At 54.3% G+C, this 52,609-nt stretch overlaps 2 protein-coding genes across 22 annotated transcripts; both read left to right on the top strand.

The window, feature by feature from the left end:
• Window positions 1-4,782: 4,782 nt before the first annotated feature.
• SORBS3 (sorbin and SH3 domain containing 3) lies at window positions 4,783-33,890 on the top strand. 8 transcript variants are annotated; one of them, XM_069575996.1, is made up of 21 exons: window positions 4,783-6,691; window positions 11,560-11,701; window positions 11,978-12,050; window positions 13,540-13,733; window positions 14,781-14,844; window positions 17,469-17,507; window positions 17,970-18,063; window positions 20,098-20,188; window positions 20,506-20,592; window positions 20,688-20,741; window positions 21,788-21,874; window positions 22,302-22,348; window positions 22,788-22,921; window positions 23,141-23,187; window positions 23,328-23,374; window positions 23,537-23,651; window positions 26,693-26,818; window positions 28,305-28,613; window positions 29,368-29,471; window positions 30,057-30,163; window positions 33,051-33,890. In XM_069575996.1, exons 1-21 carry the CDS (start codon window positions 6,588-6,590, stop codon window positions 33,110-33,112), a joined length of 2,127 nt encoding a protein of 708 aa, XP_069432097.1. In that variant the 5' UTR covers window positions 4,783-6,587; the 3' UTR covers window positions 33,113-33,890. The 8 variants fall into 8 exon arrangements, with proteins under 8 accessions (XP_069432097.1, XP_069432095.1, XP_069432096.1 ...); XM_069575994.1 differs by having other exon boundaries at window positions 11,933-12,050; XM_069575999.1 differs by lacking the exon at window positions 4,783-6,691 and adding an exon at window positions 8,598-9,125 and having other exon boundaries at window positions 11,933-12,050.
• Window positions 33,891-36,998: 3,108 nt separating this feature from the next.
• PDLIM2 (PDZ and LIM domain 2) lies at window positions 36,999-51,076 on the top strand. Of its 14 annotated transcripts, none has more exons than XM_069576027.1 (10): window positions 36,999-37,542; window positions 38,984-39,078; window positions 39,767-39,918; window positions 42,006-42,075; window positions 42,200-42,321; window positions 42,476-42,554; window positions 46,767-46,855; window positions 47,089-47,234; window positions 49,409-49,526; window positions 50,536-51,076. In XM_069576027.1, the coding sequence occupies exons 2-10, from the start codon at window positions 38,986-38,988 to the stop codon at window positions 50,711-50,713; spliced, it is 1,047 nt and encodes a 348-aa protein (XP_069432128.1). In that variant the 5' UTR covers window positions 36,999-37,542; window positions 38,984-38,985; the 3' UTR covers window positions 50,714-51,076. The 14 variants fall into 14 exon arrangements, with proteins under 14 accessions (XP_069432128.1, XP_069432122.1, XP_069432129.1 ...); XM_069576021.1 differs by having other exon boundaries at window positions 42,170-42,321; XM_069576028.1 differs by having other exon boundaries at window positions 37,062-37,557.
• The last annotated feature ends 1,533 nt before the right edge of the window (window positions 51,077-52,609 follow it).

Raw genomic sequence — 52,609 nt, 5'->3', positions numbered from 1 at the left:
TGGGTGACTAACACACATTCAAAATAGGAAAAGAAATGTTCTTTCTTGTTTTGTAAACAGAATACATTATTTAATATCCTTATGGAGCAAGGGTGGGATTCCTTAGAGTTGGATAACTTGGGGCCTTGGCATTGTCCCTTAGATCCTCTTCTGAGTAATTTTAACACACAAAATTTGACGTGGCTGCTCTCTGTAAGAAAAATATTCTAAACCGTGCCTACATGAGATACAGCTGGATTCACTGCTCATGGTCATTACTCAAGAGTCTCTCTAGCCTCAGAGTAAGTAAGGCTGATATTGTTGCTGCATCTCCAGAATTTTTGATTATACCATACATATACATATAAAACTCAAGCTCTTGAGAATTAAGTTCATCCTGACCACTCTGGGTGACCAGTCAGTTAAAATGGTTTAGAACAATCTTGTTACTGGATTTACTGATTCATAGTTTTTCTCTATATTAATTATCAAGGGTGTTTTTTTCCCCTCTCATTTTTTATTGAAAATTATTTTCGCACCCATAAAGACTTGCTGAGATATTCTAGAATCTCTAACATTTATCATAGTTGTTATAGTAACTGTGGAACCCAAGTGTTTTCAGAGCATTGTTCAGCTTTCCGTATCCCGGCAGAAAAGACGAGAGGGAAGGTGAACCCAGAGCCCGGGTTGTGGGAGTGAGGCTCCAATTTCCTAAATCATTTGTGATTATAAACATGGATTCCAACCTTAACTGGCACCCAGGTCTACAGCTTTTCTGAAATCTGCTATACAAGAGAGTAAAGGGCAGGCTAGGGGAACCCAAAAATAGCTGGATGAGGGTTTTTATTACCTGGAAGATAGCACCGAAGCATTGGCATGTCACAGTCCCTCTTCAGCTCTGCTGTGATCAAAGGCCCCTAGGAGAGTCATAAGAAGGAGCAGATGTGTGTAGGGGAAGAAAGTCGTGTAGTTGAAAAACAGGGTTATTCCTCTTGAGTCCAGCAGAGAACTGTATTCACTGGAGAGCTCTGTGCCATTGACAAGAGTCTGAAAGAGGAAGCCTACATGACTTTGAGACTTGTGACCTGACCTGCCTCTGTCCAGCCAGCCAACTTGAATGGGGTCAGAGTTAGCTGCCTTCATCTATGGGGTCACAAAGGTAAAGATGATCCTGGAGAGTATATTCCCTCCAGGGAGGCTGTGGCCTCATGCCCCAACAACCTTGGCAGGACTTGCTAAATAACACCTTTGTCCGAGACAGGGTTATGCATCTTCTCCTCTCTACACCCTCACGAGCAGTCCAGGTGGCTTAAAATCAAGAAGGGAGAACATGGATGTGGACCATCCCGCTGAGCAGCCCTAAGGGAGGGCCATGCACACTGCCTTTTTGTAAGTCTTTGCCCCAATTCCCTTCACTCCCTTAACATAGCTGTCTTCAAATAACTTTCTTTTTTTCCTGCATGTTAAAGTGAAGTGCATGTAATAAGGAGGTGGTCTACTGTAGATTTTGATTTGTGGCAACAAAGATATGATTTTTGTCTGTCAGAGAAACTTTTTGGAGACACCATCACAAATGCCTCACTTTTCCTTTCTCAGTGCGCTGTGACCCAAAGCTGTTTCCTAGTAGAGATGTCAGCTGGCGTTTTTCCGAGAAAGGATCTGGGCTTTGCTTCCTAAATGAGACAGTTAGACATATGAGACTAGCTGGTGGTGTAATTTTTTTGAGCCTTTTCTGAATGATGGATTATTTGCTTGTGCTTAGAGATTACTGGCTTTTTCTTGCTTTCTGTTATGTTAAAGCAAATGGTGGAAATGTATTTATTAGTAGAAATCATTTAATAAAATAAGTTTTTTGTGAACAAAAAATTAATTTGTTAGAACTTTCTTACCGTATGTTGGAAGTCATCTTGGGAAAAAAAGCAGAAAACACTCTTCAGATTAAATAATAACGTTATTGGGTCCCTGTGTCTTTATTTCCTTTGTTTCCTGGTGGAGGCACTTGTATTTGGCTCTTGTTTAGTTGCTGATTCATACCCGACTCTTTTGCGACCCCATGATCTGTAGCCCTCTAGGCCTCTCTGTTCTTGGGATTCTCCAGGCAAGAATACTGGAGTTGGTTGTCATTTCCTTCTCCAGCGCTCTTAGCCATTCAATAATTCCAGAAGTCAAGGGAAAGCCTGCTGCTTGATGTCTGGTCTGGTCTCTGGTAATGCTAATTCTGCTAATTCCCCTAAAGGAATCTCATCACAATAAGAGGAACCTCTTTCCTTGACCTCCTCAGCTCTCCAGTTTTCAACCTGCTCTGCTGGCTGCAGTGTTGGTTCTGTTTCCCACTCAGAACCCGCTTCCTTGTCCTGGCCTCCTTCCTGGCACTCGGCCTGTGCCAGCTCACTCTCAAGTCCCAGCTCCTTCTATGGCGTCTCCGGCAGAGGCCGCTACTTGAAGAAAAGAAAGAAAGACATCCCAGGAAACACACAGTCTTTACAAAAGATGAAAATAGTTTCTATTAGAGCAGTTTGATAACTTTGCATTTGATCCTAATAACAGACACAGATGAATTCCATCTTGGGAGAGGTCAAAGAAGCCAACGGGGAGTCGAGTGTTGGGCCCCGAAGAAAGGAAGTGTCAGGCCAGCTTCTAATTCCTCTGGGAAGTAGCAAAACCGGGAGGTACTGTGGATTCATAAGAAAAATTACTCCTCTGGCCAGGTGGGGGTTAGGGGACAGGCTCTTTAGACTGGAAAAGGCATCAGGGAGGGGATTCTGTCAGTTATGGCAGTAGAGGTAGAAAGTGTCAGTCAGGACCGACCAAGCCTAAGTAAGGTGATTTCACTGTCAGTAGAGACACAGCGAGGACCACAGTGCAGCTTTTGGGCTGGAAGACAAGCCCAGATTGCTCATTCTGAAAGAGCTAAGAATGCATGTTGGGCTCTTTGTGATCTCAATAGCATCCTGACTTAACAATATCCTCAGCTAAACCCTCAGTAAAATAAGGTAATATTTGCCCTTATTTCAGTCTTTTTTTTCTTATTTTTATTAATTATAGTTGGTTACAATGTTGTTAATTCCTGTTGTACAGCAAGTGATTCAGTTATAAACATTCTGTTTTTAATATTATTTTACATAATGGTTTTTCATGGGGTATTTTTTTAATTGGAGGACAATTACTTTACAATGTTGTGTTTCTGCTGTAATACAACATGAATTGGCTATATATATACATAAATCCCCTCCCTCTTGAACCTCCTTCCCACCTCACCCCTATCCCACCCCTCTAGGTCATCACAGAGCACCCAGCTGAACAGACATTTTTTTTAAGCCTGAAAATTAAGAACTCAAATGCAAATTTCTATTTACCTCTCACTACACCGAGATCCAATCTGACTTTCTTGCCGGCTGTATGTAATTGCGTGATCTTTTTATCACAACTTTGAGGTTTTAGAAAGAAAATCTGTTCCATTTTGATACAGGGGATTAACACTGGTAAATTATTCTTTTTAATGTGGCTGTGCTTCAGGAAAAGGTTCATTTTAGAATTCAAGGAGGTGGGAAGACAAGGTCATTGTATGTTTGGAAGCCAGACCTCTTACCTCGTGTCCACTGGCCAGCAGATCAGCCCCCTTATCTTCCTTATCTCAGTTTACCTGCTGGGAAAGGGTCATACAGACCTACTTTTCCAGCTCCTGGTCTGTGTGCCTTTGTGGCTGAGTTACCTTGGCTGGATTTTCCCTCTGAGGTCATCACTTATTTATCTTTCACTTATAAAATCTGCTCTCTGAAGAACTGACAGCCACTCGCTCTTCTTTTCTGTCCTGAGAACTAAAAGAGGTTCATCCAGCTCAGTTCTTCTCAAAGACATCCCATCTGCACATTGTGCTTGTTTGCTCATCTATAAAGGGAGGGAGAGAGAGAACAGTTGTTGGTGTGATGTCAGTGTAAAGGCCTCCCTGAAGATAGACTAGATAATTGGACAAAAGGCTGAGTTCTCTCTCAGCCTTCAGGGTTTGGATGTGGCTGACTCTGAGAACCTTGAATAGATGGCTGTTACATCATGTGGGCGCTATGGAAAGATTTGTGCCAAGCCGGCCCAAAGGCCTCATTCTCTGTCCCAGGGCATCCATTCACTGTGGTTACCAGGCTCCAACGAGGACCACAACTGACCTGTAATGGGTATTTTTTCCCCTTAAAACACACTTGGGTTAGGCCACACCACTGTCAGCTTCAGAGGGTCTTCCAAGACCCACAGTGGGCCACTCGTGTTCCCCTTCTGTCGCTCCTGCTCCCATGACTGTTTGGCCTGACAAGAAGCTCTGGTAGAACTTGGCTGGCAACATGAGCAAAAGCTGGAGTCAGGTGTGGACCCAGGAGAAAAAAAGATGAAGTCTAGGGGACGAAACAGTGCATATCTGTACTCCTGTCTCTGGTGTGACTTGTTTTCAGTTCCTCACTAATGGGTCACCGTGGCCTTCCCCTGTAGAGAAGTCTAAAACCTTCTAAAGGAACAGGGCTTTCTATGCTAATCCATTCTGGTTGGTCTGCTTTGCTCAATGTCCCTGGCAGGAAGAAAACACTCTTCTGAGAGCACAAATTAAGAACCTGCTCATAGCCTAACTAGACTCTATAGCAAAGTTTGTTCATTCCTGTGGAGAGGAAAAGAAGGGATAGCAGATGCTCTTCCTCTGTCTAGTATGGGGAGACGGAGGCACACAGACAGGGGGCCACTTGGCCGCTCAGGGCTGATCTGAGTGTGACATTCAGACGCCAGACTCCCAGCACCAGACACTTCTCAAGGACTGTGAGTTCAGGGTCTTCTTTAAAAAAAAAAAAAATATTTTTAATTGTAGGATAACTTCTTTACAATATTGTGTTGGTTTCTGTTGAGGCAGTCTTAGCATGGGTTGGAAAAGAATTTCCAGACACAGAGCATTTCAGAAGGCAGTGAGTTTATTAAGAACAAAGAGCAGAGATAATGTGGGTACTTGCAAACACAGTGGGCCGATCTCCTGACAGACCAGGGAGAGCCAATGCTTTTCGTGGGTTAGTGTCCAATTTTTATAGCCTCAAGACAAAATTCCTGCCAAAAGGCCAGCATTAGGTGATTCGTTAGGATGCTATAGGATGAGCACTGGGGTGGGCATTTTTGTCTAATATGGGTCAGGGAGTTTGCTGGTGATGATCAGGGGGACTCTGGGCGAGGTTACAAGGGGGCTCAGTCAGCTTCAGAGGTGACGTTTGTTCTGGGCTCCACTTCTGTGGCCTTGGTGCAAGACTCCACAGTTGCTTCCACAAACCAACATGAATCAGCCACAGGCAGGTACACATGTTGCTGAGAGTTCAGGTTTATGTCTTCTGGGATGCCTGGCTTACTTTTTCTCACTTGAGAAACGAAATTGAATTCTCTGCTCACCCTATTCACTTACGTTAAAAAGCTACTTAAATGCTCTTTGCATTCATCCTTCCTTTTGGGGACTGAGGCTGATGTTCAGAGCCACCCACATTCCTGTATGAATACCCACCCTCTTCTCCCCCTTCCGTGTAAAGAGCATAACACCTACTGGTAGTCTCTTGGCTAATCATCCCTGAGTGTGGCAGGCGTGGACAGACCTCAGTTGACATGGGGGCCGTCTGGGGGATAATCCATGGAACAAAAGGTGGCGGCCTCAGGGGGCAGGGTGGGGGCGGGGCACGCGGCCAACCAAGATCAGATAGCTAGAAAAAACAACGGTTATGTAACAGTGTTTACTATGGCTCAGGTGGCTCTGAGAAGACACAGGCAGCAGCCCCCCTGACAAAAGATCGTGCCAGAGCCCCGGAAGAGTCAGAGGGAGGGAGGTCCCTGTCAGGCGATAAGGCAGTCGCCAAAGGAGACAGTGCACTGGGATGAAAGGAATCTGCTCTGTTGTTGGCGACAGCCTGGTCACCTGGGATGGCCCTCCCTAACCTCAGCTTCTTCCTGAGCCATGCCAGCTCTCTGCCCCGCCAGGCCAGCAGCCAGCGAGCTGAGGCTGGCAGGAGGAGTTGAGAAATCAGACACCTGGCTTGGGGTTGACTCTCTGGATGTCGCGACTCTTTTTCCTTTTAATCTCCCACTTTTCAAAGAGAAAGGATTCTTCTCCCTAAAGATGAGCAGAAAAGGAGGCGTCACTTTGTTTCCTTAGACTCTGTGCTCCCACTGATTGCTCATCCTCTCTTCCATGAGGCTGTGGGCTGGAGGGAGCTCCTCCTTGGTCCAAGTACACAGCCTCTGACTCTCAAAGGAGAGTGATTCCCACAGGCGCCATGGCACCGCAGGTTCTGACCTGAGACAGAAGGTGATAAGCCCGGCAGGACCTGAAGCAGACAGGCAGAAGTCAAAGCAGCTCAGGTCTCCGGCAGAGCTTCCCCTGTCGCATCCTACAAAGCTGTTTACTGGACTCCCCATTTCTATAGAGATGAGGCTTGTAGCCAGTCCCCTGCTCCTCGCCCATGGCTGCCACCTCCCCCTTGTGAGAAACAGGAAGCTGGGGACCTTTGTCGGCTCAGCTGCACCCTCTACACTAAATATTTATCTTGGAGTCCAGGTCAGAGCCCTAGAGAATAAGAGAAGCTTGCTGCTGGTGAGAAGCGGGTATGGCCAGGATTCCTGGAGTCAGAAGATCATCAGCTTCACCATCTTTGGAGAACAAGGAAGAAAACGAAAGAGATGTGGCCCTTAATCACCAGGATCCTGACAGGTGGGGAAAAAACTGGTGACAAGGGAGATGGGCACAAGCTTTGTCCCTCAGGAGGGAAGAGGGTGGTGCCTGGGGGTGAGGAGGTATCCAAGCATTAGGGGAAGGGCGACCCACTGCCGCCTGCACTCAGGTTCTCTCAAAGCTCCTCCCTCCTCTCTGATGCTGACTTCTGCGGGCAGAGGTTAACCGGCCCATGCCCGTCCCTCCAGCTTTCCTGGAGAATCAGAGATTCTTGGAAAGGGCCTTCAAAGTGATCTGGTTCAGCTCCCTGCTGTTGTTTAGTTGCTAAGTCTTGTCTGACTCTTATGTGACCCCATGGACCGCAGCTTGCCTGGTTCCTCTGTCCGTGGAATTTCCTAGGCAAGAATACTGGAGCGGGTACTCAGTGCAATAATTATGAAGATTCCCCACAATTGGCAGACTTGGAACTCCTGAAATCATTTAAGAGCTCTTTCTTGGAGACCTAGGATCTGCCTTGGAGTATGTGCCCAATGGTGCCAGGCCTGCCAGTGCAGCCAGGCAATTTCCATGCGGTAGCCCTGCAGACACTGGAAGCTAGGTGGCACACCTCTCTCTTTCTCTAGCTTCTCAACCTCAGCCTCCCCTCCTTCTGCGCTTCACATGTGAGATTGTTTCAAGCTGGTTCACCGTAAAGCAGACATCTCTTAACTTGAATCAGGGAATGATATAGCTAATAGTATCTGTGATGGTAGGAATTTTAAAATAAGGTTTCATCTTTCTCCATTCCCTTCCTTCTCAACTTTTGTGCTGAATGGAAAACACTCTTGAAGTGCATGGTGGCCTCAGAGTACTAGCCTAACTCCCAGTTATTGTTTATTTGCTAAGTTGTGTCTGACTCTTTGTGACTCTCTGGATTGCAGCCTGCCAGGTTGCTCTGTTCATGGGATTTTCCAGGCAAGAATACTGGAGTGGGTTGCCATTTCCTTCTCCAGGGGATCTTCCCCATTCAGAGATCCAACCCATGTCTCCTATATTGGCAGGCAGGCTCTTTACCATTGAGCCACCAGGGAAGCCCCCTAACTCCCAGTAGGTCCTAATGAATGGTTCCATATTTTCATAATCTATAATTGATCGTTTCCAAAGTAGATCTGAGATTGCCCAACAGGTATTTACGATTTAGTTGATTTGGGGCATGGGGTCTCAGAGCCAAGCCAAGAACTAAGAAGTAGTACCCCAGAGTCTGTCCACTAGCAGTAGGCATTCGTTAATAGTAAAGCATTCATCAAACCTTCACTATAACAGGCTCTGTGCCGGCACAGAGGCTCTCTCACACAGGGAAGAAGGGGTAGTGGCGATGGCCGGAGGGGATGGGAACCAATGGGCGCGGGCTCTCGGGACCGGTGTCAAAGCAGTGGGAACAGCGGAAAAGCAGCAAGATCAAAACAAATACGGTGTATGGGAACACCAAGACCCCGGTAACCCCATCCCTGCCAAAGGGACCTCGCCCTCATCCTCTTCAGGGGCGCGGCACGCCCAGGGGACCGCTGCCTCGGTCCAATTTCCTCCCGAGGCTGTCCTCCGCGGGGCCTGCACGTGTGTAAGCATCCGCCCATTGGCCAGTGCACGCGCGCGTGTGTGTATGTGTGTGTGTGTTTCTGTGTGCACACGCCTGGGACGCGCACTCACGCAATCCAACTCTGTCTCCAAGAGAGGAGGGAGACGGCCGGGCCTTAACTCGGCCCACTAGGCCACTCTGTCCGTGCGGCGACCTTATCCCGGCCCCAGCCTGTCTGCATCCGGGTCCCATATCAGTGGCTGGCTCGACCCGGGTTCTTTAATCACTCCTGCCCTCTGTCCTGGCTCCGCCGAGCAGCGGCTCCCTTCCCACCCGCTGGAAATGTCTCTGGAAACTCTGAGTGCCGCTCACTGGCCCCCGCCCCCGCCCGACGCCAGCCCTGCGGTGGGGGCGGGGGAAGCAGCTGGGAAACCCGAGCGGTCTCCCTGGGGACCCTGGACCTCCTCTCCCGGCGCCGCCTCGCGGCCGACCCGGCCCCCGGCAAGGCCCACAGCGTCCCCGCGGCCCGCCCGCTCGCACCCCGACGGGGAGCTCTCTCGCGCCCCGGCCGGCCAGAGCCCCCGCCCTCCACCCCAGTCCGGCCCAGGGGCCAGATCACAGGGAGAGACACATTCTGCCCGCGCGCCTGCCGGCCCCGCGCGCCTCTCACGGTCCTTGCTCCCAGCGTCGCCCTCGTCCCCACTTCTCCGGCCCCGCCGATCCCCCTCTTCCTCCTCGGGCGCCCGGCCTCGCGGAGCCCGTCCTGATCGGGTCACAAGGGTGGACGGCACAACCCGGACTTCTCCCTGCCCTCCCTCCCCGAGGGCCCGCCGCGGCCGCGCCAGGCAGGAGCCGCGCAGAGATGCTCCTGTGTCCTCTCGGGCGTCCGCAGCCCCCTCCACCTGCTCTCCAGGGAAGGTAGGTGCCCCAGAGGAGAGGTGGCGGAGAGGAGGCGGGGGCTGCAGTCGGGGAGGGACCCGCACTCCAACCCGGGGGAACGCTGGGAGCCCCTCCCTCGGGGGTCCTGGTCCCAAACTCTGGGGGCTGGGGGGAAAGAGGTGAGAAGTCCCCCCTTAATCCAGATGAGGCGAAAGTCTAGAAAACCTGAACTTGTCGTGGACTTGTAGCTGGAAAATACCCCTGGGATGCGCCTGAGGCTCAAGCCCCCAAAGTCAAGGCAGTTCTTGGAGGGAGGAAGGAGTCTGCCGACTACAGTGGGCTATTTCACGTTTTTCAGCCGTTAGGGGTGAAGGGCTGTCCGATTTAAGAGAGGACCTGGGGACTTCCTGTCCCCCTCTGTTCTCTGCCAGATGCGGGACCCACTGCCTCATCCTCCCTATGAGAAGTCCTCCTTATCACCTCCTGATACCTGAGGAACACTCAGCCCATCCTTCCCACCCACTCCTGCGTATCCTGAGAGGTGCATCACAGCGTGCATGTTAGGGAGGGTCAGACAGCTGGGCCACCAAGGATGAGCAGCACCTGAAGAATCAGACCGCCTACTGGCCCCTTCCTCCTACAGGGCAGTTCTCAGGGAATGCAGCAGGGTATGGCAGTGAGAGGGAAGGAGGCTGGGTCAGCTGATGATCAGGGCTGCCTGTGCTGACCTTGCATCTTGGCCTCCGTTGTCAGCTGTCTGGGGTGGGGTTGCGCCTAGGAATCAGCATGCCCCAGGGCTCCAGACCTCCTACTCTCCCCTGCCTCAGTTTCCCCCGCAGAGTGGGGGAGAGTAGCCGGGAACTGGGGTGTGTCTGCCTGTTTTGCTTTTGGTAGGAGTCCTAATTGGATCCAGCTGGTGAGCTGCCCCTCCTCCAGCCTCAGCCGTTCAATCTCCCCTGCCACCCCAGCTAGGGATAGGCCCGGAAAAGCTGTGTCCCCAGTAGGTCTTCTCAAATGTCAGAAGGAATTGCCACTCCCTGACTAAAGTCAGAGAGTTGCCCCCAGCTTTGTCTGTACCCTACAGCCCCACTATGGCTGAGCAGAAACTGGGTACAGCAGTAGTCACAGCCCCCGTGGCACCTTCATCCGCTCTGGTCTCCACACACTTGCACTGCTCATACGACCCCCCAGCTGCACACCACCTCCCACTGCATACCTCCCACCTACTATTCAGCTGAACCCCCTCTGTACCTACAGTTCCCATACTGCTCACATGACCCCCGACCCAGTAACTCTGCACAAGCCACATTTTTACACTCCATTCACCATCTTAAGCATCCACCGTGCTAACACTCCATGCTACACAAACAGCACCTCACAAGGTCCTTGCCACCCTCCTGTGAGCCCCTAGACCCCACAGGCACACGCAAGCCTTAAATCTAAACAAAAGTGCCAGAACCGGTTCAGCGCCAGAAGGTGGCCGATGTTGGCTCAGCCTCTGGCCACGTTCAACAGGACAGGTGAGGGGGGACAGGACTGCCTGGGCAGCTCGGCTCTTTGGTGGAAAACCCCATTGCCTCCTCTCCTGAATGTGGGAGCCCTGTCTCTTGACCTCTCCTTTGCCTGGGGCGGAAAGACCCAGCTGGCCTGTCTGGCATGATGCTCCCTGGAAGACCCTCTGTCCAAAAGACAGCCTGGAGGTGCAGGAGAAAGTGGAGTGTGTGCACACCTCTGTGTGTGTGCATGTGAGACAGCACCACCTCCCTGTGCCAACTCCCCGCTCACCCACTAACTCGCTGTCCCGCCCAAGCCCCGGCCCAAGCCACCTGACCCCTCATGACACCCTGAGTCCTGTGAGGCTTCGGTTTGAGCCGAGAAGCCAAAGAAGGGAGCTGATACTACTTTGAGCTCAGAACGAATGGTTCCTGCGGACTGGACATGCCCAGCCTCCCTAGAATCTTGGCCCCGCTGGGCAGTGGGCGGGTGGCCGCTCCCCACCCCACTGCCTGACTAACCCTTTGTGCCCGCTGGCAAGCAGATGCTCACGGGGCCTGGGGGTGGCAGAGGGAACTGAAACAAGTCCTGGTACCCGGGCCCGCCTCTGCCAGCTGCCCCAGTTCCCTCTGCCTTCCCTCCTGGGGAGAGGGCCATGCTGTGCAGTGAGAGCCCCAAAGGGGCTGGCCGCTGGAGGTGTGCTCCAGCCAGCTTCCCTCCTCCTCCTCCTTGCCCGGCCTCCCCCTCCCCCACTCCCACCCAGAGCTCCTGCCCGAGGCCGAACAAGCAGCCCATTGTGCCTCTAGGAGCCTGCACGGGCAGCCTGAAGGCGGGTGCCCACAGCGGCCTGTTTCCTGGGTCTCTGAGCTCCCACCCAGTTGGCCCGACCCCCTCCCTCCCACAGCCCCAAGGTTGAACCCAGAGGACAGGGGCAGCCTGGACCCAGCAAGGCTCCCCCTTCCTTCTTCCTTCCCCACAGAGGACACGCTGAGGAGCAGCTCTCCAGCCTTGACCCGAGCATGCAGGCCCCACCCCACAGCCTCCCAGCTGGACTCAGCCTGGATGACTTCATCCCAGGCCACCTCCTGGCCCACGTAGGGTCATCTGCCCAGGGGACACGGGTGAGTGAGACAGCAAGGGAAGCGGGTACTGTGGGCCCCTACTTGGGGAGAGGGCCTCAGGACAGGTCAGGGGGCAGCAAGAGGATCAGCATGGGAAGTAGGGTGGATGACAGCTCTAGAGAGCCTCGCTGGTTCACCAGACAGGGTCCAGCCCTCACCTTTTAGCCATCCTTCCTGCCCTCCTGCAGAACCCTCTGGGCCTGAGCTGCTGCTCCTGGCCCCTCCCCACAGGTGCCCGTGATCCGGAATGGTGGCTCCAACACCCTTAATTTCCAGTTCCATGACCCTGCGCCCAGGACTGTATGCAATGGGTACTTGCCACCGAGGAGAGATGCTTCCAGACACCCAGGTGGGTCTGCTTGGGAAAACCAGCTCCAGGGTTAGGGGTTGGGGAGGGGTTCAGTCAGAGGTTCTTGGGCTCAGCCTTCTGGCACCCACTCTGGGTCAGGTGGAGGGACAGGAGGTGGGTGAAAGTCTCTCAAGGCCCTGGGGCCAGTGAGCTCAGCTCACCACCCCTCCCTGTAGGCACTTGCTGGCCTGTGAGAGTGAAACTGCTGTGGTAGAGACCAGGCTGACACATCCCTTCCCCTGCCTCCCCCACCCACTGCCAGGGGGAAGGAAATGTGCAGGGAACATAGCCTTAAGCCAGGGGGACCTCCAGCAGGCCAGGGGTCGGCTTGGATTGGGAATGGAGGCTGAAGGAATGTGAGCATAGGTGGGCTGAAGAAGGGATGGGCGCTGAACTCAAGACACACCCCCTAAGGGCTGTCCCCCAGCCCCCCCCCCCCCCCCCCCCCCCCCCCCCGTCTGTATGCAGCAGCCCAGCAGAAGGTTGCAGAGACAGCTCTGGGACTCTGCCAGCTCCTGGGCTCCTGTGAGTCAGCCCAGCCCAGCCCAGCCCAGCTCACAGGGTCTGGGAGATTCCTGGAGCCTCCTGGGTGCACGTCCACCCCCAGGGCCTCTCTCTTTAGGAGGATGGCAACATTTATAGAGCATTCCTTTGAGGCAGCCAATGTGTTGAGAAGTTTACACATTTAACAAATAGTCGGTAAGCACGTAGAAAATCCTGGACACTGTAAAGACACTTTCCAGGTCTTACCTCACTTCATCCCTCCATAGCCTGGCCAGGTAAGGTGTCATTATTAGCATCTTTGCAGTGAAGGACCCATATCTCAGGGGTGTTCAGTCACAGAGGCTGAGCTGAGGTTCAAACACTGGTCCATCCTGCCCTGAAGCCCTTTTGTTGTTACACCCGGAGGCCAAAGGTGCTGGTGAGTGAGTTTCTGCCCCTGGTGGGTCGATTGTGTTCAGGCACTGTCTTGAACACAGTCACACACATTAGATCTCCCTGCAGCTCTGCTGTGACTACCCTCATTTTACAGAAGTTGGAAACAGGCACAATGAGGTTGATTGCTGTGCCTAAGACACACAGCCAATAGATCTGCACTCAGGTCTTTGCCCCCAGCCCCGGGCCCTTTTCTGCCACATCCTACTGTCTTCCCCAGCTAGAGATGCCTCTAGCATTCTCTGTGTGTGACAGTTCCAGCTCTCATTCTAAAAACTCTGAGGACATCCCCAACAAAGCAGGGTGGGGTAGGAACAGGCATAGATTTCTCAAGATAAAATCCATTTTCATTCATTTTAATTAAAAAGTAAACAAACAGAACCCTGTGGTCCTGCCAAGGATGAGGACATTTGTAGAGTCTGCGTCATCAACTTAGACAAACAAGGGGTTGTTGAAACTTTTGAACCCACAGGGCTCAGTGGTCTGAGGAGCTGAGGGACAAACAAGCCTAGGTGGGGCCCTTTGCTGAAGCTCCTCTCCATGTACCCCACAGACCCTGCTTGGTATCAGACCTGGCCGGGCCCTGGGAGCCGGCCCCCTGGGAACCAGAAGACCCCTGCCTCCCAGCATTCCCAGAAGTGGTCAGCCACATGGACCAAGGACAGCAAACGGCGCGACAAGCGCTGGGTCAAGTATGAGGGCATCGGGCCTGTGGATGAGAGCGGCATGCCAATTGCGCCCCGATCTGTGAGTCCAGGACTGGGGCTGCTGATAGGTGGGGCCCAGGGGTCCACCCTGAGTTCCACCTCTGACACAAAGGCTGTTCCCATAACTAAAGCAGGGGTTCAACCATTATGGGTCCAGGGGATATGAGCCCCATAAAATTATGAGCACTCTGGCATGTCTGAATTGTACAAGTGATTTTTTTTTGGCGGAGGGGAGCAGTACTAGACTACCCCATAGGTTCTCGATGGTAGAGAGCCACTACTGTAAGGGCTGACCCTGGCAGGGACTGCCCTGCTCCTCCATTCATGGCCCTGGGCCTGGCACGGCACTAGTGAAATCGTTGCTGAGTAAGTGACTGACTGAATGGGTGAATGAAAGAGTCCTGAGTGAGGCCTGATGGAGCAGCAAGCTTGGAGGATCTGAAGGATTTATGCTGGGAGGACCTGCCCTTCCATCACTCCCAGGCCTATCCTGAGCCAGCTGTCTGCCTCTAGTTCCTTATCGGAAACTCAGATGGGTAACATAGCCCTCTGCTTCCCAAGGTTCTTTGGCGTCACAGGTGAGGTAGAGGATGTGAAATACCTTCCTACCCTACCCCCCACCAATACTGTTTATTTTTCATTACATAGAAACACATGTTCTTTGTAGAATCATCAGAAATACATAGAAAGAAAAAAACATATATAAGCCACCCCAGATCTCACAATTTAAGGGTCATCACTGGTGGAGATTCTTCCATATATCTGGGTATTTTTTTTTTTTTATAATTGAAAAAAAATTTTTTTGGCCATGCCACACGCATGTGGGATCTTAGTTCCCGGACCAGGGATTGAACCCATGCTCCCTGCATTGGGAGCACTGAGTCTTAACCACTGGACCACCAGAGATGTCCCCCTTCTGTATATCTTACTCAAACATAACAGACGACACGGAGGTATTGTTACTAAAGATGTCACAACAGCCCACCCAGGGAGGCTTCAAGGGTGGCCAGAGAAAAGACCCAACGAGGAAAAATGTCTGTGGTTTGATGTTGGGAGGGTGGCCTGACTTTGCCTTCTTTGATCCCAGAGTGTTGACAGCCCCAGGGACTGGTATCGAAGAATGTTCAAGCAGATCCACCGGAAAATGCCGGGTGAGACCCTCTTCTGGGGCCCTCTCTCTGCCTGAGTGGGCTTGGGCCCCTGGGGCATGGGGAGCGAGAGGTAGACAAGGGGACTTACCTGTCCGAGAAGTGTCTCCACTCACCCTAGGCTCTGTGGTGAGTTGTTGCTAAAACAGGCCAAAGGAGGGAACTGCCAGTCTCCTCCCTGTATGGGGAACAGTGACCAGACACTATCCCCAGTGAGGGTCTGGGAAGCCGTGCAGTCACACATTGGTCCAGTCAGTCCCTTAACCATGTGTTTAGCACTTGCTGTTTGCTGACTACTATTCTAGGTGCTAAAGACAAAACAGGGAACAAAAAAAGGTTGTTCCTGCCTTAGTGAAGCTTGAGACAGAAGGCATCACAGAATAAACACATAGACATTTAATATGGCAGATGGTGGTAAGGGCTAGGGAGAAAAGGTCAGGAGAGTGCCCAGGGCAGGAAGGCTGCCACTTCACGTGGGCTGGTCAGGAAAGGCCCCTGAGAAATGGCATCTGAGCTGAGAGCTAAGGTTGTGAAGGAGTTGTCCCTGCAGGGCTGGGGGAGGAGTGTTGCTGCATGGGAAGCATGGGGAACCCAGAGGCAGAGCAGGCCAGATTTGTTTTGGGGCCACAGAGAGGGGCTGGACTGCAGTGAGAGGGGCACGTGGTGGAGATGGAACACAAAGATGCTGGGGTCAGGTCACCCAGGGCCCTGGGCTTTCACTCTACAAGAACTGAGGAGCCCCCGGGAGGCTCTGAGCTGAAGAGTGAGTGACAGGCTCTGACAGGTGGTGGCTGAAGTGACTCCCTCTGGCTGCCAGGTGGGGAAGAGATGGGGCCGAGTGGAGGCAAGGGACCAGTCAGGAGGTCTGGCCAGAATCCAGGCTAAAGATGACAGTGTCTCAGATCAGGGCAGTAGCAGCGGGCCTGGTGGAATTCTGGAGACAGAATCATGGTAATCTGATGATGGATTGGATGTGGCATGAAAGAGACCAGTCAGGGATGAGTTTAAACCTGAGTGAATCTATGAAGTTGCCCTTTATAAGTGTATATACACACAGGAAAGGCAGGGAGGGGTTGTGTGTGTGTGCAAGTCTAAGGGGCGTTCCATTTTAGATACGGTTCAAACAAGTGGCAGTTGATGTTTTGAGTCATGTCTGACTCTTTAGCGATCCCATGGACCATAGCCCACCAGGCTTGTCTGTCCATGGGATTTTCCCAGATAAGAATGCTGGAGTGGGTTGCCATTTCCTTCTCCAGCGGCTCTTCCCCACCCAGTGATCAAACCTGCATGTTTGGCATTGAAGGCAGATTCTTTACCACTGAGCCACTGGGCAGCTGATAAACAGGTCTGTATTTCCTAGGGTGAGGCTTAAGCTGCAGATGGAAATACCAATGACCCACTCAAAGAGACTTTTGGTGTAAAGGTCCCCCAAGTAGCTCCGATGTACAACTAAGGTTAGGAGTCCCTGGAATAGGCAATATTTTTTAAGCTAGAAGACTGGACCAGATCACCGAGGGAGATGGAGAGACAGAGGCCCAGGGACTGAGCCTGAAGCACTTGCTTGGAGAGATGGGCAGGAATCAACTAGGCTGCCTGGGAAGGGGCAGCTTGGGAGGCAGGAGGAAAGCCAGAGTAGTCTCCCTGAAGCCAAGTGACAAGAAATTTCTAAAGGAGGACGTGCACCTCTGTGACTGAGGCTGCTGCTGATCAAGTGGGACTGACCATTTGATCTGGTAACATGGAGGTCACTGGAGTCCTTGACGAGGGTGGCTCAGGCTGAAAGCCTGATTATCAGGAAGTGGAATTGAAGACACTGAGTTTCTTATGGCCAGCATGCATGCAACCCTATGAACTGTAGCCTGCCAGGCTCTTCTGTTCATGGGATTTTCCACGCAAGAATACTAGACTGGGTTGCCCTACCCTCCTCCAGGGGATCTTCCCAACCCAGAGATTGAACCTGTGTCTCTTATGTCTCCTGCATTAGCAGGCGGGTTCTTTACCACTAGCGCCACCTGGGAAGCCCCTTATGGCCAGTAGTTGGCTGCAAAGGAAAGCAGAAAACTCCAAGAACTGGAGGAAGGTGTGGGATCCGGAGAGGGGGGTTGTGGTTTGCGTTTAAGGTCAGAGCTGTGGTTACGTGTCTCTGTGCCAAGGAAATCAAGAGGGTTGGCTGGTCAGTAGCTCTTCCTTGGGGGCCCCAGAAAGTCCTGAGCACCTTGAAGAGTGGGTCTGGGGAAAGGGCGAAGATTTAGAAGAGGGTGCAGAAAGGGCGAGAGGGTGAAGGGGAAGTGGAATTCACCAAACTGACCTGGCAGGGCAGGTCTCCAAAGGTCAGGGAGAGGGTGTGTGTGGGAATGTAGGGAGGGACGGGGAGGAGGGTTTGGGCAAGGCCACTGCCCTCTTGGCTCGCTCAGGCCCTAAAGCAGCCGGAGGCATTTCAAGCCCTCCTGAGAACTGCCCTCCTAATTCCTTCCCTCCCTCGAGACATTTTTCAGGCTCTGACTCAGCCCCTGGGCCCCTGCTTTAGGCAGGAGGGACTGGGAGCCTCTGGGGCTGCCTCCCAGGGCTCCCCATCCTTGTTCTCGCTTGCTGCCCCCACCCTGACCTAGTCCTTTCTGCTACCCTAGACCTACAGCTGGACTGGACCTTCGAGGAGGCACCCAAAGGTGAAGGCTGGGGTTTGGGGGGTGGCATGCCTCAGCCCAGCGCCCACATTTACCCCTCCCTGCAGCCATGCCTGGCTTTGGGGCTCCCCAGTTGGCTCAGCTCAACTTGTGAATTTTGTACAGCCCATTTCCGTGAGCTCCAAATCCCCTGGTCCACGGTATTAATAATTCAGAGCCTCTGAGTCACTGTCCAGCAACTGCCTAGCCCTGGCTCTGCTTTCTCTGGGCCTCTCTTTTCTCACGTGTAAAACGGGAACACCCCAGAGATGTTTCAAAGGTGTGGTAAAGAGTGTAAAGCTCTTGGCACCCAGCCCATAGTTACTGGTCCAGAGCATCGCCCCTGTTCCCACCAGCCACCCAGGAGCGTGGGTAGGGGTGGGCCAGAACCTTCCATGGTCACCCAGGTGCCCCCAACCCCAGCTTTCACCTTCCATTGCCCCTGTTTATTTTCTCTCACTTCAGTGGATTCTTCCTGTGCCACATCTGCAAACTCAAGGCATCCAGGGCCCCAGCAAAGACCACCTGCCAGGCCAAACCAGAAGTCGCCTCTGAGCGGGTGAGTCATCAAGGGCAGGGCCCCAGAGCTGCAGAGGGGTGCTGGCTTCCTTGAGGGGACTGGGCACCCCCTGGTGGCCACAGCTGGCACAGTCTCGGACCAGGCCAGCAGGCTCCTGCCCATGGCTTTGCCCCTTCTCAGGGTTCCCACTGCTTGAGATCCTCCATGCCACCAGAGCCAAAGGGGGATGACCTGACCACTATTTGTGGTCAGGACTGCCTGTGATGCCTCTGTATTTGGCAACAGGAATTCATCACCGCAAAGGTCCATGCCTCATTTGGGGTGGAGAGTGGGGTAGCCTGTGGCTAGGCGTGGACCTGCAGCCATCCACTCTGAAGCCTGCGAGAAAACAAGGGGCATAGAGGACCACAGGCTTTGTCCTAGATGCCACTGAGAGAGGAACCCTGCAGACAGGTCAAGGACGCAGTGCATCTTTTCTAAGAAAACCACACAAGCTCAGCCCAAGCTGCAGGGGCTCAGCCCAACCTCAGGAATCAGGAGGCTCTCTGTCACAGTGTCACTAATGAGTTTCTGATTCCTTTCTGGGAACAGAATGACCTCATTAGCCTGGCCTTAACCGGGCTGTGGCTCTTGGCATCATCAATAAGGTAGAGACTAAGATTTGGTCAAGATTTGGACCCAGATTTCTGGATTCTTGCCTGGAAAATTCCATGGACAGAGGAGCCTGGCGGGCTACAGTCCACGGGGTCACAAAAATTTGGACACAACTGAGCACGCACGTGCACCTCTGGATTCAGACCAGTGTGCTGCACTAGCCACGTGACCTTGACCAAGGTAACCAGTCTAAGCTTTCTAGCTCCATCTGTTAAATGGGAATCAGAGGGTGGCATGAAGATCAAAGTACACTGCACATCTCCACAAACATGATTATCATACAAGCTTGATTATGACTAGTTGTTGTTGTTCAGTTGCTCAGTTATGTCCGACTCTTTGTGATCCCATGGACTGCAGCATGCCCGGCTCCTCTGTCCTCCACTATCTCCTGGAGTTTGCTCAAATTCATGTCCATTGAGTCAGTGATGCTATCTAAACATCTCGTCCTCTGTTGTCCCCTTTTCCTACCTTCAATCTTTCCTAACATCAGGGTCTTTTCCAGTGAGTCAGTTCTTCGCATCAGGTGGCCAAAGTATTGGGGCTTCAGCTTCAGCATCAGTCTTCCAATTATGACTAGAGCTTCCCTAAATTAGGAACAATATATTCCACTCTCATATCACTGTTGTTAGTGATGTTCTTCCTAGAGTAGAGTCATAGCAACAGCAGACAGATCCTGACCCTCCCCTCAGACATTCCATCACTTGATAAGCTTGGTACAGTGGTTCCACTTGGTGGAAATATTCAAACTCAGCAGAAACTGGACGATTTCAGCCAGCCTAGAAGGGAGTCCGGGAAGGACACTCAGGTAACTGTGACAGATGACATCAATGACCTAGCACCTCAGGGAACGGAGACCTGTGGAGCAGAAGTAACTTGTTCACAGCTCTTGGGTCAGGCCTGCAGGTTCTTTCCCCTGACCTGGGTTTTCCGGGAACTAAGATATAGTCTCACACCCTTGGGTATGGGTGCAAGACCACTTGGTCATGGCAACCAAATTCATCGAAGCTGCACAGACATACATACCCACAGTCATGGGACCAGACAGAAACCAAATGCAGGATATTTCACCAAGGCCAGCAGGAAAGGGACTGGCCACTTCTGGAGCAGATGTGTACGGGTTAGCCCCTGTCTTGGGTATCTCAGGTATGTTCCCTCACCTAAGATTCCCCATACCCTTATAAAGGTGGGAGTCATTCTCATATTATAGGTGTTGAATCAGAGGCTCTAAGACCAAAGGAGACACTGCTAAGTGGTGGGGCTGGAATTTGAATTCAGAGCTAATAACATTTTACTATTTAACACTGCTTCTACAGCCCAGAGCAGGTGGGGAGGGGGTGCAGCTCCCTCCCCAGGACTGTGTCCTCACGCCTGCCCCTGTTTCCCTAAAAGGAAACTGAAAGATGTCTTTCTTTTCTTTAGAAGAAGCTGGGATGTCTCTGAAGAGTCTCTTAGAAGCACCTTCAGTTGCAGTCCTGGAGCACCCTCCTCCCTGCACCAGACCTCAAAGCAGGTAGCTTGCCCAGCATCCCCTCTCCCTGCCCAGCACTTGCCCCATCACCATGCTCTTTGGTCAGGCCTTCTGCTGCTGCAATAGTCGGTATAGTCTGTATAGTCCATGGGGTCGCAAAGGGTCGGACACAACTTTCTGCTGCAAGCACAGGTAAAGCTGTTCTTCATCTTGGAGCCTGTGCAGCCAGAAGATCCTGGAATTCTGGGGAGGGTGCTGATGGGCATGGAAGTGGACAGTGGCTGAAAGCCTGCTTTTCGAGCCTGGCCAGTGTCTGGGTACCACTCTCTTCAAGCTGATGCCTACTCCCTGCCATGCAGGTGCTCAGACGCCGAGAGAAAGCGGACAATATCTGGACGGAAGAATCCTGGAACCAGTTTCTGCAAGAACTAGAGACTGGGCAGAAGGTGTGTGGGCCTGGTTCTCTGGAAAAGGATGTACCCTTGAATTGTGCATTGGGGGAGCGATTTCACCCCCTCTGACTTACTCTTCCCACTCTTAGCCCAAGAAACCACTGGTAGACGACCCTGTTGAGAAGCCCTCCCAGCCCATTGAGGTGCGTACTATGGGCAGGTGGGCGGGAATGGACGCAATATGTTGGGGGACCAGTGAGGGATTTTCTGGGTGGTCAAGGTCCCCATGACCATGGGCTAAGGCCATGGATTCAAAACTCTGACCCTCTCCAGTCCCATACGGTTTAGCTCTGTACCCCCAGCATCTAGGACAGTGCCTGGCATACAGTGTGTGAAAGTGTTAGTTGCTCAGTCATGTTTGACTCTTTGCAACACCATGGACTGTTGCCCACCAGGCTTCTCTGTCCATGAAATTCTCCAGGCAAGAATACTGGAGTAGGGTAGCCATTCCCATCTCCAGGGAATCTTCCCAACCTAGGGATCGAACCCAGGTCTCCTGCAGTGCAGGCAGATTCTTTACCGTCTGACTCACCAGGGAAGCCTCTGGCATACAGTAGGTGCTTGGTAAACACGTGTTGAAAATTGTGTGTTCATCACAGCAGGCTGAGAAGAGACTGATCAGTGTGGACTGGAATTGTCAGAAGTATTCTTAGAAGATGGAGCTTGGAGGCCAGGCAAAGAGAGGGGGTGCCTAGGATGGGAGTAACAGAGGCAGAGGGTGGAAGGGCTTGTGTGTGTGTATGTAACACTCAGCAGCTGGACTGGCTGTGGGAGGGAGGGTGGGGTTGGGGAGAGTGAAGCCAGGCTGTAGAGGGCCATAAAAGACTTGACAGGAGAGGAAGTAGGGAGCCTGGTAGGCTCCTGAATAGAGACAGAACGTGACAGCACATGGTCCTGAAACAATCAGGACATACTAAAGTGTTACCCTGGGAGTAAGGGATGGGTGAGCTGGGTCAGCAAGGAGGGCCCTCCTGACACCCCAAGACACACCTCCTGGCAGGCCCAGAGGTAATCAGCCTGGCCTGGCCCCGCGCCCTGAGCCTGCCCTTTACCCCAGCGCCTCGTGCTTTGACGTGTTGCCATTGGGCTTCTCACGCCTGACTTTCGCCCAGCCCAGCACCCGCCACGGTATACTCCCCGCCCCCCACCTTGCCCCTGGCCCAACTCTCTCCGCACAACCCGCCCCCAGGTCCTGCTGGAGAGAGAGCTGGCCAAGCTGAGCGCCGAGCTGGACAAGGACCTGCGGGCAATAGAGACTGGGCAGCCGTCCCCCAAGGTACCGGCCCCCCGGGGCCCTCCTGGTGGGCGCAGGAACCCCGAGCCGCGCAGGCATGGCTTTGGTGGGAGGGGCAGGCCGACGAGAGGCATCGCCTCCAGCTGCACTCGCGACTTTGGGCGACTCCATCCAAGTCTCCTCCCTAAAGTGCGGGCGATCACTGTTCCTAGCGACCGTCAGCCTGCCCTTCGGAGCCGGAGGGGTCCCTCGCCCCCGGGACCTCAGCCCCGGGGCCCCATGTCCCAGCCTTCCCTCCTCCTTCCACACCCGCGGTCCCTCCCCCGGCTCCTCGCTCCTCCCGCTCCCGGCCCGCCGCCCCGCGTCCATCCCGCCCCTCCTCTCCCGCTCCCCCTCCCCCTCCCTTCCCGGCCGCAAACTTTTCCGGAGGCGGCGTCCCGGGCCTTGACCGCGCCCGTCTCCCGCACAGAGCTCTCAGGCGCCCCGACGGTCCCGGGAGCCGCGGCCCCCAGCGCGGTGAGTGGCGGCGGAGACGTGGCGCGGGGAGGGGTGGCGAGCCCCGGACGCCGACGGCGGGAGGAGGGGCGGGAGCGCGGAGAAGGGCCGGCGGGGACCGATCCGCCGCTCGTCGGCCGGGGTGTGGCGCCGCCCCTGGTCCGCCGACGGAGGCCAGTTCCCCGGCCCGGGGGCTCGGGTCACAGCGGCGAAGGGATCCCGCGCTCGCTCCCGCCTCCCCCACCCCCGGGCCGCACCCTTTCCCGGCCTTGACCACTCGGGAAGTAGGACATCCTGCTGAGGGCCCGGGACTTGGGAGACGCCTCCGGAGGAGGAGGGGTGGGATAGGGGAGATGAAGGGAGGGAGTGATGGGAGTGGGGCGCATTCGGGCGGGCAATGGGGAGCCGGGTCGGGGGGTGAAGCTCCAGACAGGTGGCTCACTCGTGCGTCCCTGCGCAGCCCGGCCTCCGCCTGGAGCTCCAGCTCCCCGAATGCACTTTACCCGAGTTCCTCCCTGAGCCCCCACAGGATGGCGGATGGAGGAAGCCCCTTCCTGGGTCGGAGGGACTTTGTCTACCCTTCCTCAACTCGAGGTGAGAACCAGATCCTGCTCTTGTTCTCACCCAGACGGCCCCCTCTGTCACCACCACTGCTCCAGATAAGGTGGTGCCCCTGCAGAGGTGGCAGGAAGGTCACAGAACCCCTCTGTTCCCACTGCTTCTGTCCTGGGCAGGGAGGGGGGAGCAGAGCCCCATCCCAGTCCTGCCCCCCAAGACATGGCCTTCCCAAGCTGAGGCAGTGCTTCTCCACAGACCCTAGTGATCCAGGGGGCAGCCCTGCCAGGAAGGAAGAGAAGAAGGTAAGGGGGTGGGGGATGGGGGGGTGGGGCCATCAGGGTCAGGGTGCAAGGAGGGCCTGGGGTGGGTCCCTGTGACTGCTCTTGCCTACTTGCCGGCTGAATGACTGAGGTCACCTGCTCTGTCCTCTCTCCCTGCCCAGAGGAAGGCCGCCCGGCTCAAGTTTGACTTCCAGGCCCAGTCCCCTAAGTAAGTACCATTCTGCCCCTTGCCTTCCCTGTGGCAGTCCCTGGGAGGACAGGACTGCAATGTGCCCCCCTAGAGGGTGGGGAGGGATTCTGGGGGCGCTGGGCAGAGTCTGGAGGACCCTGAGGACTTCAGATTGCTGAATGTCCTTGCTCTGGCCTTCAGGGAGCTGACTCTGAAGAAGGGTGACATTGTCTACATCCACAAGGAGGTGGACAAGAACTGGCTGGAGGGAGAGCACCATGGCCGCCTGGGCATCTTCCCCGCTAATTACGTGGAGGTGAGTGAGGGCGACAAGCAAGGGCCCCTGCCAGGAGGGTGGAAGGGTTTGCAGAGACTTAGAGAATGCAGACCCCCTTTAACCAGCCAGGGAGCCTCTCCAGAACTGGCGGCTCCCTCACACCTGGCAAGTTTCCTAAGACTGAAACCGTGAGCTGGGGTAGGGGCCAAGTCTCAGCCTCATTCGTGCCCTCCAGGAAATGTTTGTTAAGGGAGGCCTAAAGGTGGAGCCCAGACCATGGGGAAGAACCAAACAACTCAGTTCCTGTCCTGGAGGCCATCAGCCCTCTCATCGTCCCCCGCTTTCACCACTCAGAATCCACCTCTCAATACCTGCATCTTCAGCTGTCTTTTGGGAAGAAATCTAATTGCAACTGACAAGAATATGAAGCCTGAGACAGTTCACCAATCACATATGCTTGTGTCATCTCCTTCCCCCGATCAACCTGGCAAAGTGATAGATCACCCCCATTTTACAGATGCACTAAGGTTCAGAGCCAAGTTTTTAAGTAGAAAATCTAGAATCCGAATCCAGAGGCAAGTTTCTGGGTTTGATAGATATGGGGCTACGAGTTATTGAGTATTTGCATCTTTTAAGGAATTTCAGATTATCTAATATATCAGCATAACGTTGTTCATAATATTTCATTATTATCCTCTTAAATATTTATTTACTTTTGACTACACTGGATCTTCATTGCTGCGACTGGGCTTTCTCTAGTTGCAAGTGAGACTACTCTCTCTAGTTGTGATCCATGGGCTTCTCATTGTGATGGCTTCTCTTGTTGCAGAGCACGGAGTCTAGAGTGCTCAGGCTTCAGTAGGTGAGGTGCATGAGCTTAGTCGCCCCAAGGCATGTGGTGTCTTCCCAGACCAGGGATTGAACCTAGATTTGTTATTATCCTTTTAATGTCAGTTCAGTTCAGAGGCTCAGTTGTGTCCGACTCTTTGCGACCCCATGAACCGCAGCACTCCAGGCCTCCCTGACCATCACCAACTCCCAGAGTCCACCCAAACCCTTGTCCACTGAGTCAGTGATGCCATCCAACCATCTCATCCTCTGTTGTCCCCTTCTCCTCCTGCCCTCAATCTTTCCCAGCATCAGGGTCTTTTCCAGTGAGTCAGCTCTTTGCGTCAGGTGGCCAAAGTATTGGAGTTTCAGCTTCAACATCAGTCCTTCCAATGAACACTCAGGACTGATCCCTTTAGGATGGATCTCCTTGCAGTCCACGGGACTCTCAAGAGTCTTCTCCAACACCACAGTTCAAAAGCATCAATTCTTTGGCACTCAGCTTTCTTTATAGTCCCACTCTCACATCCATACATGACCACTGGAAAAACCATAGCCTTGACTAGACAGACCTTTGTTGGCAAAGTAATGTCTCTGCCTTTCAATATGCTGTCTAGGTTGGTCATAACCTTCCTTCCAAGAAGTAAGCGTCTTTTAATTTCATGGCTGCAGTCACCATCTGCAGTGATTTTGGAGCCCCCCAAAATAAAGTCTGACACTGTTTCCACTGTTTTCCCATCTATTTGCCATGAAGTGATGGGACCAGATACCATGATCTTAGTTTTCTGGATGTTGAGGTTTAAGCCAACTTTTTCACTCTCCTCTTTTACTTTCATCAAGAGGCTCTTTAGTTCTTCTGTTTCTGCCATAAGGGTGGTGGTATCTGCATATCTGAGGTTATTGATATTTCTCCCAGCAATCTTGATTCTAGCTTGTACTTCCTCCAGCCCAGCATTTCTCATGATGTACTCTGCATATAAGTTAAATAAGTAGGGTGACAATATGCAGCCTTGACGTACTCCTTTTCCTATTTGGAACTAGTCTGTTGTTCCATGTCCAGTTCTAACTGTTGCTTCCTGACCTGCATACAGATTTCTCAGGAGGCAGGTCAGGTGGTCTGGTATTCTCATATCTTTCAGAATTTTCCACAGTTTATTGTGATCCAAAGTAATGTCCTTTCTTTCATTCCTGACATTGATAATCTCTGTCTTTTCTTATTCTGGCTAGAAATTGGTTAATTTTATGGATCTTTTCAAAGAACCAACTTTCAATTTCATTGATTTTTCTCTACTCTTGTTTTCAATTTCATTGATTTCTGCCTCATTATTTCCTTTATTCAGCTTGTGTTAAGTTCTTTTTCTAGTTTCTCAGATTATTGATCTGAAACCTTTTTCTCCTAAATGTAAACATTTAATGCTATAAATTTCCCTCTAAGCATAGCTTTACCTACAACCACAGATGTTGATATTTTGTTTTTTTTTTTTTTTTCATTCAGCTCAGACTATTCTCATTTCTTTTGTGGCTTCCTCTTTGACCCATCGATTGAGTCGTCTGTTTCAGGCTCTTTATCTCATAGGCATCAATAGACTTCCTCTATCCTTAAAACGATGTCCCTGATTCTGAAGTTCCACAAGTATATACAGTATTGCATGTCATCAGTCACTTACATCTTGAAATGCTGGAAGTGTTACTCAGTCGTGTCCAACTCTTTGCGACCCCATGGACTATTGCCCCACCAGGCAATCGTCTGAGCCACCAAGGAAGTTATTATATGTTATTATGAACTAGTTTATTAGCATCTTGATTTTTCTGAGTAGGATGAAGCAAAGAGAGCATGGGGACTCTGGGCACATGATGGGGTAAAAGTGGAAGGGGAGGAGGGACACTTGGTTCTAAGCAGTGTTGAAATGGTAGATCCTCACTTTTCAGAACAGGCTACCAGGAGTTCCCTGCTCCTTGGTACCTCTCATGTCCTTCTTTGCCCCAATTTAAACTCTCTCCTGTTTGCATTGCCATTGTCCACTCTGATAATGCCCACTCCACATAACCTCTGGTGAAAATTCTTCCTCCAGAAGCACTCTGGGACTGACTACCCCTGTGCCCTGTGCTCATTGCTGGCTACCCCCAGGCTTGTGTTTAGTATCTGTCTCCACTCTGGTCTGGGACAGACCTTGCTCATATTGCTTCCCCAGGAGCCCAGGTCTGTGCCCAGTTGATACCCAAACTGAATCTCATGTTCTCTCTTCTTCCAGGTGCTGCCAGCAGATGAGATTCCCAAGCCAATCAAGCCTCCAACCTACCAGGTGCTGGAGTACGGAGAAGCTGTGGCCCAGTACAACTTCAAGGGAGATCTGGAGGTGGAGCTTTCCTTCAGAAAAGTACGCTTGGCCGGTGGTGGGGGGCGGGGGGGTGGGGGCGCGGGGCAAGGGCAGCTGAAGACATAGGTAAATGTGTGCAGTAAAAATATTCTTAAAAAAAAAATCAGACCTATTTTCACTAGTGGTTCAGATTTTTTTTCTCAATCCCTGGCTCTATTCCCCTTAATTGTGCCCATTCTAATTCTTACTCATTCATTTACTTTCATTATTGTTTCGCTGCGTAGGCTCTTTGCTGTGGCACGCAGGCTTCTGTACAGCACGTGGGCTCTAGAGCATGTGGGCTCAGTAGTTGTGGCGCTCAGGCTCTCTAGTGTGGCATGGGGCCTTAGTTGCCCCACGGCATGTACGATCTTAGTTCCCTGACCAGGGATTAAACCGAGTCCCCTGTGTTGGTAGGCGGATTCTTAACCACTGGACCATCGAGGAAGTCTCCTTCCCATTTTTATTTGTTTATTTATTTTAATTAATTTATTTGGTTGTCCTGGGTCTTAATTGCAGCATGTGGGATCTCGTTCCCAGACCAGGGACCGAACCTGGGCCCCCTGCATTGGGAGTGCAGAGTCTTAGCTACTGAACCACCAGGGAAGTCCCTGGCCCATTTTTAAAATGTTCAAAACCTCTAGAGTAGTTGTGCTTTTTCTCAAGTTGCAGGTTGGTAAACTGTGAGGATCACATCAGCATTTTTAAAATAATAGAATGGAAGTCTTAGAATACCTTGCATGTAGAAAGGGTATTTCATCCAACTCTTACACAGGTGTGTGTGTGTGTGTGTGGGTGTGCTGGATTGATATTACAACATATTCTTTTTACCATAGATAATGGTTCAGAAAGCTTGAAGAATGTTGAGAGTTCCCTGACAGTCCAGTGACTAAGGCTCTGCACTTATAATGCAGGGGACAGAGGTTCCATCCCTGGTCAGGGAATTCAGTTCCCATGTGCAATGCAGTGCAGCCAAAAAATTCAAAAAGAAAGAAAAAAAAGAAAATGGAGTAATGTCCCAGAAAGCAAGGGAACTGGTCTCTCTTGGTTTATTTTGAGGGCAAAGGCCGTGAATGCACCTAGTGAATGTTTCCCTGGAAGAGCTGGCCTAGGGAGAGAGGGGGCAGGAGGCGGCTGGATGGAGAGAGGTGGGAGCAGGAAGGGGCTGGAGACCATCCTTCCTAGGACAGCCCCACTAACAGTAGTCAGTATGTGGGCTTGGGGACACACCAGCTGTCCTCAGGGAGTTTGTTTTTGATGCGGTGATGACCTCCAAGGTGGAGGCAGGAAAGGACCCAGTCATGGCAGTGGTGCTAACACCTGCACGGTGCTCCTTACCAACCTGCCATGGAGCTGTGTGACCTGTATATAACCAGCTGGTCTTCTCCAAGCCTGACCCCTCCATGCAAGGTGTTAGGTTACAATGACTCTGCCCCATGTAGGCACCTGCCTATGCCTGGCAGCCAAGGGCCCTGCAGATACTACCACCCTCCCTCTCTGTGACCAGGGGGAGCGTGTCTGCCTGATCCGCAAGGTGAATGAGCACTGGTACGAGGGCCGCATCTCGGGTACCGGGCGCCAGGGCATCTTCCCCGCCAGCTATGTGCAGGTGACCCGGGAGCCCCGGGTCCGGCTCTGTGATGACGGCCCCCAGCTCCCGGCGTCTCCCCGCCTGCCCACCGCCCGCCTGGTCCATCACCCCAGCTCTCCCTTAACACCGCGCAGCCCAGCTGACACCACTGACTGGGGGGGCCAGACCTCCCCTCGCCGCACCGGCGTCTCCTTCCCTCCCCAGGAGTCCAGACCCCAGACCCAGGTAAGGTGACCTGCCTGAGACCCGAGAATGAGCCCTGCCCCCTGTGCTGTATTCCCCATTCCCGGGAGGCTCTGCGTTGTGGAATCCCCCGCAACTGCTCAGGATAGTCTAGTGGGGTGACCAAAGAGAACCTTGCGTTGCAGTGCTTGAGGACCCCAGACCCTGGAGCTGCAGCCCAGGGAGGCAGGGGTCTCTAGGTGGGACCTCCCAAACCAGCACAGGCCTCCTGACCTTCCAGAGTCCACTCTTGGGATTTATCTGTATCAGCGTCTTGGAACAGGGTGTGCTGGGAGTCGGGGTGTCTGCCATTCACCTGCTGTGTGACCTTGGGCAGATCTCTGTGGGTTTGAGTTTCCTTGCTTGTAGAATGGGGATAGCGAATCCCACTGCAGAGGGTGGTTGGTAGAAAGTAGCTGATGGGCAATGATGGCCATTGGTCGTCATGCTGACATTGACCACAGACAAGGGCATGTGCTCTTGTGTTCATCCCTCACTCAGCAAATGGTTACGGGGAGACAGAGCCCGTGCCCAGGACACCTCCTGCTCCCAGCTCTGTGTACACGTGCAGATCAGCCACCTCCCCTACCTGGGCCCGACTTCCCAGCACCTGTGAGGTCACAGTCAGACAGGTCTCCCTGTCCTATGGGGACTGCGAGATAGATGAGGCAGTGTGGGATGCTGTTCCTGGGGAGAGGGGCAGGCCTGTTCACGCCTCCTTCCTCATGCTTCCTCGCCTGCCCTCCTATGGACCCAGAGTCTCAGCACCCCCGGATCAGCTCTGTCCCATCCTGGAGGCTCCAGCCATCCCCAGGACCTGGGGACCTCGTCCTCCACCACCTCCGAGATACACTGGACCCCGTGAGTACCATCTGGGATGCTTCGTCGGCGTTGGGGACTACCCTGCAGGCAGTGCTGAACACACATTAATTTATCCCTCCCTACCCAGGATGGAGTTGGGAAATTTCTCCTAAGGAGTGCTTGTCCTCATAGTGTTAATGGGTGATTTTGGTGGGGTGTGTGTGGGGCGGGGGGTGCGGGAGTGGGAGGACACTTGTCTGCAGTGTTCCTGACCTGTCCCTCCTAGCTCTGGGCCTGAGAACAAGCCTCCCACACTGGGCATCCCTCCCCTCCGTCTCTCACTGAGTTTCCAGGGCTGAGGTCAGCATGGGTGTGTGCGCAAAGTGGAGCACAGATTTGAAGGCATTGAGAGCTCAGGGGAGGTGGAGTGTGGGTGAGTAGGGCTTGGAGAGGTGGGAGCATGCCTCAGATAGAGGCACTGAAGCCAGAAAGAATCGCTATGCCCAGAGCTGGGCCAGGGACTCATGGGAGCATGGAGGGACCTGGGAAGTTCCAAGAATGTGTCCACCTTGGTTCGGGACTATCCAGGCCTGGTCTTGGGAGGGGCTAGGGTCCTGGTGGTTGCTATGGCAATGTTTCCTGCAGGTACCGGGCGATGTACCAGTACAGGCCCCAGAATGAGGACGAGCTGGAACTGCGGGAGGGGGACCGGGTGGACGTTATGCAGCAGTGTGACGACGGCTGGTTTGTGGGTAGGTGGGCCTGGCGGGCAGACTGTGGGCAGGTGCATTTCAGAGTTCTAGGGGACTGGGCTGGGGGACAGGCCAGAAAGGGTATCTCAGAGTCCCGGGGGGAGGGGCTGGGGGAGAGGCCAGAAAGATTATTTCAGGATCCTATGGAGATTTGAGTGGCTGCTCCTGCCTGCCAGGACTGGTTCAGCAAAGATTCATGGGCTGACCACCTCCCACCCTTCCAGCCCAGCACTGGCTGCTTTCCCAAAGCCAGCACTCTGTTCTCATTCCCTGAAGAAGGGTGAGGCCTGGGAGGAAACCAGACTAGCTCAGGGTCATTGTTGAAGCCAGTGGGACTCAGGGCAGCAGAGTTTCCGACCCCCAGGCCTCTGTTCCTTCCATCATACACCTGTGTCTGGGGAGTAGTCCTTGGGTGGGAGGGTTGTGGGGGGACTTGTCTCCTGAGACACTGAGCCCTGGGTGGAGAGGACCAAGTCTCACACCTGTGTGTCCCCATCCCCACCACCCATAGCTAGAAGCTAGCTCTCTCACCCCCAAGAGAAGAGAAAGAGAAAAGATCCGAGCCCTCAAGGCTGACCCAAGGGCCGCTCAGGCAAGGACCAAAGCAGGAAGTCTCTGGTTGGCCTTGGCCTGGTTCACGGTGACCATGCAGCATGCTTGTTTCCCAGAGTGAGCGGGTCAGGTCCAGGCCACAGCTTGAGGATGGGGTCATCCCTAGAGAGCAGTGAGCATCCAGAAGCTCTGGCTCAGCAGGCTCCAGGGCCTGAAGGGTTGCGGGGGTGTCTTGGCATCTGAATCCCAGCACCTCAGTGCTGACCACCCTTCTGACACACCAGTAACTATGAAGTACCAGCTTTTTAACATGGGGCTTCCCAGGTGGTGCTAGTGGTAAAGACTGCGCCTGCCCATGTCGATGTAAGAGATGCAGGCTTGATCCCTGGGTTGGGAAGATCCCCTGGAGGAGGGCATGACAACACGCTCTGGTACTTATGCCTGGAGAATCCCATGGACAGAGGAACCTGGCGGGCTATAGTCCATAGAGTCGCAAAGAGTCCGACACAACTGAAGGGACTTAACATATACACACACACACCACCCCTCCCAACACACACACAGCTTGTTAGCAGTCCTGTCCTTGGATGGGTGGGCTTGAGGGCACATTCTTTTTTTTTTTTTCATTCACAAGTTTTGTTCCATGCAATTAACTTTTTGCATCTTCAAAGTCAATTTGCTTTAAGAAATTAATATTTCTTATTCATCATAAAATCCATCCCCCTACCCCAAGGAAACCAAACTCATGGAAGGAGTAATTTAGGTCTAAGGTGTTAGTTGCTCAGTTGTGTCCGACTCTTTGCATCCCATGGACTGTAGCTTGCCAGGGTCCTCTGTCCATGGGATTTCCCAGGTAAGAATGCTGGAGTGGGTAACCATTCCCTGGGGATCTTCCCAACCCAGGGATCAAACTTGGGCCTCCTGCATTGCAGGCAGATTCTTCACCATCAGCCACCAGGGAAGCCCAGTTGTGAATTTTTCGGCTACACCACACGGCTTGTGGTATCTTAGTTCCCTGACCAGGAATAGAACATGCATCCTCTGCATTGGAAGCACAGAATCTTAACCACTGGACTGGGGGCAGCTGAAATAGGTACTATAGGTTTGTGACAAAGGCTTTGTAGCCCACCATGCTGTATTATATATGGCAAAATGACAGCACTTTGTGCGTGAGTACAAAGTCGCTCAGTTGTGTCTGACTCTTTGCAACCTTATAGACTATACCCACCAGGCTCCTCTCTCCATGGATTCTCCAGGCAAGAATACTGGAGTTTGTTGCCATGCCCTCCTCCAGGGGGTCTTCCCAACCCAAGGACTGAACCCTCATCTCTTACGTCTCCTGCATTGGCAGTCGGGTTCTTTACTATTAGCACAACCTGATCAAGTTCACCTAAATGAAGTCTTGGGGACACATTCCAATTTTAGTCTGTACACTTCTGCTTTTTTTTTTTTTTTACAACTATTAAAGACAGGAGGAAAAAGCACCACTTTTGTGGAATAAGCCCCAAGGGCTTTTAGAGGGAAGGCTGAGAACAGTTGTTTTCTCAGTTACACTGGCACATTTCAAGTGCTCATCAGCCACATGTGAGTATCATTTTGGACAGTGCAGATCAGGGAAGGCTTCCTGGAGGAAGTGAGGGAGGCAGGGGGAGGATTTGGGGAGGCAGAGAGGAGAAAGGAGGCCCTCTAGGCAGGGGAGGAGTATCAGTAAGGTCTAGGGGCAAGAGGGCCCTCAGCTGCTCATGGAAGGGGGTGGCTGCCTGAGGGGAAGGGACAGTCCAGAACTTTAATTTAATTTTATTTTCCTGTAGCTCCTAGCATTTCTCCTCCTCTACCCTAGGACACAAATTCTGGGGGGTTGTAGTAGACAGAGGCCTGGATTTTGGTCCCGCTTCTACCTCTAGCAGCTGAATGCTTTGGGGGAACTGACATGGCCTTCTCATATACCTTACCTGCCCCGTCTCTAAAATTAGGGTGTCGAACTAGACCAGTGAGATTCCTCCCTACTTAAGTTCTGTGATTCATTCTCCTGCTTCCTTGCTTTCCTGAGGGGTTATTCAGGGCTGTGTGCGAAGTTATGCACAGTTGGTTGAGTGCTCAGATTTGCCCATCATTATCAACATCATGATGCGTGGCTGGGCATATCTACACTTCTGCTTCTAGGGGCCAAGAGTGAGGAAAAGCAGACTCCTCCCTCCCTGGGACCCGGATTCCACCTGCAGTTCTGGGTACTGCCAGCAGAGGGCAGGGCTCTCACTTCCCCACCACCACCACCAGCTCACCCCATTCCTGTTTTTAAAAGTGGGGAATGTTCTTTTTGTCTTTCCTCTTTCAGGTGTCTCCAGGAGGACCCAGAAATTTGGGACATTCCCTGGAAATTATGTAGCCCCAGTGTGAGTGGTCTCCGTGGCAACTCAGAGCCCACCCAGGATGGGGTGGGGAACAGAGCACTTATGGGAGGGAGAGAGGACCCCCACACACACACACCCCTCCCCCAGGACCTGAGCTGCTGGCATCTGCAGACAAGCCCAGCAGTCGTTTCTACAGAACCTCCCATGAAGCCCCCTGGACTGATTCCCACCCACAACTCACAAGCATTCCTCTAACAGCCCTTTTATTTCCTCCCCTTCCCCACTCCGCAAATATAGAGGTCTGCTTTGAAGTGGAGACTGTTTCAGGCCTTATTGAGACCAGACCCCTGAGTCCCCCACCCCGCTATGGCGTTTCCTTTTAACAGGGACCGGCTCCCAGCTTTACCCCCATGGGGTTCCTCTAACAAGAACCAGCTTCCTAACCTAATAGAGACCAAAGGCCGCCTGTGCCTGGAGGGCTTTCTCCCTTGTCACTGCAGCTTGCTTGCCATCCTCTCTGCCTCCCTGCCTCCAGCTGGGCCTGGGAGTGTGGTGGGCGAGGGACATGACTCTTCCTTAGCATTTGCTGCCTGGCAAGAGGTCTTGCCTGAAGGCTCCCTCTTCCCAAAGGCTGCCAAACCCTGTGCCTGGGCCATGCTTATCATTCCAGCTGCCTTGGAGCCCAGGAAGAGCGGGGCTTCTAAGGACTGGCCTGTCCCAGATGTATTCCAGGGAAACGGGTATGTGCTGTCCTCCTGCCAGCCCAGCGGCCCCCAAGTCCCCCCTGGAAGCAGAGAATGTAAAATAAATCTGGGTACCAGGGACCTTGCCTTCCTGTCCTTTTTCTTTGGGTTACGGAGAGGGCTCCTCCCGCTTAGGGTTATGGGAATTCTTTCTGCTGTAGGTTGAGCTGGGAATCAAGTGGGATGTGAATGAGTGAGTGTGTGTGTGTGAAAGGGAAGGCTGGAAAAGCACCATCATTATCTCTGAAGATCTCAGGTCTCAGGCAGGATTGGGCAGCCTGGAGGATCTGGCAAGCCGTTCTGAGAGAACTAACATCACAGGGACCAGGGCAAGGCCTGATTGTGGGGAGAAACCAGAGATGGGAGCTGAAGGTGGCCTTGTTTGCAGCAGTTTGATCCTGGAGCTGCCATGAGGTTGCTGAACTAGACATTTCTGTTTGCTCTGCTCCTCATGTTTTCTTTCTCTGCGCTCTCGTGTGTTTGTTTACTTTCTTTTTTGGGCTTGGGTTTTTGAGCAATCGATGGCAGGAAGCTGGGAGTGGTGGAGCACAGCTAGCCAAGGCCAATCTTCTGGCCCGAGGACAAAGTCCTGGGGCCTGGTGGTGCCTGAGAGGGCACAGTGGGCCTGGCTGCTCTCATTAGGAAGGAAAGCTCCATTCCTTGGCCACTGCTGAGAGATGAGCCAAGTGTAAGGTGCTACCCATATGTTGTTTGATGTAAGCATCCCAACTGGCAGGTTATAGGTCCATTTTACAGCAGGAGAGACTGAGGCAGAGAAATTAAGTTGTCTGGGTCACATCATAATAAAATGGTGAAGTCAGGTCTGATGATTGTTGCTGCCTCTCTGCACAGCCTACCAAATGCCCGGGCAGTTCTTGTCCAGAGGCCCTGGAGAAGGAAGGTCATGTGTGAGGTCCCTGAGGCGGGCCTGGGCTGGGCCTCTCTCACATTCTTCCTGGCAATCATGTCATCTGGGCCTGTCACTTAGGGCACCCCCACCCAAGGTGGGTGGGAAGAGGTGATGGTTCCTAATTCTGTCAAGACAGGTGGGAGAGGTCTGTGAATGACAGGGCTGTGGCCAGTCCCTGGCAGGTTCCTTGAGCCTGGGTGTGGCCTGGGCTTCAGTGATGGTTAAACAGCAGCCTGAAGAATGAGGCGTGCTTTCAGTGCTTCATCCACCCCAGTCCTCACCATGGTCTGCTGCTAGGGTGGCAGACCCAGCCCATGCCATGGAAGTGACCCTTCCCCATGAACCTGCTAGCCTGTTCTTGATTGCCCATCCCATCTCCTTTGAGTTGCCTGATGCCCTCAGAAAGGCTCAGGGTTGAGACTTCTTTCCTTAAGGCAGATACCAAATCCACACCCTCTCCTTGGTGGGGCCCTGGAGCCTCTGTAGCAAATTAACCCTACGCCCTGCCTATACATGATTCCTTTTCTGCCTTGACTTGGCACAAGGTAGGAGGGGTGACCTGGCCGGGGGGAGGGTCAGAGCCAGGAAGGACCTTAAGTCACTAGGGTGCTTATCCCAGTGAGGTGAGTGACTTGCCCAGAGGACCAGAGAGTTGCTGAGGGCAGAACAGTCCACCTTCTGTTCCATAGGGATGTGCCCTAGGGTCGGCTGACTTTCTCTTTGTTGTGAGTTTCGTGATTGTAAATCACAGAGCAGAAATCCTGCTGATGAACCTACAGATCTCTCCAGAGTCTATCCAAGGCAAAATCTGAGGCAAAAGACGTGCAAAACCGAGTCCCTGTTACAAACTGGCAGGATGGGAGTGGGTGGCAAGGAGAGGGAAATTAATCCATTAGATCATTCAAATAATATCCCTTTTATAAAATTTCTTGGAGCACCTGCTGAGGGGGCCAGGCATTGTGCTAGACTCCAGGAATGGAGCAACAAGGCAAACAAAACCCACCCAGCCCTCCAAGGAACAGGCAACTTTATGAGGAGGGGAGTGTGTACAACAGGAGCGTACTCTGTGTATCATCCCAGCTGATGAAGAGAAAACTGAGGCTGGGAGGGGCCGAGGAAATTGCTCGAGGTCACAGAGCTAGGTAGAACAGATCTGGCATTTGCGGTTAGGCCTGCGGGTGAGCCCCACCCCAGGCAGTACCTGTCCTACTCACAGCTTCCAGCTCCCTCAGGGGCTTCCAGCCTAGTTGGGAGTCAGGACAGATGTGTCAGGCAAAGAGGCCACATGGAGAGGCCTGGGATTTGTTAGTGTGAGAGCAGCTTACACACACCCAGACAGAGCTGTGGGAGGCCAGGATGGGCAGGTAGCTGTGCTGGAGGCAGGCTGGTCCAGGGAGGACATAGGTAGGTGTGTGTGTTGGGGGGCGGGGGGGAGAGTCAGGGCACACCTTGCAGAGGGAACTCAGAGGGAATGACTCACACCTGACACAGGCAACTTACAGCTGTGCCTACAGGTGTGCTGTGCTGGAAACAGGCCAGCCTGACAGTGTTAGTCTCAGTCGTGTCCGACTCTTTGTAACCCCATGGATCGTAGCCCCCCAAGGCCCTCTGTCCATGGGATTCTCCAGGCAAGAGTACTGAAGTATTCTTTCAGTATTCTCTCCCTTTTCTGGGGGATCTTCCAGACCCAGGGATCGAACCGGGGTCTCCTGCATTGCAGGCAGTTTCTTTACTGCTGAGTCCCCAGAGTAAAGTGGAGATCTGCGGGAGATAGGAGAGCTGGCTCTGGTGGGTCCTGAGGTTTCCCAAGGTGAGGGTTGCCTGGTTTGGCTCCACAGGGAACCATTTGCTGGATGGTTCTGAGCTGATGACACCTGGGGTGTCCTCCTTGGCTGTCCTCTCCTGACCCCTACAGCCAGGGACCCAGGTGGCTGGCAGAGGGCTGGGGGCACAGGGGAGCATGGGCCGGTAGTGATTATTGGGAGAGGCAGGCACCAGGCAGGGGCGACCCAGAGGCTGAGAGGGAGGCAGTCAGGAATGGAAGGGGGATCAGCGCACAAGATCGAGGGATGTGTGTAGTCCCGGAGAGGGGTCGATCACCTCCAGCTGGAGTCCCTCTTCATCTCCTACTGGGCCTGGAACGTTGCCCTGAGTGGAGCAGGCTGGCGGTGCATCTCAGGCCGAGAAGCTCTGCGCAGCCAAAGCACCGCAGCAGTCGGTAGTCACCGCCCCTCCAGCGCGCTGGCGGGGCAAGGAGGCGGAGGCGCGGCCCCCGGGTTGGGATTTGTGGGTGTCAGGACTGCATCTGCGCCAGCATCTGAGCCTGAGTGGGCGGAGGAGCCAGGCAGGCGGACCGCAGACAGACCCAGCCGACCTTCCCCCACTCCGTCCCCGCCCCAGTCCCTTGGAAGGAGGGCGAGTTTCGGGGGTCAGCAGGCTCAGCTGTCTGCGAAGTGGGGCTCCGGGCTCGTCACCAGAACGCCTCTCCGGTCCCCGGGAGGCTGGAGCTACCCCAGAGAGGACGTCTGCAGCCTCTAGGGGGCTCTCGGGAGAGAGTAGCCCCTGGCCCCCAGCGGTCGCGGGCCAGGTGGCAGCGCCCAGGCTGGGCTGCGCGGAGGAGGCGGCCTCCCCCGCCTGGGGCGGCGGCTGGGGCGGCGGCAGGGGCGGCCCTGGGATCACATGGGTGGAGGCAGGTCCCGGAGTCCCGGGCGGGCTCTCCCCAGAGTCAGGCAGACGGCGGCGGCGGCGGCGGGAGCGGCGGCTTCTCCTCGCCTCCCTCCTTCCCTTCCCTTCGCTCTCCGGCCTTGCCGCCCAGCCCGACAGGTGAGCGGGAGCCAGGTGAGCGGGAGCCAGGTGAGCGCTCCCACCTATGCTCGGGGCGCATGGCTGGCGTCCTCTCCGGCCCCCGGCGCCTTGGCCGTTCTGTGTGCCCGCGGCTCCCTGAGCGCCTGAACCTCTCTGCGCACGGCCGCTCCCCGCAGCCTCGCCTGCGGTCGGTTCCCCACCTGGAGCTGGGCTTTCTCCTCCCGGGCGCTCCTACTCCAACCCCCGGGCGCACCGGTACTTTGGTTTCAGAGCTTAGAAGGCGCCTGAACTGGGCGAGCCAGGACGACGGGCTGGGCACTTCTTCGCTGCCCCGGTGCGGAGTCCACTGACCAGCTCAAAGGTCTGGGAATCCAAGGCATTTGTGAGCCGCCACAGCCGACCTGGGGTCTGTGCGGGGGACAAAGAGATTGGGCCGGCGCAAAAGGGGAAGCCGAAGGGTCGAAGGGTCGAGAAGTGGGCAGACAGCCTCACTTGCCCTGGCACCCTCTCCCCAGTCTCCTAAACACAGGAAGTGGTCCCAGTGTGCTTGATAGATTTTGGCAGCGTTTGTAGTCCGTGGGCCTCCCCAAGGGCAGCCCCAGGGTGGGTGCTTGGTAGTGTGCTGGCCCAGCTTGGCATTACAGTTTCCTGCCTGGGTTGGCTCCTGACTCCAGAACGAGAGGGTCAGGAAATCCTACAAGGGCCTGGTCAACAGGGACACTCCCTTACCCAGTGGAGGGGCCCTGGATGGGAGTCCTGTGGCCCCAGCTCCGCGGCAGCATCCGTCAGCTCACCCTGCTGGTCAGTGCCCCGGGGTGGGTGTGCCCAGCTTGGCAGGTGAGCCTGTCCTTCTTCCAAGAGCGGCTGGGAGGGCAACAGGCCACTGGGGGAGGTAGAAGCCTTGTCTTGCCACTTGAACCACGTTCCCAGGGGCACAGTAGGCAGCTGGGAGGCCCCCAGCCAGCTACTTGAAAGCCTGCAGTGGTGCCACCCCTTTCTGTTCCCTGAGTGTTGTCCTCCCCCAGAGCAGGGAGGAAGCACCTTGTGCAGTCGGGTTTGGGGACCGGAAGCCAGTACTAGGGGCCCTTAGCGTTGATAGTGGAGGAGGGGAGAGGAAGTGCTGACATCCACCACCTGCCAGCCCTGCCTGCCCACCTGCTCTCAGCAAGCACCGGTGTCTAGCACCCCAACAGCCTGCCTCCAGGGAGCTGCTCTGCTGAAGACAGACGCTAAGGGGGAAACTCAGAGTCCTGACTTCCCAGGGTGGGGGGAAGTGGAACTGAGGCCTGCGGGAGAGGTTAGTCACTTCCTCTACCAACCTCCACCCGCTGCCTCCCCACCCCGCCTCAGCCCCTAACTGGCTGCTCCAGGGACCTGTCACACACACCCGCCTCCACTTCACAGCATCCCCCTGGGGAGCTGAGGGGCCGGCTCCATCTCTCCATCCTTTCTGCCTCAGGTATGGCACTGACAGTGGATGTGGTGGGGCCAGCGCCCTGGGGCTTCCGAATCTCTGGGGGCAGGGACTTCCACACACCTATCATGGTGACCAAGGTGAGTGCTAGTTCCAGGAGACAGGGAGGTGCCCCCAAACTCAGGGCCTTCCCTGTCTGTCCAGTCCTCACAGTCACCTTTCTCTTTTTTTTGTTCTGGAGTCAAGGCCTGTTTCTGAGATTGTTGGCTGGGGCAGAGCTGGGACCAGGTTGCCATGAGGATGTGGTGGCTACTTCTAGGGAGTGAAAGGGAGCTGGGCCAAGTGCAGGGCCTGCTCTTTCTCCTCAGTCACTGACCCCATACCTACTGGCAGCCACTTTTGTGGTTAGTAGGAGAGGCGCCCTGAGCTCTTGGTGATTCTCCCTGACCCAGCCAGGAAGTGTTCATGCAGGAGGCCTGGGCAGGCAGTACCTGCATGATTTGGTTTGCACAAGCAGGGCTCTTTTCAAGCACAGTTCCTGAAATTCTGCCATTGCTTATTCTTTGAGAGGCCCTGTTAGAATCCCAGTGCTGGGGTCAGGGGTGGGGGGGGGGGGGCTGCCACTCCAGCTTCTGGACCCCTCCAGGAAGGGATAAGCTGATTAACTGGGTGGACACTGGGTGGGCAGGGAGAGTGATGTTAAAGGGAGATACGTAGGCCAGCCTGGTGCAGGGCAGCTTCTGTGCTTCTTGGGCTGGACAAGGACATTTCCTCCCCTCATTCCCACCTGAGTGTCACTTGAGACGACTTGATCCTCATCCCCTCCAGGTAACTGAGCGGGGCAAGGCCGAGGCTGCTGACCTCCGGCCTGGTGACATTATTGTGTCCATCAACGGTGAGAGTGCAAAGGACATGCTTCACGCCGAGGCCCAGAGCAAGATTCGCCAGAGCCCCTCACCCCTGAGGCTGCAGCTGGACCGGTAGGCCCTCCACCTCCACTGGGCCTGCCAGTATCGCTCTGCCTTCTGCCAGCCCGCTGCACAATGACTGCCCTTACCCCCTACCCTCGGCTCCAGTCTGGCCTGCCTGAGCCACTATGGCTCATCCGTGGGAAGGTCTGGGGCTCTAGGGCTGCAGCAGGACAGCTGAGGCCAACCGGGTGCCCAACCAGAGTCGGGTGTACAGTCAGAGTCGGGCAGGCTGGCATCAGCCACCTGGATGCCCGGGTTTGACTGGTTCCCAGTGTGTGGGGTACAGGGCGTGGGCATGAAGTGGGTTGAAGAGGAGGAAGGTGTGCCTGAGGCTGGGTCCCCAGGGTCCCTGCCTCCAATAGCCTCTGTTCTGATCTTGGGATGATGAGGAGTTTGGGGTCTCCCTCCCCATAGAACCCCCCTGTGGCTCCCCATTTCCTCTCTGGACCCTGTTGGGGAAGGTGGATTCCCAGACTCCTGGGTCTTCAGCCTGAAACCCTGGGCTGGGTTGAGGGGTGGACAGGTGGCTTCCTGGGGTGGAGCGTCCCAGTGAGTCAGAGGGCAGGAATGCTGGGAGATCCCCCTGCCAGGAGAGCCCTCTGGGCGGGTCTTGAACCTGAGTCAGGTACCTCCTATACCTCTGCCAATGCCTCCACCAGCAGCTTCCCTCTGGGCCGGGGCTCCATGCCCTCTCCTCACCTCTGCTGCCCCTCCAGTGCTGGGGATGCTGGCTGCCAGGACCTCACATGACCCCAGCGCCTTCAGTGCCTACATCGTGCCACTTCTGGCTCCTGAGTGTTTACAGGAGTGGGGCCTGGAGGAGGAGGGTAGAGAATGGGTCATGGCATCTGGGAGGGGACCGAAATGCACAAGAAGCTGCAGAGTGGGGTGGGGGAGGGGCGAGGAGCTGCTGACACCATCACTTCCTCTCGCGTCCTTCTTGGATGGGACCAGCCCCATCAGAGAGGTGGTACCCCCAGGCCTCCTCCAGTTCCATGTGGGGGCAGGTCCAGACTCCCTGCCTCCTCTCTCTTTTGCTCAAACCCCTCCTAACCTCTCCCAACACCCCAGCCCCTGGAGACCTCTCAGGCACTCAGAAGCCCCAGGCAGGAAGTGGTGCTCTGGGCGGGGCCAGAGCCCAAGCTCCCCTCACTCAGGCCCTAAACTCTCCCCTGGGAAAGAGCCGAGGCTGTGGCTGGCACGGAGTGTGGGGACTGAGGTTCCTTATTGACCTTGCTGGAAGTGGTCAGACCTCCAGGATTGGTGTAGTGGGACATGGTGGGCCCATCCCTCACCCTCAGCAGCTCCCAGCCCTCCAGTCACCTCCTGTTCAAGGCTCCAGTCAGATTCCATTGGAGGGGAGTCCCTGGGGAGCTGAGGCTGGGGGTTGGGGGTGCCTTGGTGATTGACAGGGGAGCTGCCTTGTTCTTTACTTCCTTCAGCTCCCTGCCTGGCAGGAAGCAGGGCTGGCTCCACCCTCTGTTTTATGGGGGGTAGCCTGCAGAAGGGGCAGAGAAGTGATTCTTTCAAAGGCTAAGCTGGCGGGGGGATAGGCCCCTGGAGAAAAGGGGGCAGTGGGCCCAGCTATTGCTGCCCTTTAGGAATTTTGGCAACTCTCTCTCTCTCTGGTCTTAAGTTTCTCTAGGGGTGAAAGATAAAGGATTATTTATATATAGTCAGCTGTCCCCTGCCAAACTGATCCACAAACTGATGCTGACTGGTGATACAGTTTGGGTGAAATGTTCCCCCACCACCACCAAAAGAGAAGAAAAGGAAAAACAAAGGCAAGGCAGAGGAGGGTGATATTGTTTGGAGGTTTTAGAAACTGGAATGGATCGGACTTCTTGCTGAAACGGTGTCCTTTCTGCTTTGTAGTGCCGAATTGTTCTCTGCTGTAAGAGATGATGGTGGTCATTGATGATAGTTACTTGTGAATTTGGTAAAGTTGAGACTTAGCTACCTGACGTCTGAATGTTCTGTACATTTTCCTAATCTTGAGAACCCAGTGTGGGCACAGCTGGAATCTACAGCCCCTACCAGCTTAGTGGAGGTGCCAGGACCCCAGTGACACTCACCTCCCTCTGTCTTCTCTTCAGGCCCCAGGCTGCCTCTCCCGGGCAGGCCAACGGGGAAGGCTCCCTGGAAGTGCTGGCCACTCGCTTCCAGGTAGGACGATGCCTCCTGCTGGGAGCCCCACACCCTGAAGTGGTGGGGGCCCCACATCCTGAAGTGATGGGGGCCCCTCCCTTGCTCCTCTCAGCCCTGCTCTTCCAGGCCCCTCTCTCCACAGAGCTCCAGGAGGACACACACTGACAGCCGGGCCTCCCTCAGCCCCCGGACATGCAGCCCCTTCTTCACCCTGCCCCTGACCAGCCCCCAGGCTCCCACTGGAGAGGTGGTGACCAGCCACAGGTGAGCGTGGCGGGTGGGCACCACATCCACAGGTGGAGGCTAGCCTCTCAGAGTTCTGAAGCTGAGTTTAGGGGGCTCTGGGGGTCACCTCTGTTTCCTTAGGGCAGCCTGGTAGAGAGGACCCAGGCACTCTCTGTCCATTTCCCCATTTCAGTTTCCAGAGCCTGGCGTACTCCCTGGAACCTGCTTCTGCTGACCACTTGTCCTGTGCGGGCTGCCCTGGAAGCCAACAGGTGAGGATACCTGGTTGGTTGGTAGTGGTGCCTGTAGGGCCGCAGGTAGCTGGCCCCACCTGGGCAGTCAGCACTGCGGTCTAGCAATGGGTGGGCTCCTCTGCGGAGCTAGGAGGCCAGCGCTCTGGTGAGGGAGCAGTCCTTGTGCTGGCTAGACCCAGGTGGCCTTCGCCTTCTGCATCTTACATTCCTACTCGCTGCCACCTCCTCCTTGCTGATGGCTTCCTCCCTTCTCCAGTGTTTCTCTTGGGCTGGGACCGAAATAGTTTTGCTGCTGTTGTTGGGATGATTCCCTTTGGCTCTGGCTGCATCTCTTGAACACATTCCTCCCCATTCCAAGCGCCATGCCTGCCCCCAACTCCCATCACCCATCCCCCCTCTTCGTCCTCTGACTCAGCCCCCAAGAACCACCAGAGAACCACCAGCCGGACTGTGATTCCAACTCGAATTGCATATGGCTTATTCTCTGTTTTTCCCCCCCTCCCCAGCCTTTTACTCCTGGTCCCACTGTCTGATAGACAGGACCCCCCAGGTCCCACTGTCTACGAGTGACAGCCCAACCCCCACCCCTTGGTGGTGTTTCTCCTCCCCAGGGGCAGGGGTGGGGAGGTGAGGAGTGAGGCGGCCAAGAGTCCTGGCCACAGCTGCTGGGGGCAGAGTTTGTGGGGGCAGGTCCAGCCTTTGGGGTGAAGGGGATGAGGCCCAGCTGCTGGAATCCTACCTCAAGTTGATTCTGCATTCCAGAAAGCAGAGCCTTTGGAGACGGCTGGGGGAGGGTGCTAGAAACTGGGGGCTCTGGAGAAGGACAGAGCAGGGTCTTTTGGAGGCCTCGTAGTAGGGGCTCCCTGGTGACCTGCTGCAGGGCCTGCCCAGTGGCCCTCCATGCAACGTGGGCATAGAGATGTATATATTCAATGAGACACCATCTTTAAGGAATTTCAAACATAGTTGTAGAGATAAGAGGGACATGCAAAACAATTTTGGAACAATTAAGCACTGAATGGTATGGTCTTAATTATAAAAGCAGGAGGCGTTCTGGGAGGGGACAGCTGAGTGTGGGCTGGGGTGGCCTGAGAAGTCTTTGTCAGGAATTTTGCTGGATGTCAGAGGTAGATTTCGGATTAGAGATGATGAGCTGGGGAGATGGGAACGCAGCGGTAGGAGCAAGACCTGGCGTGTCTGGGCCTGGGGGCCTTCTCCACAGAGATACGGGCTGAGACCAGCTAGGGATGAGCTTGGTCCATCCTGGCCTCCTTCCTCCCAGTGTCTGCAACCAGGGCAAAGGGGAGAGGCAGATGAGATGGGGAGTGGCTTTCAAAGTGGCGGCAATAGCACCTTGGAACTTGTTGGTAATGCAGATTCTCAAGCCCCAGTCTAAACTTACTGGATCAGACAGGAGTGAGGGCCTGGGTAGGGTGGGGCCACCCATCTGAGTTCTCAGGAGCCCTCAGGGATCTGCTGCACACACAGCTTTGAGGACCACCCATGTGGTGTGAAGAGGAGCTCTGGGCGGGGTGGCAGGGAGACCTGGGTTAGTCTTACCTCTACTGTGTCACTTTGGACAAGGCCCCCTTCCTCCACTCTCTAGGCCTCAGAGTTGGACCTGAGGCTCTGAATTCCCTTCTTTGATCCTGAGGTCTCTTGTCATTCTTTCGACAAATATTTGTGGGGCAGCTGATTTGGTCAGGCACCCTTCTAGGCTCTAGGGATACACTGGTGGAAAAGCAGAAATTCCTAACCCCCTGAAACTTGCATTCTGGTCTACGACAGTGAGGCTGTGGTCAGATGGGGTGGAGTCACCAGACACATAGCTCCCTCTTGGGAACCACCCGTGCATTTGAGCACCTTCTGACTCTGTGCACTTCAGTCGTGTCCGACTCTGTGCGACCCCAGAGACAGCAGCCCACCAGACTCCCCCGTCCCTGGGAATCTCCAGGCAAGAACACTGGAGTGGGTTGCCATTTCAAGGCTCTGAAAAGTCCTGTGAGAAAGATGCTTAATTTTATTAATTTCCTAAACTTGTTTAACTGCAGAATTTCTCCTGGGGTTCCCCATTATCCACTCCCCCCACCACTCAGTTATTAACATTCCCCACAACACATTTTGAGGAGTATTGGCTAAGTATTGACAGCTCTTGATGAGCAGATAAACAGCTTTGGAGATGAAAGGTGGTTTGGTAAAGGGAAGTGTCACCTATAGGTGCCTCGGGGGGAGGAGGGAGGGAGGGAAGGGAGGGGAAAGGTGAAGCTGTTCCAAGTCAGGGATTTGGGCTGCTCAGGCTTGCCAGGTGGCTCACTTGTAAAAGTACTCGCCTGCAGTGCAGGAGACACAGGAGACGTGGGTTCAATCCCTGGGTCAGAAAGATTCCCTGTAGAAGGAAATGGCAACCCACTCCAGTATTCTTGCCTGGGAAATCCCATGGACAGAGGAGCCTGGTGGGCTACAGCCCATGGGGTCAGAAGAGTTGGACACTGACTAAACCACCACCACTTTGGGGATGAGGTGGTCTGGCAGGTAGAAGGGGGCAGAGGTGACTACAGACGAGGTGCCACTGCCCCAGGCTGCAGTGGTCATGGCCTCGTCTCTGGCTCCCGAGCTGGCTAAGGCATCACTGGGCTCAGGAAGTAGGACAATACCAGTCCTTATGGTGCCCTTCGGAAACCAGAAGTTGCCCCCTTCTCAACAGGCACACTCTTGGGTGACCAGATATGAAGTAAAAACAGCCCCTGTTTCACTGGCCAGCATGAGGACATGGCCTCCGAAGGGAGCCAGGGTGGATTTCAGCTCTCCCTCCCTGCTGGCCAGTGCCCCCATGCAGGGCACACGCTGGCCTCTCTGGGACAGCAAGATGAACATTGTTCTTGAGTACCTGGTGCTGGCTGTCCTTCCTAAGGGAATAGCCTCACCATCTGTCAATTGACTGCATGGCACCCAGGAGCCCAGCAAGGGGTCCTAGCCCAGCCTCCCACTCCCTGAGTGACTTGGACCAGCCAGTTTCCTTGCTGACCTTTAATCTCCTTACTGTAGAAGCCGAGGAACAGAAGAATGCAGGCTGGTGCAGGGGGTCCGGTGCAGTGAGAGCTTAGGGGTTTGTTTGTTTGTTTGTTTGTTTTTAAAGGCTCTGAAGTTTCTGTTTTCAGCTTAAGAAGTCATGAAGTTTTCCCACTTGACACCATACTTCAACTTTTAAAATATAAAAATAAAACTTTTAAAAATAAAGCATTTAATTTGGCCGCGCTGGGTCTTAGTTGCAGCATGCAGGAACTTCTATCTTTGTTGTAGCATGTGAACTCTTAGTTGTGGCATGTGGGATCTAGTTCCCTGACCAGGGATCAAACCTGGGCCTCTTGTTTTGGAAGCTTGGAGTCTTAGACACTGGAACACCAGGGAAGTCCCATCCCTGGCTCTGAATTTTAAAATCGAAAGTGTTTGGCTTTCTGGGAAACTCTGCCCTCAGCCTGGCCTTGGCGAGCCTAGTTGTCCCTGAGGCTCTCCTCTCCTTTGGGGATGGCTACAGAGAGAGTGCAAGATGCAGGCCAGAAAGCAGAGTGACAGGGAGACTACAGGCAAGATTTCCAGGTAGAGAACAGGTGTGAGAGGCCCAGAGGGCAAGCACACACTGAGCAGTGGACTCCGCTGTGAGCCCCAAACAGGCCTGGCTCCTCAAGGCTCCATGGGGCAGGACCAGACTTCCCAGGGCAGTCGGGAGAGGCCGGTGAGCCCAGACCCTGGTGTTATCAGAGGAGAGATCTCCTCCAGCACGTGAGGGAGACGGGACTTTTGTGTGGCCCCAACTCTGACACCAAGAAGGGTCTTGGCCCTTTATGTTTCCTTTTCCTCATTGCAAAAGGGTCAGCTTAGTTTCTCTCTGCTTGTCGGCCTCCCCCGGCACCAGTGTGCAACATCTTTGCAAACACAATGCGTGAGATGGCAGAGGAGCCTGCACAGTGGCCCCACATGCTTGTCTTCAATCTGTCCCGCGCCTGTTCCCCTTGGGGCAGCAGCTCACCCTTCCAGAGCTGGGTCCCTTCTCAGACCCAGTAGGAGCAGCTGCTGGTGGTTGCTGGTGCAGCAGGGGGAGCCTGCCGGTCAGCGAGGGCTGGGGGCCCCCTGGTGTTGGTCTGGGGAACAGTTGAGCTTGGCCGCTCAGATGGGTGTGCTGGCCCAGGGCCCCACTGCTGACTCCTCCCCTGGTGCCTCTCCTTCCCACAGGCCAGCCTCAGCCCTCCTGGCGACTCAGCGGTACTGGTACTGCCGCCACCGCCCTCCCCGGGTCCCTGTTCCTCCAGCCCCAGGCTCAGGTACCACTGGGGTCTGGAGGGAGGGGTGGGATCTTGGAGGGTCTGGGAGCAACAGGAGACTGTCAGGTTTCCCAGAGAAGGGTGGGGGGTCCCAGCTCTGTAAGCCCAGTTGTCTTCCCTTTGACCCCCAGAATTCTTTATCCCACCCCGGGCTAATCTTCTCTGCCCTCCTGCTCTTCCTAACCCCCGGGCACGGGCCCCTCACTCCTGGCTGGCTCCCTCCATCCCTGCAGTGTAGCCTCAGAAGGCGAAAGCCACCTCCTGAGAGAGGATTCAGAAGTCTTCAAAATGCTGCAAGAAAACCGCGAGGCACGAATGGCCCCCCGGCAGTCCAGCTCCTTCCGGCTCCTGCAGGAAGCCCTAGAAGCTGAGGAGAGAGGTGAGCCGCTGGGGGCTCGGGCAGGAGGACATTCCCCCAGGACACTCTGAACCGCTGACCAGATGTGTTAATAAATTAGCATTTAGATCAGTATTTTTTATTTTTTTGTTTTGTTTTTTTTTTTTATTCTTTGTTTAGATCAGTATTTTTTAAGGCTCTGACTTATAGAAGCCAGCGTCCCTGAACTTCAGGAGCCTCTGGTCTGATAGGGGTTACTGGGGTGCACCCAAAGGTGCTGGCTAGGTTCACGGAAGTGCCAAGGGAACCATAAAGGTAGGTGGTGGGCCCTGGGTCTCCAAGGAGGACTTCATGGAGGAAGAAAGGTTTGACTTGGCCCTTGAAGAAAGATCAAGTCTTTCACAAACGGCCTTAAGATGGTGGCCGGGAGCCGTGTGGAATGTGGAGATCTGAGCCAGAGGGTTTTCGGGTGGGATCAAGAGGACTCTGGCTGCATGGAGGGGGGCTGAGGAGGTTAAGTCCTGGCTGTGAAGCCTTGCATCCAGGCTGAGGAGTGTCCCAAGCCAGGAGGGCTGGGTTAAATAGTGCCAGAGGATACATGAGGGGCCGAAGTAGGCAACAGAAGTATGGGCTCCTGCCAGGGGTGAGTTGTTAATTCATCAGACGTTTACAGACTCATCCAGTGGATCAGCCTTAAGCTATGTGGCAATCAAAGGTGGTCAGGACCCACCTCTACTCCCGAGGAACTCCGTGTATTGGGCAGACTGGCTGCTCAGCATTCTGGGAAGTGGATGTTTGTGTGTGTGTGTGTGTATATCTGTGTGTGATAGGGGGGCAGGCACTGCCTCCTTCCAGAGGAGAGATGAGGAGGGCCTGGCCTTGGCAGTGGTATCAGGGGGACGAATGATGGGACTGTCAGAAGTATTTGATCAGCAGAATCACTGGTACCTGGTGAAAGAGAAAATGTTAGTCACTCAGTCATGTTTGACTCTTTGCAACCCCATGGACTATAGCCCGCCAGGTTCCTCTATCCATGGGATTCTCCAGGCAGGAGTACTGGAGGGGTCTCCAGTACTTTGGCCACCTCATTCAAAGAGTTGACTCATTGGAAAAGACTCTGATGCTGGGAGGGATTGGGGGCAGGAGGAGAAGGGGACGACAGAGAATGAGATGGCTGGATGGCATCACCGACTCGATGGATGTGAGTCTGAGTGAACTCCGGGAGTTGGTGATGGACAGGGAGGCCTGGCGTGCTGTGATTCATGCGGTCGCAAAGAGTCGGACATGACTGAGCAACTGAACTGAACCTGGTAACTGGTTCCAAGTCTGACGTTTTGCTCCTGGAGGTATTCACAGAGAGAAAGGAGACAGGGTAAGAAGGTTTGGAGCAAAGCACATCCATCACCACTCCAAGGCCTTGGCAGGCCCTGGAAGGAGGCACAGAGAGAGGTGGGGAGGGGGGCAAAGTGTGTCCATCACCACCCCAAGGCCTCAGCATGCCCTGGAAGGGGGCACAGAGAGAGGCGGGGTGGGGGGCGGTGAGGGCAGTGCAGACAGATGGTGACTTCACCCCTGAAGTCTTGGCATCCTCAGCTGTAGACAGGGACCATACCTGCCAGGTAACATCTGTGCTTCATCTTCACGTTGTTCCAAGGCTCAGACACCATAATGCACATGAGAGCCCTTTGAAAAGTACACAGAGGTGGTATGGTGTGTGTTATTATCTGTTATTACCATGTCTTTAATGTCATGACTGGATCAGCAGAAAGGAACCGCCTGCTTGGTCTGATGTGTCAGACACTGAGCACAGACACTGCTCAGGCTGCCTTAGCTTGGGTAGCTCAGCCTTGAACCTGCTCCCTGCTCTTGACCAGCCTCAGCCAAGGGTCTGGCATGATCATCTCCTTCTTCCATGACCCCCGCTCACACCCACGGTTACGTTGAGGTCCACTTGGAAGTGTACCTCTGACAACGAGTCTCTTTGGAGCTGGTGCTGGTGGAGGTGGAGTGAGCATCAAAAATACAGCCTGGGGACTTCCCTGGTGGTCCAGTGGTTAAGATTCTGCCTTTCAATGCAGGAGGGTGTGTGTTCAGTTCCTGGTTGGGAGACTAAGATCCCACATGCCTTGTGGCCAAAAAAAAAAAAAAAAAATACAGCCTGATGCTGCTGCTATGGACAAGCTCTGATGTGTCTGTCTGTCCTCCCCCCTGTCCAGGTGGAACACCTGCCTACCTGCCCAGCTCGCTGAGTCCGCAGTCCTCCCTGCCCACCTCCAGGGCTCTGGCCAGCCCACCCAAGCTCCACACGTGTGAGAAGTGCAACACCAGCATCGCGTGAGTGTTGGCGGCCTGGGGCGCAGGGCCTGGGATGGGGAGGGCAGGGCCCAGATGCTCTGCGTGAACCCACTAGCCAGAGGCCCTGGGGGGAGCGCTGCCACAGGGGACTTGTGATGGGCTCAGGGGTCGTTTCAGCCTTCTTGGGATGCTTGCACGGGCTTTTTCCTGCGGTCTCTCCTCCTGCTCCATTTCTTTCCCTGCCTTCCTGGAGGAGGAAGAAATGCTACTGTTTTTGATTTCTCTCCAATCATCATCTCACTGCCTCTGGAGATCTGCTCCGCCTCCTCCTGGAAAGTCTTGTTCTTACTCCCTTCTTCCCGCTCTTAGGCTGCCTTTTCCAGAGGAAGGTGCATTTTTTCTCAGTGGGTGGCGTGATAATGTAGCCCAGAGAAAACAGTCTCTGGAAAATTGAGCCTTGGCCATCCCACTTTCCTGGTAAATTTCTTCCATGCTCAGTGTTGACGGTCAAATAACTCTAGGCAAGTCCCTGGCCTTCATGTTTCATCTGCAGAATGGGAGGCTGCCCACCCCTGCTGTGCATACCCAAGGAAGGGGATCCTACGCCTTGGTTCTCAAAGAGCTGCAGCTGGGCCCCTGAGGGATTTCAGCCAACACCCCCAGAATTTCCCCTTCAGGAGGTCCCCAGCCCCAGGATTTGCATCTCCAATTCATCCCCTGGTGACACGATGCTGTGGGTCTTGGCACCTGGGACTGCACTTGGAGAATCACTATTCTGTTAACAATCCAGAAGATTCAGGATGGTGCTTGTCTGCCTTTGTGTGGGGGAGGAATAACTTTAAAACTGGGGTCCTGTGGGTGTGGGCTGGGGTTTCCCTGAGGGTAGACCTGAGGAGTCAAGTGTTTGAGATTTTGGGACCTTCCAGGGTCCTGGCTCTGGGCTGGGAACCAAGCTCCCTGAGAATGGGAATGGTGGCATCGTGCCAGGCACTCCTGTCCCTCCCTCCTGCCCCCCAGGTTAATGGCTGTCCCCTCCCTGTCCCTGCAGGAACCAGGCCGTCCGCATCCAGGAGGGGCGGTACCGCCACCCTGGCTGCTACACCTGTGCTGACTGTGGGCTGAACCTGAAGATGCGAGGGCACTTCTGGGTGGGGGACGAGCTGTACTGTGAGAAGCATGCCCGCCAGCGCTACTCTGCAGCCCCCACCCTCAATTCCCAGGCCTGAGCTCTCAGCCCACCCTCCACTCTGTGGGCACCTCCACGCCAGACCTGTGCCAATAGCACGTTGGCCTGGAAAGGTGATGGGGAGCGGCGTGAAGCCAGAGGCTGGGACCTGCCTGTGCTGCTGGTGAGGGCAGCCCACCTCCCCAGGCCTCTGCTGGATACTATTGCGTCCTCCTGAAGGACAGGCTCTGCATTAAAACCCGAAGTGGATGCTGTACTGGACATCTTTGTGCACCAGGGATTAAGCAGGTTGGGACATGGATATGTGTCTAGAAGGAGAGGGGTGGGCCAGAGGCTACAGGTATTCACTGTGTAAAGTTTTCAATATATGAGCACTAAAAATATATACTGTACATGAACAAAATATAGCAGTGCCCCTGTCTTCTCTCCTTCCCTGCCCCAGCCCCTGGAAATGCGCTTCCCCTAATCCTAGGTGGAGAGTCTCTTTATTTAAAAAAATTTTTTTTAAATTTTGCACTGGGTCTTCACTGCAATGTGAAGGCTTTTCTTGTGACACACGGGCTCTGCAGCATGCAGGCTCAGTAGCTGTGATGTGATGGCTTAGAAACCCTGTGCCATGTGAGATCTTAGTTCCCTGACCAAAAATCAAACTCATGTACCCTGTGTTGGGAGGCAGATTCTTAATCACCCCACCCCGAGGGACGTCCCTGGAGAGTATTCATATATAACAATTTTTTGCCCTCTCATTTCCCCCCTCCCTCAAACCCCACCCCTACCAGATGCTTCGCCATGTGACATTCCCTACTGAAGAGACTGGCTCCTTTTAGTGGATGGTGATGCTCTCCCTGGACCATTTTGTAAAGATGCCTGTTTTATTGGGATGATCCCTGGTAGAGGAATGAGTGTCTCACTGGGAGCCTGGAGAGGGATTAGGGTGACAGAGCGCTGGAAGCAAACAGGAGGCAGGCCCTGAAACAGCTTCTGCCCAGGCCCGTCTCAGTAAGACAACATCTTCCTCTGCCAGCCCTGCCTGGGCTGGCGCTCTGCCCCTCGCTCTACTTCGTATGGATGCTGCCAGCCCTGCTGACTTGCTCAGAGGAGCTGGTGGGGCAAGTGAGGAGACAACACCTAAAGCTGTGGTCCCCAACCTTTTTGGCACCATGGATTGATTTTGTGGAAGAAAAGTTTTCCACGGACTGGGGCAGAGAAGGGGGATGGTTTCGGGATGATTCAAGTGTTTTTCATTTACTGTGCACTTTATTTCTGTCTTGTGGCAATCTCAGGATATTCCACCCTGACTTTAGGGCTAGGGTTCATGCTCCTGTGCAAATCTAATGCCTCAGCTGATGACAGGAGGTAGAGCTCAGGTGGTAATGGCAGTGTTGGGGAATGGCTGTAAATGTAGATGCTTTGCTCACTGGGCCTCCTACTCACCTCCTGCTATGCAGTCTGGTTCCTAACAGGCACGGACTGGTACCGGTCTAAGGCTGGGGGGTTAAGGACCCCTGATCTAAAGAACTTTGTGTACTTGCCCAAGGCTGTCTGCACCCATTTGAGAAAGATCATCCCCAGGAGAATCCTTGGACAGGGCTGTGAGTTAGCTTTGCCTGGGAGGGACAACCCAGCAGTGCCCCCACCCTCCCAGCCAGGGTTGGTCTGCCCGCCTCTCCCCTGGGAGCCCCAGCTGCTTCACAGGTGGTAGATTGGAAAGCTGGTGCTAGGCGTGCCTGCCTTGGGGTATGTTTGAGTCAGACAGGGGGCGGTGGTCCTCTGCTAGATTTTTGGCTTGATTCACCCATCACTTCTGGTCCTAATCCCAGAGGACATTTTAGAAAGGCGCATGGGTGCTGCTGGGGTGCAACACCTACCTTACCACCCAGTCAGTCTGGAGAGAAAAGATAAAAGCTGGAGGGTGCTTTGGTGCTATCTGGTTCTT

The sequence above is a fragment of the Ovis canadensis genome, chromosome 2 (assembly GCF_042477335.2).
Source record: "Ovis canadensis isolate MfBH-ARS-UI-01 breed Bighorn chromosome 2, ARS-UI_OviCan_v2, whole genome shotgun sequence".
NCBI classification, from domain to species: Eukaryota; Metazoa; Chordata; class Mammalia; order Artiodactyla; family Bovidae; genus Ovis; species Ovis canadensis.
Note: the sequence above shows the minus strand (reverse complement) of the source record. Positions and strands in the feature narration are given on the sequence as shown.

Coding starts and splice junctions, on each gene's coding strand:
- SORBS3 (XM_069575994.1), top strand. CDS start 6,588: ATGGCCAGGATTCCTGGAGTCAGAAGATCATCAGCTTCACCATCTTTG. Junction 6,692..11,559: donor AATCACCAGGATCCTGACAG/GTGGGGAAAAAA, acceptor CCTTCCCCACAG/AGGACACGCTGAGGAGCAGC. Junction 13,734..14,780: donor TGCCAATTGCGCCCCGATCT/GTGAGTCCAGGA, acceptor CTTTGATCCCAG/AGTGTTGACAGCCCCAGGGA.
- PDLIM2 (XM_069576021.1), top strand. CDS start 38,986: ATGGCACTGACAGTGGATGTGGTGGGGCCAGCGCCCTGGGGCTTCCGA. Junction 42,076..42,169: donor TGCTGGCCACTCGCTTCCAG/GTAGGACGATGC, acceptor TGCTCCTCTCAG/CCCTGCTCTTCCAGGCCCCT. Junction 42,322..42,475: donor GAGGTGGTGACCAGCCACAG/GTGAGCGTGGCG, acceptor TCCCCATTTCAG/TTTCCAGAGCCTGGCGTACT.